This window comes from Eleutherodactylus coqui, chromosome 5 (genome assembly GCF_035609145.1).
Source record: "Eleutherodactylus coqui strain aEleCoq1 chromosome 5, aEleCoq1.hap1, whole genome shotgun sequence".
Lineage (NCBI taxonomy): Eukaryota > Metazoa > Chordata > Amphibia > Anura > Eleutherodactylidae > Eleutherodactylus > Eleutherodactylus coqui.
This window is the reverse complement of record NC_089841.1, coordinates 20,822,696-20,894,784: the sequence shown is the minus strand read 5'-3', so window position 1 is coordinate 20,894,784 and position 72,089 is coordinate 20,822,696. Positions and strand designations below refer to the sequence as shown.

General features: G+C 46.9%; 1 protein-coding gene across 1 annotated transcript; it reads right to left on the bottom strand.

Annotated features, from left to right (window-relative positions):
* Positions 1 to 40,229: 40,229 nt before the first annotated feature.
* Positions 40,230 to 62,029, bottom strand: LOC136629076 (oocyte zinc finger protein XlCOF22-like). The gene is made up of 4 exons (XM_066605200.1): positions 61,887 to 62,029; positions 61,681 to 61,804; positions 51,341 to 52,147; positions 40,230 to 41,007 (listed from the first exon to the last, which is right to left on the bottom strand). Exons 1-4 carry the CDS (start codon positions 61,980 to 61,982, stop codon positions 40,409 to 40,411), a joined length of 1,626 nt encoding a protein of 541 aa, XP_066461297.1. The 5' UTR covers positions 61,983 to 62,029; the 3' UTR covers positions 40,230 to 40,408.
* Between the last annotated feature and the right edge of the window lie 10,060 nt (positions 62,030 to 72,089).

The following is a 72,089-nucleotide window of genomic DNA, read 5'->3' as shown; positions in this document are numbered from 1 at the left end:
CACACACACGGAGGCCCGAGCAGTAACCGTGACACACACACACACACGGAGGCCCGAGCAGTAACCGTGACACACACACACACACGGAGGCCCGAGCAGTAACCGTGACACACACACACACACACGGAGGCCCGAGCAGTAACCGTGACACCCACACACACACACGGTGGTCCGAGCAGTAACCGTGACACACACACACACGGTGGCCCGAGCAGTAACCGTGACACCCACACCCACACACACACACACACACACGGTGGCCCGAGCAGTAATCGTGACACCCACACACACAGGGTGGCCCGAGCAGTAACCGTGACACACACACACACACACACACACGGTGGCCCGAGCAGTAACCGTGACACACTCACACGGTGGCCCGAGCAGTAACCGTGACACACACACACACGGTGGCCCGAGCAGTAACCGTGACAAACACACACACCCACACACGGTGGCCCGAGCAGTAACCGTGACACCCACACCCACACACGGTGGCCCGAGCAGTAACCGTGACACCCACACCCACACACACACACGGAGGCCCGAGCAGTAACCGTGACCCCCCCCCCCCACACACACACACACACACACACGGTGGCCCGAGCAGTAACCGTGACACACACATACACACGGTGGCTCGAGCAGTAACCGTGACACACACACACACACACACGGTGGCCCGAGCAGTAACCGTGACACCCACAGACACACGGTGGCCCGAGCAGTAACCGTGACACCCACACACACACGGTGGCCCGAGCAGTAACCGTGACACCCACACACACGGTGGCCCGAGCAGTAACCGTGACACACACACACACGGTGGCCCGAGCAGTAACCGTGACACACACACACACACACGGTGGCCCGAGCAGTAATCGTGACACACACACACGGTGGCCCGAGCAGTAATCGTGACACCCACACACACACACACGGTGGTCCGAGCAGTAATCGTGACACTCACACACACACACGGTGGTCCGAGCAGTAATCGTGACACCCACACACACACGGTGGTCCGAGCAGTAATCGTGACACACACACACACGGTGGTCCGAGCAGTAATCGTGACACACACGCACACACACCCACACACACACACGGTGGTCCGAGCAGTAATCGTGACACCCACACACACGGTGGTCCGAGCAGTAATCGTGACACCCACACACACGCTGTCAGGATGGGCGGCTATCGGGGTCGCCATGCCCGCACAGCGGCCGCTGTCGCCCCTGCTGCGAGTGCGCGTCATAGGACGACTCCTACGCTGGTCATCACTCCTGGCCGCCCGGCTCCTACACGGCGCAGAGGTGCTAGGAGCATGGCGGCTGCTGCCCGGCGTCGTGTTCCTGTTTCCATGGCATCCTGCATCCCCACTGACCTAGTCTGGTCTGCTAGTGCTGAGGGAGGTTCTCCCAGTACTTTCTGATCATCCTGCTGCTGTCAGGTGCTCCGCCCCAATCAGCTGGATTGGGCTTTTTACTTGCCCACCGACTCGCCCTTAAGGCAGTCCCTGGACTCTTTCTTTACCGCGTTAGGCCAGATCTATGACGAGCCAGATCGGGCCGGGTATGCGGTTTCCAGGTTATTAGAACTGCGACAGGGTAGACTGGCAGCGGAAGAATATTGCTCGCAGTTTCGACAGTATTGCGCTGAATCTGGTTGGAATGACCGAGCCCTTAAGGACCTATTTCTGACGGGTCTCTCGGATGCTCTGAGAGACATCCTTGTTTCGTATCCTGAGCCTGATAGTTTGGAGCAAGCCATGACGCTAGCCATTAGAGCTGACAGCCGCCTTAGGGCAAGATGCTTCCCCAAGACCAGTTTTGGGTTATCAGCACGTAGGACCGACGTCCAGGGTTCACCAGCTGTTTCCTCGGAACCCATGGAACTGGGGTCCATGTCTCCCAGACAACGCAAGGAGTTTCGTCTCAAGAACCGACTGTGCTTGTACTGTGGAGAACCAGGACACCGGGTCGCATCTTGCGAGAAGAGGCCGCAACCGGGAAGACTTCCGCTCCTAAGTGATGTCCGGGAGGATCACTTAGCAGCCCAGGTACCCCCAGAATGTTCCAAGTTGTTATGACCATGCTCTATTGTGTTTGATTCCTTCCATGTTTCTGGTCAAGCCTTCATAGATTCTGGGGCAGCCGCCAATTTAATTAATTTTGATTTCATTGCTCCCATAGCCAAGGTGTTAAGAAATCTTGATCCTCCCGTACACCCTTATTAGCTGGACATGTCAGTCGGGTCACTCCAGAGCTGAAGTTTTCTGTGGGGGCCTTGCACACCGAACCTTGTACCTTTTTGGTCATGGAAAACTTATCAGTGGATGTGGTGCTCGGCCTGCCGTGGTTAAAGGTACATAACCCAGTCATCAACTGGAAGACTCTGGAGTTAGTCCGATGGGGGGCAGGGTGCAGTGACCACATGCCTGCCATTCAGGTCCATACCATTGAATGCAAGGAACTGACCCTGCCGCATTATTTGACCAAATTTGCTGATGTATTTTCCAAACGGCTGTCCGATGCATTACCACCTCATCGGGAGTGGGATTGTAAAATCGACATTATTCCCGGGGCTAAACTTTCTAAGGGGGGTATATATAACATCACTGTACCTGAGCGAGAAGCCATGAAGAAATACGTTTCTGAGAGTTTGGCCAAGGGCTATATCCACCCATCTGAGTCTCCTGCTGGGGCAGGGTTCTTCTTCGTAGAGAAGAAGGATGGCGGCCTGCGGCCATGCATCGATTATAGAGGGTTGAATAAGAACACTGTCCGTAACCAGTACTCTCTTTCTCTGATACTTGATCTCCTGAATCAAGTATCAGGAGCTAAATGGTTCTCCAAGCTTGATCTGAGGGGAGCTTATAATCTGATCAGAATAAGAGAGGGAGACGAATGGAAGACGGCGTTCAATACTCCATTGGGGCATTTTAAGTATTTGGTGATGCCTTTCGGTTTATGCAATGCCCCAGCCGTCTTCCAAGGTTTCATTAATGCTATATTCCAGGATGTCATGGGCATATTCTTAGTGGTCTACTTAGACGACATCCTGGTGTTCTCCGCTGACTGGGAGTCAAACCGTTGTCACCTACGGATAGTCCTCAACCGACTTCGGGCTAACCAGCTGTTTGCGAAACTTGAAGTGTTTGCTTGGGGTCCAGGAGATCTCATTTTTAGAGTACATAATTACCCCATCTGTCATCAAGATGGATCCAGGGAAGGTTAGAGCAATAACAGACTGGGCGCAACCTTCTAACCTGAAGGCTTTGCAGCGTTTTCTGGGATTTGCCAACTTCTACCGCAAATTTATTAAGGGTTTCTCAGTCATCACCAAACCATTAACTGATTTAACCAAGAAAGGGCTGAGGTTGGCAGCTGGACGCCGGAGGCGGTCACCGCCTTTTTGAATCTTAAAGAAGCCTTCTCCTCCACGCCTGTCCTTGTTCAACCCGACTTGAACAGCCCCTTCATTGTGGAGGTAGATGCTTCTGAATTTGGAGTGGGCGCCGTCCTGTCTCAGGGTCCAGCAACCCTCTCTAACCTCCGACCCTGCGCGTTCTTCTCAAGAAAATTCTCGTCTGCTGAACGTAACTATGATATAGGTAATAGGGAATTGTTGGCCATCAAGTGGGCTTTTGAAGAATGGCGGCATTTCCTTGAGGGAGCCAGACACCAGATTACCATCCTCACTGACCACAAAAACTTGGTGTATCTTGAGTCAGCTAAACGACTAAATGCCCGGCAGGCGCGCTGGGCCTTATTTTTTTCCCGTTTCAATTTTGTCGTCACCTTCTGGCCTGGGTCTAAGAACATTAGAGCCGACGCGTTGTCGCGTAGCTTCGATATGCCTGAACCCGTGGATTCTCAGCCAGAGGGGATCCTCTCTCCTGGAGTGGTTCTAGTGGCCTTAACCCCCGGTCTCTCATCTCTGCTACATGCCGCCCAGCAAGGTGCCCCGGAGGCCCTTCCGTAGGGCAAACTGTTTGTTCCCCTCTCCCTGAGACTACGGGTTCTCGAAGAGATACACTCTTCAGTTCTGACCGGTCATCCTGGCATTAGGGGGACACTGGATTTATGCTCCCGGTTATACTGGTGGCCCCAGATGTCTCGAGATGTCCCAGGTTTTGTCAAGGCCTGCGCTGTTTGTGCTCGGAGAAAGAATGTTAGGAGACGCCGTGTAGGTCTTATTCCTCCCCTACCAGCTCCATGTAAACCTTGGTTGCACATATCCATGGATTTCACTACGGATTTACCCCCGTCACAGAGTCATACCGTCATCTGGGTAGTGTCCATTAAGTAAATTACCCTCAGCTAGGGACCTAGCTGACCTGTTTATTTAGGAGATAGTCCGTTTACACGGTGTTCCAGAAGATATTGTTTCTGATCGGGCGGTACAGTTTGTGGCACAGTTCTGGCAGGTGTTCTGTAAGCGCATCGATGTTAACCTGTCGTTCTCTTCCGCCTTTCACCCTGAGTCCAACGGACAGACGGAGCGTATGAATCAGGAACTCATTCAGTACCTTTGTCTGTTTGTCTCGGACAACCAGGAACAATGGGTGAAGTTTTTGCCTTTGGCAGAATTCGCTATAAATAACCATACCAGCTCATCATCTCAGTTTTCCCCTTTTTTCTGCAACTACGGGTTCCATCCCCGCTTTACCGTATCTGTCTCCTTGCCGTCGGATAACCCGTCGGCTGATTCCTTTACGGGGTAGCTGGACGCAGTCTGGGTCCAGGTTCGCAAGAACTTACTGGAATCGCAGGAGAAGTTGCAGAAACAAGGTGCTGGTAAACGCACTCTGTCTGACCCCTTTGTAATTGGTGACCTAGTCTATCTGTCCACAAGAAATTTAAAGTTGAAGGTACCATCTCTCAAGTTAGCTCCTCGTTTTGTCGGGCCATTCCCTATTTCCAAGGTTATTAACCCGGTGGCCTATGAACTAACCTTACCCGACTCCTGGAAGGTGCATAACGTCTTCCACAAGTCGCTCTTGAAGAGGTTTGTTCCCCCGGTATTGCCCACCCGCAAACCTTCTCCTCCCACCCTTGTCCAAGGAGAAATTCTGGACTCCAGGCGGGTACGGGGTGCTTACCAGTATTTAGTGCACTGGAAGGGGTTTGGAACCGAGGAGCGGTCATGGGTTCCGGACAAGGATGTCCATGCACCGCAGCTAGTCCGTCACTTTCATAGGACCTACCCCCTCAAGCCAGCCCCGGGTCATGGGGGTCCGGTGTCCCCCCCGTAAGAGGGGGGGGGGTACTGTCAGGATGGGTGGCTATCGGGGTCGCCATGCCCGCACGGCGGCCGCTGTCGCCCCTGCTGCGATTGCGCGTGACAGGGGGACTCCTACGCTGGTCATCACTCCTGGCCGGCCGCCTCCTACACGGTGCAGAGGTGCTAGGAGCATGGTGGCTGCTGCCCGGCGCCGTGCTCCTGTTTCCATGGCATCCTGCATCCCCACTGACCTAGTCTGGTCTGCTAGTGCTGAAGAAGGTTCTCCCAGCACTTTCTGATCATCCTGCTGCTGTCAGGTGCTCTGCCCCAATCAGATGCTGGGGCGGAAGCTCTGACAGCATTTAAAGCCCTCAGTTTCTTCCTGACACTGCCAGTGTTTGTATAGGCTTCCTTGCACTCACCAGCGTTACCTTGTGTTCCTGTTTACTAGTGTTTTGACCTCGGCTTTTCCCCTGACCTGACTTCGTCTCCTCCTTCTGTACTACGTTTCTCCGGACTGACTTTTTGTGCTTGACCCTGGCTTGCTCCTGGACTGGTTTGCGGTTTTCCCTTTGTGCCTTGCTGTGGTTGTCTGTTTGTCTGTCCATTTGTTTTCTGTTTCCAGGGATTGTGGATTTCCCCAGCATTCCCCTAGCCAGTGCAGGGACCGTCACCCAGTTGCCCTTCTGGGGTTAGCCTGGGATGGAGGAAAGTAGGCAGGGACAGGGGTTGTGGGCTACGTTGCAGGGACCCCCGACTCTTGCTTTCCCTGGTGTCCTGTCACATGCGGTGGCCTGAGCAGTAATCGTGACCCCCACACACACAGCGGCCTGAGCAGTAATCGTGACCCCCCCCCCCTAGTTTCCCCCTGATACAATTAGACTTACTGCTTGCAGGTCTTATAAGCTCCACTGATCAACTCACTCAGGACTCCACAGACCAAAACCTGCAGAGCCACGAGCTTCTAGGACCTGTGATGATGTCACTGTCATGTGATCACTGATGTGGGAGGAGTCATTGGTCACATGACCAGGAGGATAAGCTTCTGCAGCATTCTGCTGCTGGATGTAGCAGAGCTGTATGTGTGTAATGTACGTGCTCCTGTACTGTATGTGTATTGTGGATGTAGCAGAGCTGTATGTGTGTAATGTACACGCTCCTGTACTGTATGTGTATTGTGGATGTAGCAGAGCTGTATGTGTGTAATGTACATGCTCCTGTACTGTATGTGTATTGTGGATGTAGCAGAGCTGTATGTGTGTAATGTACACGCTCCTGTACTGTATGTGTATTGTGGATGTAGCAGAGCTGTATGTGTGTAATGTACACGCTCCTGTACTGTATGTGTATTGTGGATGTAGTAGAGCTGTATGTGTGTAATGTACACGCTCCTGTACTGTATGTGTATTGTGGATGTAGTAGAGCTGTATGTGTGTAATGTACACGCTCCTGTACTGTATGTGTATTGTGGATGTAGCAGAGCTGTATGTGTGTAATGTACACGCTCCTGTACTGTATGTGTATTGTGGATGTAGCAGAGCTGTATGTGTGTAATGTACACGCTCCTGTACTGTATGTGTATTGTGGATGTAGCAGAGCTGTATGTGTGTAATGTACACGCTCCTGTACTGTATGTGTATTGTGGATGTAGCAGAGCTGTATGTGTGTAATGTACACGCTCCTGTACTGTATGTGTAGTGTGGATGTAGCAGAGCTGTATGTGTGTAATGTACACGCTCCTGTACTGTATGTGTATTGTGGATGTAGCAGAGCTGTATGTGTGTAATGTACACGCTCCTGTACTGTATGTGTATTGTGGATGTAGCAGAGCTGTATGTGTGTAATGTACACGCTCCTGTACTGTATGTGTATTGTGGATGTAGCAGAGCTGTGTGTGTGTAATGTACACGCTCCTGTACTGTATGTGTATTGTGGATGTAGCAGAGCTGTGTGTGTGTAATGTACCCCCTCCTGTACTGTATGTGTATTGTGGATGTAGCAGAGCTGTGTGTGTGTAATGTACACGCTCCTGTACTGTATGTGTATTGTGGATGTAGTAGAGCTGTATGTGTGTAATGTACACGCTCCTGTACTGTATGTGTATTGTGGATGTAGTAGAGCTGTATGTGTGTAATGTACACGCTCCTGTACTGTATGTGTATTGTGGATGTAGCAGAGCTGTATGTGTGTAATGTACACGCTCCTGTACTGTATGTGTATTGTGGATGTAGCAGAGCTGTATGTGTGTAATGTACACGCTCCTGTACTGTATGTGTATTGTGGATGTAGCAGAGCTGTATGTGTGTAATGTACACGCTCCTGTACTGTATGTGTATTGTGGATGTAGCAGAGCTGTATGTGTGTAATGTACACGCTCCTGTACTGTATGTGTATTGTGGATGTAGCAGAGCTGTATGTGTGTAATGTACACGCTCCTGTACTGTATGTGTATTGTGGATGTAGCAGAGCTGTATGTGTGTAATGTACACGCTCCTGTACTGTATGCGTATTGTGAATGTAGCAGAGCTGTATGTGTGTAATGTACACGCTCCTGTACTGTATGTGTATTGTGGATGTAGCAGAGCTGTATGTGTGTAATGTACACGCTCCTGTACTGTATGTGTATTGTGGATGTAGCAGAGCTGTATGTGTGTAATGTACACGCTCCTGTACTGTATGTGTATTGTGGATGTAGCAGAGCTGTATGTGTGTAATGTACACGCTCCTGTAGTGTATGTGTATTTTGGATGTAGCAGAGCTGTATGTGTTGTAGCAGGGTGAGAGGAATGGTCTGGAGTGGAAGGTATGTGTCACAGAGGTTATTGGCCTCTGTGAGGTAGTCCGGTCCTCTTTCACTCCAGGCCAGATCTTACCACCTGTCCAGCATGCCATTTAAGGAGACAGGTGGAAGGTAGAGAGAGGTGTGTGCGCCTGGGAGATACAGGCTGCAGTTACTCTGTGACATCCAGTGTGAGCAGAGAGGCGCTGTGAACGAGGCGCTGCCTGGTTGCAGCAGGACCCCTGGAGGGGATATGCCTGCCCTTGGACTAGAGCCTGAGAGATTGAAGGCACAAGGACCAGCTGTGCTCTGGACATCCCACAGGTCTGTGCACCTCTATGGACTTGTATGGTCTCCTCAGCTGAGGAGTTACCTGCGTCACCTCCTGATTGTGGAGGGTTAAACCCGAGCAGAGACTTTTGTTGTTGCTATCATTTACCATTTATCTGGAGACCCAGTTATTTATGTTTCTGTTAAAGACTGTATAAATAAACCAAAAAAGAAGAAACGTGATGGTTTGGCGTGCTCTTTAACCCCCACTGTGCTACAAGTGGTGGAGGATGCGGGCATTAGGAGACTCCCCGAGGGAAAAACCGAACTGTTTCCATAGCTCTGGAGGAGTTAATAAAACAGCTCAAGGCACTGACAGTAGTAGACTCCCCGAGGAAAAAACAAACTGTTGCCATAGCCATGAGGAGTTAATAAAACAGCTCAAGGCACTGACAGTAGTAGACTCCCCGAGGAAAAAACAAACTGTTGCCATAGCCATGGAGGAGTTAATAAAACAGCCAGTAGCAACTAGCACACAGCAGCAAGAAACCAATGAGTTGCTGATTCGTCAGATGGCGATGCTAATGGAGACTAAAAGAAAAGAGGAGAAGTCATCCACTAGCATGGCCATATTAAAAACTGTAAGGGGGTCGTTACAAAAAATGACCCTGGAGGAAGCTTACCTGGCCATCTTTGAAAGGGTGGCAGTGAGGGAAAAACTGCCACCAGAACAATGGGCGCAAGTTTTAGCCCCATATCTCACTGGGGAGCCGCAAAAGGCATATTATGACTTGCCCCAACAGGATGCCGGGCAATATGATAAGCTAAAAACTGAGATTTTGGCTCGCCTGTGGGTGAGCATGGCAGTCTGAGGACAGCGAGTCCATCACTGGAAGTATAGCCAAGACAAACCTCCCAGGTCACAAATGTTTAATCTCTTGCACCTAGCCCAAAAATGGCTAGGAAACCTCCTCGCCTACACGCATAGTAGAGAAGGTTGTGATGGACCGGTTTATACAGACTCTGCCCAGGCCTATCCAACGATGGGTGGCCCAGGGAAATCCCGAGAGTATCGACAACCTGGTGGGCTTGGTCGAACGGTATGTTGCAGCGGAAGAGACAGCGGCGGCTGTGAGGCCTCCTAGTCATCCTGCAGACGCTCGGAGACAGAGCGCCAAATCCATTTCAGAAAGGAAGCAAAGGAACCAGAGAGGTTTGGAGCCCGTACAATGAAACCGGGTCAACCCCGTTACATGCTGGGAGTGCCAACGTCCAGGGCATATCGCCACTCATTATCCAGCTCGGGTTGAACCCATGGAATGCTCCTATAGCCGGGACTGTTCTTTGGTGGCACATTCTACCTGCGCTACAGGGGTGGAAAGAGACACCCAGCCACAGATGTGTCAAGTGACAGTGAATGGTGTGGAAGTGTCGGCCTTGCTGGATTCAGGGAGCATGATTTCGTTGCTGGACTCAGCCATCGCCACTGGACTGGACCCCCAGGGTAGATTGGGGGTGGTCTGTATACACGGAGACACTAAAGAATACCCGGTTGCCCAGGTGACCATAGCTACAGTGTGCGGAACCTATGTACACCAGGTGGGGGTGGTTAACAAATTACTCTACCCACTGATAATTGGGAGGGACTTGCCATTGTTTTGGGAACTGTGGGCAGAGGTTCCCGGGGCCTTGCGAAACCGGCACGTCGAATGCCACGGGAGGTGTTCAATATCAGCATAACGAATTTCCCTTTGCAGGACTGACTGATTCTGAGGAACCCACTCCGGAACCCCAGGTACCTGACCTTGAGGTGAACAGGGACTGCACAGCTTAATGATCTGACTTTAAGGAATGCACAAGAAAATATCTCTGATTAATGGTGTACCCCAAGAGGCAGGGGGTGAGGTGCGATTTCCTCATTTTGAATTGATCAATGAATTGTTATATCGGGTAACAAAAGTAAATAATGAAGTGATAAAACAACTTCTGATACCTGGTGGATATAGGCATACGGTCCTTGATCTAGCCCACACTCATATACTGGGAGGTCATTTAGGGGCAGAAAAAACACAGGAACGCATTCTACAGAGGTTTTTCTGGCCGGGGTGCCATAAAGAAATAGAGGATTTCTGTAGATCCTGCCCTCAGTGCCAGATATCTGCTCCTATCTCGCACTTCAGAAGCCCGTTGGTACCATTACCAATAATAGAAATACCATTTGAGCGAATCGCTATGGATATAGTGGGACCCCTGGTGAAGTCAGCCAGAAATCACCAGTATATCCTTGTAATCGTGGACTACGCCACCAGCTATCCAGAAGCAATACCTCTGAGGAACACTTCCTCTAAATGTATCGGTAAAGAATTGTTCCAGATGTTCACTCGGTTGGGGCTTCCAAAGGAGATCCTAACAGACCAGGGGACCCCATTCATGTCGAAGGTGATGAGGGAACTGTGCAAGTTGCTGAGGATTAAGCAATTGCGCACCTCCGTCTACCACCCCCAGACAGATGGGTTAGTGGAAAGGTTCAATAAAACGTTAAAAAATATGCTAAAGAAGGTGGTAGAAAAGGATGGCCAGGATTGGGACTGTTTGCTTCTGTACTTACTATGTTCCATTGGAGAGGTACCATAGGCCTCCTCGGGGTTCTCACCTTTTGAGCTATTGTACACACGACAACCCCGTGGATTACTGGACATAGCAAAAGAGACATGGGAGAGCGAAGCCACCCCACATAAGAGTGTCATTGAACATGTGGCCCAAATGCAGGAGAGACTTGCCAAGATAATGCCATTAGTAAAAGAACAGCTCCTCCAAGCGCAGGAAAGGCAGGCTAATGTCTATAATCGGGCAGCCAGAGTCAGACAGTTTAACCCAGGGGATTGGGTGCTGGTGCTAGTCCCCACCGTAGAAAGTAAGTATCTTGCCAAGTGGCAGGGACCATACGCGGTGGTGGAAAAAGTAGGGACGGTCAATTATAAAGTCCTCCAACCAGGGGGGGCGTGGCTAACCGTTAATGGAGTAGGACGCGCGTCCCCTTCGCTCCCGACCGACCCGCCATTAATAGAGACGGAACAGCCGCCGCAGACTGATCCCTACCTGACATGGGCAAGAAGAGGAACCCCAAAGCCCAGGAGCAGCACCAGAGACCCTCCGCCGCCGGAATGGAGCGTTTCCTCCGCTCCCCGGGAGGAGCGCAGCTACAGAAGGGAGCAACCAAGATGGCGCTGCGCCCGGCAGCACGTGTAGCAGAGGGAGAGCAGATGGTCGCGGGACACAGCAGTGAGAAGCGCTCCAGCCCGCACCCGAACGAGACAGCTGAGCAGGAACCCAGACGGACGGAGATGTTTCCTAGGGGCTCTGGGACCCTGCAGGTACAGGGAACGGCGGGCAGAAGCAGCAAGCACCCAGAGGAAGGGGGGAAGGGAGGCAGACACACACGAGGCAGAGAGGCAGAGAGATGCCCCCCCCCCCACCTATCCAACAGCAGTCATGGAGACCCCAGAGGACATAATCCCCCTGCAGTCAACTCCCCGAGGGATGGGACTATCCCCTGAAGGGCACCCAGCAGCTGTAAGCCACCTGCCCTCAGGCAATTTCCACAGCCCGCAGTCTCCCCAGTCTCCCAAAGAAATTGCTGAGCAGTGGAATGAGCCATACTCAGAAGAGGGGAGGCAAGGTACTGCAGTGATCCTGGGAGCCTCTGCCCTCCCTCAAAGACCCTCCAAATCTCCAGCATGCATCACGTGCCAGACCTCCAGGCAGTGGGGGCCCCTATCCCCAAGACGACGACTGGGATTGGAAGGCCCACTTGAAAGCTATTCCTACGAAAATGGAGATGAATTCCCTCCTGCAACAACTGGACGCGGCCCATAAACAAGACATCACAGCCCTCCAAGGAGACATTAGACACGTCGGACAAAGGGTTGTAGAAATAGAAGAGACCCAAAGCGCGATCCAGAACACTCTGGAAGAACACGTGCAATTATTCGAAATGCAAGCCCACCAGATTGCTGAATTGACCAACCATATAGATGACATCGAAAATCGCCATAGGCGAAACAATCTTCGCATAAGAGGCCTGACAGAAGTGGTGGGCAACAGTGAACTATTCAGTGAAGATTGGGTCACCGACTTCTTCAACCACATTTTGGGCAGATCCCCGGAGAGTATCCTAGAACTCGACAGAGTACACCGTGCGTTAGGCCCGAAATCAGCAGACCCATCTAATCCTAGAGATGTCCTTTGCCGGGTCCACTTCTACAAAGAGACCAAATCCTACAAAAGACACGTACAGCCGGAGACCTGACCTTCCGGGGGCATACGGTGTCGGTGTACCCGGATCTCTCTAAACGCACGCTCCAGCTACGACGGGCCCTGAAACCTGTGCTCAACGCCCTACGAGAGAGAAACATCCCATACAGATGGGGCTTCCCCCTTCAACTGCAAGCTAGAAAGGGAGGAAAGACGGCCATATTCAGAAACTTGGGGGACTTACCCAAATTCCTGGGAACTCTGGAACTGCCGCAAATAGCGATCCCGGATTGGCCTAAGATTGGAGGCTTGCCAACACCTCCGCCGAGGATGGAATGGCAGATGGTGGGAAATGCCGGCCGTGGAGCAAGAGATAACGCAGCAAGGTAACACGACACTGGCTGATACCAGGAACTCATTAATTCGCCGAATATCTGGGTGTCATGGTCGCATGATACTCTCGGGCTGAAAAGAGGCTCTTTCTTCTTCCCAGAACATATGGATCAGACTTGTACTACATCTTGACTTTCCATGGTTGGGACGTACCTGCGGCGGACCTGTGCTTTGTCTTCAGAAGCAAATATCCCCCCCCCCCCCGCCCTCTTTTTTTTTTTTTCTTCTTTTTTCTCCTCCTATTTTTTTATCTCCCTCTCTCCTCTCTCCTCTCACCTCCCTCCCCATCTCCTCTCCTTCTCTCCCTGATCCTCCCTCTATGTGCCCCCTTCATCTAAAAATCTATTTATTTATTATTTTTCTCTCTTCCTCCTCTCATTCTCATTTCTCCCTCCTCCACCTCTATTCTTTTACTCCTCTCCCCACACTTCCTTTCCTCTTCCTTGTAGAAGGAATGGCGACGGCGGTGAGGTTGGGGGTGGACCTCTGTTCCCGATTTCCTTTTCCCCCACTTAGGGTAGGCAGCCTCGAGCTGCATCGAAGGATGTTTGACAGGCTACCAAACTTTGCCTGTCGAGGTTTATTAAGTTTCACAATGTTTATGTTTTTTTTCCATTATTTCCCCCTCCCTGCTTTTCCTACCTACTTGTCCTTCCCTCCTCCCTACCCAACACAGATCCTTGCCTAGAATTGTAGCGTGGTTTCTCCTGGCTTTCTACCATGGCTAATCTGAGGGTTTGCACTTATAACACCAAGGGACTGAATATCCCAACTAAGAGAGGTCAAATTCTCTACTATATGCAGAAGAAGGGGATGAAGGTGCTCCTATTACAGGAGACGCACTTTAAGGCCGGGGAGATACCGGTATGTGCCACTAAATTGTTTCCCTTGTGGTACCATAGTCCCGACCCGGCCCGTAAAACAGGAGGCGTCTCTATCGCTTTCCATAGCTCCCTTCAGATTCAGCCTCCTAGATGTGCTACGCGACCCGGAGGGACGCTTTATATTTATCAAAGCGGAAGTGATGGGTAAATTGATCACATTTGCTAACTTATATTTCCCAAACCAGGGACAAGCCTCCTTTGGAATCCCCACCCTGGTGAAACTGATGAAGTTCGCAGAAGACTCGGCCATTATACTGGGAGGTGACTTCAACCTTGCGTTTGAGCCAGAATCTGACACTTCTTCGGGTAAGTCCTCTGTCTCGCGGGTTGCAACACGCTCCCTTCTCAGAGAGCTAGGAAAACTACATTTGGTAGACTTGTGGCGGGTTATGCATCCGGGCGCTAGGGACTACACCTTCCACTCGTCTGCACATAATAGCTACAGCAGACTAGACTACCTTTGGGTATCCCATACGCTTCTTGATACATAGCCATCTAGTTCAATAGGACCCTTTCTCTGGTCGGACCACGCGCCGGTCTACGCGGAATTTGCAGACACTCAGGGGGACATGTGCTGCAAAACATGGAGACTAAATGATAATTTGTTAAAAGATCCCCTATGCGTCCAAGATGTTAAAACTACCTTAACCAACTTCAAAAAAGACCACCAAGAAGATGAGACGCGGGCCCCACTAAAATGGGAGGCTTTAAAATGTGTCCTGAGAGGAATACTAATTTCGCACGGAGCCAGATTGAAAAAGGAACGCCCCCGGGAACTGAGCGATTTACTGTCATCCCTTCATGACCAAGAAATGGCAAACAAAAGAGCCCCGAGTAACGCACAACAGGTAGATATCTTGTCCCTCCGTCAACGAATCAGGTCAATATTAGACCAGAGGTCTTTGGCATATACGAACAGGATCCGTGGAGAAGCCTTTGAGTCGGGGGATAAATGCGGCAGATGGCTGGCCCGGTCCCTACATCCCAGAGTGCCACAGACGTTTATAGCAAAACTCCACAAAAAGGGGGGAAACCTGGCCTTTTCCACTCGGGACATTCTAAAAGAATTTCATCTTTACTACGATGGCTTGTACAACATAGAACGGGAACCTGGGCCAAATGAGGCTACCAGAAAAGAAGAAGAGGAATACTTGAAAGAGTTTGCACCGGGTCCTCTTAACCAGGAGCTAACTGAGGCCCTGGAGCAGGATTTCGCCCATGAAGAAGTTTTGGAATGTATCGGGGAACTAAAAATAGGCAAAAGCCCGGGCCCAGATGGGTTCTCAGCACGATTTTACAAATTATTCAAAGAGGAACTGGCCCCGCTCCTAATGCAAGCCTTCAACGAGGTGTCCCAAGGAAGCCCTTTTCCCCCCCAGGCTCTCCAAGCGCATATTGCAGTTATCCCAAAATCAGGAAAAGACTCCTCCTACTGCGCAAACTATAGACCGATCTCCCTAATAAATATTGATGTTAAATTGTTCGCCAAGCTCATAGCCAACAGACTCCGTAAACTTATCCCTGGCCTGATCCACAAGGAGCAGGTAGGTTTTGTCCCTGGCAGGGAAGCCAGAGACAACACCATCAAGTCTATTTATTTGATTGGCAGAGCCAGAGCGAAAAATAGCCCACTCTGTTTGCTCGCAATAGACGCAGAGAAGGCGTTTGACAGGATCAGGTGGAGGTATCTCGACGTAACCCTTCAGCACTTGGGGCTAGGACAGAGGATGAGGGAATGGATCATGGCATTGTATAGTTGCCCCTCGGCTAAAATTAGAGTAAATGGAGCCCTCTCGGACACCATAATGATCCGCAATGGCACACGCCAGGGCTGTCCGCTCTCGCCCCTGCTCTACATTTTGTCAATGGAGTCTCTAGCCAATGCCATTAGGAAAAACGCCTGAATTAAGGGCTTAACAGAAGGCACCTTGGAACATAAAATGGCGTTGTTCGCGGATGACCTCCTCCTGTTCCTGTCAAACCCCAGAGTGGGTTTACCAGTGGTGATGAAGGAATTTGCGAGATACGGACGGGTGAGCAATTTTAAGGTTAACCTACAAAAGTCTGAAATACTCAACGTAACACTCCCCCTAAACGAAGCCCAGGAGCTTTCAGAGGAATTCCCCTTTAAATGGAGATCCTCATCTATTAAATATCTAGGGGTACAGTTACCCGCAGACCCCGCCCAGATTTTCGAGCTAAATTTCAAGCCATTTTTATCCAACCTCAGGGCGGACCTTGAAAAATGGAGCCCTCTTTATGTGTCCTGGACAGGCAGAGTCAACGCAGTGAAAATGGATTCCCTGCCAAAGTTCCTGTATCTGTGCCAGACTTTGCCCGTCCACCTTAACCGACAATACCTGATGAGCATCCGATCCCTGATCATCAATTTCGTATGGAAGGGACGTAGACCCCGTCTCAGTTTCACACTCCTCACGCGCCCTAAGGAGGGGGGAGGATTGGGGTTCCCAGACTTCGCCCTATATTACAGGGCAAGTCTTGCTAAATTTGTGCTAACTCTCCTTCAGGGCAGAAGCTCCAAGCTATGGGTAGAGATGGAGCATGGACCAGATTCCGCAACAATACAGGGGGCCCCCTGGATCCCGAGACAACTCTTGAAAGAAGTCCGCACCCTATCCCCACTTTTGTTGGGAGTTCTTAGAACGTGGGGGACATTCGCTCCCAAAATGGGCCTGATATCTGTTCCGGGACCACTAACCCAGCTGGTGGCCAACCCCCAGTTTCCGGCCTCCAAGAGCAGAGACACAGTCCTATCCCTGCCTACCATCACAATCCCACGGGTAAGAGATGTAGTCACTCAATCGGGGGTAAAGCCGTTAAGAGAATTTTACACTGACACTAGACCTCCCCCAGGGGCTTGGCTGAACTATTTTCAGGTGAGGGGATATGTGGAGTCATTAGCGCCTAGAGGATGCTCTACCTTGCCACTGACACGCTTTGAAGTGTTATGCATGGCGTCGTCTCCCGTGGAACACGGGATCTCATTAATATACAAATTGTTGATAACCCGCAGGACAGAGGACAGCCTCCCCGGCTACATGGGACACTGGGAACACGAACTGGGGGTGGAATGTACCAGCCCAGACTGGAAGAGGGCCTTCTGCTTGTTCCACAAGAGTACCAAATTCAGCAGAATTCAGGAACAGAACTTTAAAATCTTGACACGCTGGTATAGGACACCGTCGAGGCTGCATCAAATGGATACCCAGGTCTCACCTCTGTGCTGGAGGTGCCAGAGCAGTCATGGGACAATGCACCACATTTGGTGGGACTGTCCCCCAGTTAGAGACCTGTGGAAAAACGTAGAACTTCTCTATAACCACATGACCAGATCGACGGTGTCCCTGACAGCTAAGATGGCCCTCTTACTTATGCTACCAGGGTCCTTGGCAAAGATCAAGTCAGAACTGCTGAGATTGGTTCTCTTGGCGGTTAGGATGTCTGTCCCTGGCCTTTCTTTGGCGCTCGTCATCCCCCCCCCCCCCCACAAAGATTACATGGACAGAAAATCTCAACACACTCATGAGATACGAAGTGGAGGGATCAGTGGAGGAGAGTGAGCGAGCCAGATCCTACGAACTTTGGAGACCGTGGATTGCCATGCGAGCCTCAGCGGCCTTTGAGAATTGGTTGAATACAGGCCGTCTGGATTCCTAGAGGTCCGTTAAATCGAGAAAGCAAGGACCTCCCCCTCCCCCCCCCTTACCTTCCCTTTCCTCCTATTTCCCCCCCCCCCCCCCCCCCCGTTTCCTCCGCAGTTAGGTGTTCATTTTTTTTCACATTTTCTTTCTTTTTTTTAAAATGAAAATTTAGTATAATCTGCTATAACTACAATAATACCTGCAGAGATGTGATTGGGTCACGTACTGACTGAAAAAACTCGGGCAGATCAATATTGTGAAATATCGAGCTGTACTAATTGAAAACGTTTAATAAAAATTGATTGAAATTAAAGTCCTGCAACCAGGTAGGAGAAAGCCCATCCAAATTTACCATGTAAATTTGTGAAAACCCTGGAAGAAGCGGGATTCACTGGGTTCTCCCTGCTTGGTCACGGAGCCGGAGGGTAATATCTAGGGCGTGATTATAGCAGAAATCCCAGAGACAAAGCAAAGAATTTTTGCAGAGGAATAGGGATCTGTTTACTGACCGACCCGGTCGCGCTAGGGTCCTGGAACATGAGATCTGAACAGACCCTAACGTAAGGGTCAACATAAAACCCTATAGAATCCCTGAAGCCCGCAGGGAAGCAGTGTCCCAGGAGGTAAAAAGGATGCTTGAACTGGGGGTCATTGAGGAATCCACAAGTGGATGGTCAAGCCCCATAGTCTTGGTGCCGAAACGTCAGGGGAATGTCGCTTTTGCAATGATTACCGGAAGCTTAATGAAGTTTCCGAATCTGATGCGTACCCAATGCCCCGGGTCGACGAGCTGATTGGCAGACTCGGCTCAGCCCGGTATATGACTACACTAGACCTCACAAAAGGGTACTGGCAGATTCCCGTCAGCCGACGCAGAAGAAAAGACAGTTTGTTCTACCCCAGAAGGGTGTTTTCAGTATGTGACCATGCCTTTTGGACTAAAAGCAACATTCCAGAGGGTGATGGACAAAGTACGTAGCAGCGTATTTAGATGACATCATAATATTTAGCCGGGACTGGGAAAGTCACCTCAGCAAGGTTCAGGCAATATTAGACTCCCTCAGGAGGGTGAGGTTCACGATAAATCCAAAAAAATGTGCAGTGGGAATGGAAGAGGTCAAATACCTGGGCTACATAGTGGGTAGGGGGCTAGTTAAACCCCAAATTAATAAAGTGGAAGCCATTCAGGACTGGCCACGACCCCTAACAAAAAAACAGGTGCGGGTGTTTTTAGGTATAGTGGGCTATTACCGATACTTCGTCCCAAATTTTGCCACGATTACAGCCCCGCTGACAGAGCTTAACAAGGGAAAAAGGTCGATAATGGTGCAGTGGACACCAGAAGCGGAACATGCGTTTGAACAGCTAAAACGTGTATTGTGTCGACAGCCCATATTGATAGCTGCCGACTTTTCAAAAGAGTTCATACTCCAGACGGATGCGTCGGAAGTAGGGCTGGGGGCAGTATTGTCCCAAGAGATTAACGGAGAAGAGCCCCCCGTGCTGTTCTTAAGCAGAAAAACGTCCCCTCATGAAAAAAATTACGCCATAGTTGAGAAGGAAGGGTTAGTGGTAAAATGGGCATTAGACTCCTTAAGGTACTACCTCCTAGGAAGGAGATTTAAACTAATCTCAGACCATGCTCCCTTGAAGTGGATGTATAAAAATAAAGGGAATAATGCCAGGGTGACAAGATGGTTCTTAACGTTGCAAGAATTTGACTTTGAGGTGGAACATAGGCCGGGAAAATTACATGGTAATGCAGACGCCCTGTCTAGAATTTATTGTTCAGTTGCAGTTGGTGCCCAGCCGGACGGCTTGAGGCAGAGGGGGTGAGGTATGTAACAGGGTGAGAGGAATGGTCTGGAGTGGAAGGTATGTGTCACAGAGGTTATTGGCCTCTGTGAGGTAGTCCGGTCCTCTTTTACTCCAGGCCAGATCTTACCACCTGTCCAGCATGCCATTTAAGGAGACAGGTGGAAGGTAGAGGGAGGTGTGTGCGCCTGGGAGATACAGGCTGCAGTTACTCTGTGACATCCAGTGTGAGCAGAGAGGCGCTGTGGACAAGGCGCTGCCTGGTTGCAGCAGGACCCCTGGAGGGGATACACCTGCCCTTGGACTAGAGCCTGAAAGATTGAAGGCACAAGGACCAGCTGTGCTCTGGACATCCACAGGTCTGTGCACCTCTATGGACTTGTATGGTCTCCTCAGCTGAGGAGTTATCTGCGTCACCTGCGGACTGTGGAGGGTTAAGCCTGAACAGAGACTTTTGTTGTTGCTATCATTTACCATTTATCTGGAGACCCAGTTATTTATGTTTCTGTTAAAGACTGTATAAATAAACCAAACAAGATGATAAGTGACGGTTTGGAGTGCTCTTTAACCCCCGCTGTGCTACAGTGTGTAATGAACACGCTCCTGTACTGTATGTTGTATAGTGGATGTAGCAGAGCTGTATGTGTGTTATGTACACGCTCCTGTACTGTATGTATACTGGGGATGTAGCAGAACTGTATGTGTGTAATGTACACGCTCCTGTACTGTATGTGTATTGTGGATGTAGCAGAGCACTGCAAAGGCAGCAAGACACAAATCATAGCAAGCTGAACAGACATATATGCACATATATATGGGGATTGGCTGAGCTGGGCAAACAACCTGGCTAGCTAAATCAACCACTTGTGAAGCTGTGCTGCTAGAAACACTGAGGAAAAAGATTCCAGCACAGCATAACCCTAACAAATACTGTCCCTTATATCGGCCCCAGTAGTAATAGTAACCCCCATTGCGGACCCCGTAGTAATAGGGTCCCATATTGCCACCCCAGTAGTGATAGGACCCTTCATTGCCGCCCCAATAGTATGAGGGTCCCCCATTGCTGCCCCTGTTAGTGCAAATAAATATATTTGCTATGTGATATGCTTCTGGGGTCCAAATTGGTTAGAAGTATATATGGGCCCGAAAACAAATTGTCAGACTGGATGTGATCCAAAGTTATCTGTTTATTGATTGACCGGCAGCAGTTTTATGGAGACTCAAGCTTTGATTACAATAATTCACATTTATTATAATTCATTTATTACCAATGGTCAATGAAACATAAACACAATATGAATAGGCAAGATAAAGAATTTAACCTCTAAAATGCCAAGCAGGCGCAGTAGAATCATATATGATTAGCTTCTCAGAACACGTAAGTACAGTAATGGCATCATTAAGGAGTTTAGAGAGAACATATTTTGGAACATATGTGAACAGCGAGGAACATGTCATCTCCACACGGGGGCAGTCTGGAGGCCTTTTCATTATCTTCAGTAGCCCCGACCTCAGCTCTTCACTCAAGGCTTTTTTGAACTACAGATATTTAATATCTGTAGTTTCTTATTTTAAAAAGAAAAATGACAATGTATGAAGGATCATACAAGATGGCTGCCGCATACAAAATAGAGTCATATTCATTTCACTACCAGTCCTAACGTTAGTGGGATAGGGTCCCCCAATGCCACCCCAATAATGATAGGGTCCTACATTGTGGCCCTAGTAGTAATAGGGTCCTCCAATGCCACCCCAATAACGATACAGTCCCACATTGTGGCCCTAGTAGTAATAGGGTCTGCCATTGCCGCTATGCTTTTCAGAGACAGGGAGGACTTTAGCAGTGCAGATTACAATAGGGGCGAGTGGGATGGCCGTGGACCACATTGCAGTCTCGCGTTGCTATGCCAATCACAGGTCCTGCTCACTAATTTCCACCTTACAGGCTGTCCGGACACTGATACAGCGGAATCCCACCATAAATGCGGGAAGAAGGGAATCTTACCAGGAATGCGGGAAGAAGGGAATCCCATCAGATATGTGGGAGGAAGGGAAGCCCAATAGCGATGTGAGGCTGTTTTCATGTGAAAATGCCTCACATCCAGGGGTTTTCAGAAAGGTTGCGAGGGTGATATCGGGCCGTGACCAGTGTAAAGGAAGTATTAAACTCCTAATTGTCCCCCCTGCTGTGTAAGGGGCACAGGTTACCTCTCAGGCAGTTGTTGGGGAAATATCCCCTTGGTATGTCATCCGGCATCCAAATTGTAATGAGTACTCCTCATTGTTTAAGTAATGCCAATCGGCAGGAAGAAATGAGACCGTACATGAGCATTGAATGTACAAAATCATCTTCGAGTTTATTGGTGTTACAAGAGGTCTTTTATAAGCTTATCATATAATTAAAGTGACATTGATTCTGAACCAAACATTACATATGTGTTTACATCATTCAGTAGTCTGCCACATGTTTGATCAAAGTCCATTCATAATACCTAATATTTTCCATTCTTCAGCGGTTTTGCTATTTTATTCTAATTAACATTTCATAATGATTCAGCATAGTTATTTATCAATACATGTTTGTCTTTATGGCTTTATTTACAGGCAAATATATTGCTTGTACCTGGTATGCCCTTGTACATTAGCCTTCATCAGCTGAGAGCTTTATCTTTCCCCACCCTCTGACTAACCTGCAAATGCTGTTTTATTACTTTGTTAGTTATTTCTGAATTATTGCAATGTTTAAGGGTCATATGTGTTAGTGTTGTATGTGATAGAGAAAATGAATCTCTGAGACTGTAGAATTAATAAATAGTATCACAATAATGGGGTCCTGGATAATTTCCCCCACAATTCCCCCTTTTTAAAATAGTCCATGCGAGGAGACGTTGTGGTACTTCAAAGAGGGTGGAGCCCTCCAAGCCAGACTTTTTCCCAATTTTCTCTTTTTTCTTCGGGCCGGGTTCCCACCGATATGGCTCCTCGATATGACTGTTTTTAAATTCATTGAAGATTATGATAGAATCGTAAGTCCTTCATTGTTTTCTTTGCGATGTTCAAGATGGTTTTCTTTTAATTCGCATATATTCGTGTTTTCTATTACTTGATTCCTCAGATATGAACAAACAAACACAAGCATTAGTTCTTATATAAATGTAATGGCATCTCTATGTTATTCCCATAATAGGATAGTCTTCTTTTTGGTACATACTTCAGACACTTAGTCACCAAATGTGGAATACATTGTATACAACAGCAGATCAATATTAATCCCACAACTATTATTGCAAATATCAAAAATATTTTCTTTATCCAGTTCAAACTGAACCATGAAAATAACCAACTGAACCATCCCTGATCCACATCTTGTTTTATACTAATGGATATTTCCTTCAAAGTGTTAATTCTTTGATGAATTGATTCCGAATGGTCAGAGGTTGAAGCAACACATCCCCTCAAACCCTTCACAACCATGATTTAGTGTCAACAATAGGTAATCTATAGTGGCTCTATTCTGCAGGGCGGCCTTTCGTACTCCTTGCACGCCTAATAGGAGGAGGTCTAAAGCTTGAGAGGTAGTATTTAAACCTTTTGCTAAATCACAAGCTATACCATTTATGACTCTCCCATTATATACGGCTAGCCCCCAGACTCCTACTATAGAAAATCCTAACGCCTTTACTTCTGTGTCGCTAAGAAGGGTAGGTGGACCCTCACAGCTCTCATCTATCCCTTTTATTTCTCTTATTACTCTCTCTCATTCTCCTGGTTTCTGGTACATAAAAATACTCAATTGGGACAGTGTACATGGTCCTCCTGTGACATTTGCTGGAATATATGTATAAGTGAGATTTCCACATGATAAAACTCAACCAGTTGGTAATTTAACACGTCGAAAATGATTGGAGCTTCGAACAATCACTTTACATCGCATTTCATTTGTTACCTTCTTACATTGATTTACCGTACGATTACAGAGTATTTGAGAATCATCAGTAGCCTGTTCGGGGTGTGCTCTAATCTGCTGACCTTTCCAAATTTCATTAGGATCACAATTTTAACCTGAAACTTAGTCATATTTGTCCATTCAGTACCGTCTGCTTCCTTACAGTCTGAGCAATAGTCATACAAAAAAGTATTCATGCTAGTTACATCGGATTCATTTACTAAACTATCATTATGTTTTACTGTAAATATATTTCTGAGCACTTTCACAGGTGTAGGAACTGATAACAAACATGTCCGTAAGATATCATCTCCACTTCTCAAATTAGGCATACACATACTTGAAATATTTAATACATCTCTTGCCAAATATTCCCACATATTGGGACGCCCTTCTGTCCATACGGACCATCTCCTTTCCACCTTTGTCACTTCATTTGGTTTCCAATACCAACTTATACCTGTAAGATAGATTGCAATACACGTCAAAAAAACTAGGATACGCATACTCCCTCTGGTATCTGGACCTTTTTACAGTGTGAAGCGTGTATGCAGTTTTGTTTTCCTTCTAGTTTTACTGAAGTAGAGGTGGTCAGGAGAACTTGGAAAGGACCATCAAATCGTGGTTCCAATGCTTTGTTCACGTGTCTTTTTATCACTACCCAATCACCAGGCTGTAATTCATGTGTACCTTCGAGACAGTCTGGATCTGGAATGGAAGAGAACACTTGGTTGTGTGTTACTTTAAGTTTCTTACTTAGAGCGATAACATAATCTGTTAGGGTGCCATACTGGGCCTGCAGTTGTTGTGGAAAGTACAGTCCTAGTCTTGGCACACTTCCAAACAGAATTTCATAGGGAGACAAGCCTGTTTTCTTGTTAGGGACATATCTTACAGCAAAAAGGGCCAAAGGCAAACACTCAGTCCAAGGTTTGCCGGTCTCCCTCATGGCCTTCTGTATTTTTAATTTCAGGGTGCCATTCAGCCTTTCCACTTTACCACTACTGTGTGGGTGGTATGGAGTGTGAAAGGCCTGAGTGATGCCCAAAGCTGACATTATATATTTAATTATCTCTCCTGTGAAGTGGGTACCTCTATCTGATTCGATCACCTCAGGTACCCCATATCTGCAGATTATCTCGTTCATTAGTTTCTTTGCGGTCACTTGGGCAGTTGCCGAATTGACCGGATAGCCTCACACCTCCCCGAGAACATGTCCACACATACTAACACAAATTCATACTTGCCTACACGGGGCAGTTAAATGTAGTCAATTTGCAGTCTCTGAAATGGGTAGAGTGGTCTAGGTGCATGTTTCTGGAGTACTTTGACTTTTTGCCCAGGATTGCTTATGGCACAAATCATGCAGAATTGGACAAATGATGCGGCAGCTACAGAAAAGCCAGGAGCCAACCGGAATTTCTCTAACGTTGCGACCATTGCTGTCCTTGATAGATGCGTCCTTCCATGAATCAGCTGGGCCATCATAGGGAACGAGGCACGTGGGAGGCAAGTTCTGGTAACGGTACTCCATATGCTGTCATCTTCCTTGGCCCCAGCTTTCATACACTTGTCCTTTTCTTCTTTGCTGGCTTGTATTGAGAAAGTCTTAATAATGTCCAAATGGAATGAAACAGGTTTCCCTGTGTCTGCTTTAGAACAAAATGTCTCTGTACCTGTACCAGAACAAAATGTCTCTCTTGTGACTAGGTCGGGGTCTGTATGTTGCGTAGCAAAAAAACCCTTTTCTTCTTTCTTTTTCCATGGTTTTATCTTTTGTATGTGCTTTGATCTTCAGTACTGCTATCTTATCTGGCAATAGCAGGGCCTCCATTAATTCTTTCACTGCAGCACCATTCTTAATAGGTTGTCCAGCAAAAGTTAAAAATTGTCTGGCCTTCCATATTGGTCCGTAATCATGAGCAATGCCGAAAGCATACCTGGAGTCAGTGTACACATTAGCTGTTTTACCTGCAGCAACTCTACACGCTTCTGTGAGTGCTTTTGATTCCGCTTCTTGTGCTAAGACATGCGGAGGCAGAGACTCTGCTTTTATCGTGTCATGTTGTGTAACGACAGCATAACCGGAGTGGAATCAGCCATCTTCACCCTGATAACGGGATCCGTCAAAAAAAAACGTTCAAAATCAGGATTATCTAATGGTTTTTCAACAACATTTTCAAAACCTGCCGTTTCTTGTTGCACCCATTCTATGCAATCGTGCTTGTGTGTGTCATCATCAAATGTATCATCAATTTCTGAATTTTCATCATGCTTTTTCCCCTTCTTCCCCTCCTCCCTCCCCCCTTTTGGAATCCGGATAATCCACTGGCAATAGAGTAGCCGGATTCAAGGTAGTACATCTTTGAAAGGTAATCTTAGGGGGCATGAGGAGTGCACATTGCAAGCGGATCTGTCTGGCTAAGGACAGATGTTTTGGCTGCACCTGCGTGAGAATACCCTGAATGTCGTGTGGTGTTAATACAACAACCGTGTAGTCGAGTACAACTTCTGAGGCTTTGTCAATCATGGCTTGGACAGCAGCAAAAGCTCTGACACAAGATGGAGCTCCTCGTGCTACTGCATCAAGTCTGGCTCCGTAGTAGGCCACAGGCCGTGGCCTGCCACCATGCTGTTGGCAAAGTACTGCTGTAGCATGTCCAGAGAGTTCAGTACAGTAAAGTCGGAAAGGAAGTTGGTAGTTAGACCAAGTGCAGGAGAAGAAGCGATAGCCTGTTTCAGCAAATGAAAGTTAGTGACTGCTTCTTCATAAAAAGTGATAGGAGTGGTGGTAAGACAGTCATAGAGTGGTTGCATGAGTATAGAGGCTGAACGCAACCAAGGCCTGCAAAATGATACAAGGCCTAAAAAGGTTCAAAGTTTTGCAGCAGAAGTTGGGAGAGGCCAATTTTGAATAGCCTTTTCCCTTTCTTCCGTCACATGCCTGGTTCCTTGTGACAGGCAGTGACCAATAAAGATTACCTTCTGCTTACAGAACTGAAGTTTGTCTTTTGAAGCTTTGCATCCACTGTCTGCTAGAAACTGAAGCAGCGAGAGAGATGCCTGCTGGCAGATTTGGAGATTGTCAGCACATAGTAACAAATCATCCACATATTGTAGCAGGACCACCCCTTGTGGCCAGGGCCATATGTTCTTGTAGAGTCCATAGCTTATATTATGTTACTTCTTTTAAAACTGTGTTAGGGATTTTGATATGGCTTCCTGTCTTTCCCGTAGCAGCTTCCTCTAGATTTGACTCTGCTATATTTTTCTAGTAATCACAGGGTAAAGTCTCTTAGGCATAGGGGCCAAAGGTTCTTCACCTGCTGCTTTCTGCTTTTTATCTATAGTCGGCGCTGAGAGAAGAGTTATTGCTGTGCTTTTGAGAGTCGTCTACCTGCACTACAGGCAGAACAAGTGTCTGTCCAACACGGGTTTTGCTGTTCACAGTTCCAACAAGTCCAGTAAGGACCGTTTTCTTCCGTGAGTAACTTTTGATTAGAATCATAGGGTGGTGGATTTTGTATTTTGGGGGCGTAATACATTATACCTTTGTACTCTTTTTATTGATAATTTATGTCTTCGCTTGTTTTAATTATTTTTATCCAACTATTTATTATCCCATACAAGTTTTTGTCTGCAATCCCCCCCTGGCAATTCCTGAATTCTTCCCAAAAGGAAGACTTAAGGATTCCATCGTTACTTAGTCCTACTCTTCTTAGTAGCTGATTACATCGTTTTCCTACTGCCCTCTGTCCCTTTATGTCTTCTACTATTTCCCTAGCGGTTTTCCATTAGTTACCGCTATTTTGGTGTGTATTTCCCATTTAGTTATGCCTGTATTTTCCTCCCGCTTCTTCCTGCTGACCTTAATTGCTACCCTTTACCCAAGAAGGGTGTTTCCCCGACTAAGATATATATATAAAAAATATATATATAGTCTATGTAAAATAAGCTGCTTCGCTAATTTTACTTCCCAAGGCTCAGAGAAGGGGATTTCTATACCATAGGACTATAAAACCTCTATATAACCTTCCTGTTGGTTATATGAGTCCATAAGCATACACACCCAAATTACAAAGTACAGTAGTAAACCTAGCAGCAGTGTGTGCTGAGGGGAGTCATTATAAAACATAAAACATGAGACGCAACATTCTTACCCGCCAAAATGACATACCAGATCCCGTTTACAGGTTCTTTTGAGATTCAAACTTTATAAGAGAAGAGGTCCACCTGCTTAGCTCCGGACGGGAAGAGGAGAAGATCAGAAAAGCACAGATTGAGTGGTAAGATATAAATCTCTTACCTGTACAGCGCTGTTTTGTGAATCCGTGGTTTCCTGGCATCCTCAATCCTCCACTGCTTGGTCCAGGGGTCGGCAGGGGTCTTCACTTGAATCCCTGGGTTTCTGCACCAAGTTTTGTTGGGGAAATGTCCCCTTGGTATGTCATCCGGCGTCCAAATTGTAATGAGTACTCATCATTGTTTCAGTAATACCGATCGGCAGGAAGAAATGAGACCGTACATGTCCATTGAATGTACAAAATCATCTTCGAGTTTATTGGTGTTACAAGAGGTCTTTTATAAGCATATCACATAATTAAAGTGACGTTGATTCTGAACCAAACATTACATATGTGTTTACATCATTCAGTAGTCTGCCACATGTTTGATCAAAGTCCATTCATAATACCTAATATTTTCCATTCTTCAGCGGTTTTGCTATTTTATTCTAATTAACATTTCATAATGATTCAGCATAGTTATTTATCAATACATGTTTGTCTTTATGGCTTTATTTACAGGCAAATATATTGCTTGTACCTGGTATGCCCTTGTACATTAGCCTTCATCAGCTGAGAGCTTTATCTTTCCCCACCCTCTGACTAACCTGCAAATGCTGTTTTATTACTTTGTTAGTTATTCTGAATTATTGCAATGTCTAAGGGTCATATGTGTTAGTGTTGTATGTGATAGAGAAAATGAATCTCTGAGACTGTAGAATTAATAAATAGTATCACACAATAATGGGGTCCTGGATAATTTCCCCCCCCAAACAGTGAAAGGGTTACAGCTGACAACTTCCAGCAGCGACTCCCATCATCCACCAGGGGGCGCCGGCTTCTTCATGAGGAACCATAATTGTTCCATCTACAGTCACCCTCAGGGCGGCTTCACACGGGCGGTTTTGAGCACGTAAAATGTACAGCGGGAAACAGAAACAGCCACTAATATCAACGGGTTCTCTCATATTTATACAGGTATTTCTTGCGCACACAAATACATAGAACCTGCTCTATTTTCTGTGCATTTGCCTTCCAAAGGTTCCTATAGAAGACTATTGGGGGTGCGTCACATGCGCGGCGAATGGTTGGAACACTACAAAACTTTGCTGAGAAAAGAGCACAGCTGGGACTCGTTAGGCTAAATAACCCTTTAAATCGTGGCGCGGGCGTGTCCTGCATGCAAGTGAACACGCCCATCGTGTGCAAGAAAGTATGGTAAAATGCGCAGACACGCACACAAAAGCGCTTTGTTCGTGGAGCAAATGCGTTGTGCTGAAGTGCGCATAAAAACACATGCCGCCCTTAGTCTACAGACGTTCCATGAGATTTACGGACTCTGGGTCTTCTGGCGATGAGATCTCTGAGTTTCTATAACCAGCAGCATGCTCCATTTTCTGCGGATTCCCGCATGGACAGCTTCCATTGAAGTCATTGGGAACCGTGCGTTCTGCGGTTCACCTGCAGCTGACACTGGACGTGCTGCGAATCCGCAAGAAAGCAGGAGATTTAAAAAGAAAAAAACATCCGCTATGTGGAAGAAAGAAGATCTGGTTGGGGCGGAGAGGACCCACACCGCATCCGCACAGATAAGAAAGTGCCTATTGCTTACGGGCACAGCGGATTCCACTGCGGGATTCGGCACTTGGAATCTGCGCGTGCCGCGGACATGAGGCCTAAGTGTGATAATCAGGTCTCACCCACGGACCGTGGACAGTATAGTGTACTGGTAGATATAAAGAACCGTTCACACTGCGTGAGGGAAAACAGCATTGGTTTATCGATGTTACCCACAAGACCAGCGGGACAGGAGATAAATGGGACTTATTCTCCCTTCATGCCAACCGTTATAATTGAGGTGCCAGCTGCTGGGAACAACCCGAACATCAGTGGACGGACAGTGGGGGGACCTGTTATAAAGCAGCCTTATATGCCGACGATCTATTGTTATACATCACACAAGCACGCATCACCCTTCCCTCCTTGATTGAAGAATTTGAGAGATTTGGCCACCTATCCAATTTTAAAATAAACTACACCAAAACTAAAGCCCAAAATATATCCCTGGGCCCAGAAACAAAAACCCCCCCACATAATAGAACACTATCCCCTTAAGTGGCAACAAGAGGCCATAAAATATCTTTGAATACATATCCCAATGGAAAACTCTAAGCTCTTCTCCATGAACTACTCCACCCTGCTGGACCGCACTCTACAAGACCTTCCTTCGTATTCCACCAGAGTCTTGTCATGGTTTGGGAGGTTCTTATACATTTTCCAGGCCATCCCGATTATGGTACCCCAAACATTTCTTAACAAACTGAGGTCGGCACTGATCAGATTTGTTTGGGGGTGACAGAGACCCCGGGGTGGGTATGCGCACGTTGTCGTATCCCAAATCAAAAAGAAGGGGCAGGCTTGCTTGACTTTAAAAGCTATCATACGGAGAGAGGGAATAGTCCTTTGACGCCATTATTTGATAATCCAGCTTTCCTGCCAGGGAGGGCGCGAGATCGCTTTCTGGGTTGGGAGAATTGGTGGATATCAGGGTCCAGCAGGTTTTTGGTGGACAATCATTGCCCTCTCTTCAGGAATTCAAACACCAATTTGGAGATATTCATATCTCCTGGCTCCAATACTTCTAGCTAGGCTCTTTCCTAATGCCTTGGGAAGGAGGCGACACCCCGGCTTGGAGCTGACACCCTTTGAGGAGTTATCTGAGTTGCGGTCCCCTCTGAAGCAAACTGTCGCAAATATACGGTCTTCTTCTGCAGGACCAAGTGGAGAAGTTTCAAGTGGGCCTGTGAGCAGGAGTCGGGGGAAGAAAACACTCAGAGCGACTGGCAAAAGTCATTTATTTTCACACACAAGTTTACCATGGCATGCGCTGCTCAGGAGAAAGGGTACAAGGTGTTGGCTAGATGGTACAGATACCCAACGAGACTCCACGCGATGTTCCCTTCAGTGTCAGATATGTGTTGGCGCTGTGGGACCAATAGAGGCACTCTGCTACACATCTGGTGGGGTGTGATAAATTGCACCCCTTCTTGGACAGGATGTTTGCCACCAATAACTCGATGTGCAGAAAATCCATAAACAATACTCCGCGGATATCTCTCCTCTCCATTCTACCGGGCCCAATTAGCGCTAAAAAGGGAGATCTGCTCTATTTCTGCATTGCAGCAGCCAGAGCAGTCATCCCTCGCATCTGGAGAACGACACAAGTCCCCTCCATGAAGGAGTGGCAACAAGAAATGTCGTATCCCAACCATATAGAGGAGCTATGTGTGGAACACTCTGGAGAACCCGAAAAACAAAGGGGAAAATATAGAGAAACCTGGTGGCCTGCATTGTGTTTGAGTCCTCTACTGAGTTCACCAGCCTGTTTCAATAGACCTACCCATGAGCCTTGAAGGGGACACAGGTCCGCCAGAATAAGGGATTGACAGGAATGCGCTCAAGGTGCCCCCCGCCCCCCTTTTTTCCCCGCTGTCCCCTCTGTTTTTGTGTGTTATTGTTGAAGAGCCTTACTATTGTCATACTTGTTTTTAATTTTCTTAGGTTTTCTCTATACTTTTTTTCTTTTTCCCCTTTCCAACGAAAGGGATTTCTATTGTCTAAGTTGTAACATTTTATTATGATATGGGGCCGCACTCCTACTTCTCAGTCAGTTTTGCACTGATATAGTAAAAGAGTAGGCGACGGGGATAGGCGGTCTGGGGGATTACTTTTGGGCTAGAAGAACTATTTGCTGTTAATATGAAGATTTGCCTAATTGTTGTACAATGTGAATTGAAGATCCTGCGAGACCGGTCTTGATTTCTATTGCTATTTCCTAATGTTTGGGAAATATTTGTAAAATGTAACGATAAGGGATTAAACATAACACGTCTGTTTTGGTTATTCCACATTATCTTTATATTTTTCACTGAATCCGAAAATGACCTCCGCTATGTCATAGGACATCACTAGAGATGAGCGAACATACTCGTTAAGGGCAATTTCGCAATCGAGCATCGCTTTTTTCGAGTACCTGACTACTTGGGTGAAAAGATTCAGGGCGCGCCGGGGGTAAGCGGGGAGTTGCAGAGGGGAGTGGGGGAGCTCCCCCCTGTTCCCCACTGCTACCCCCCGCTCCACCACGCCGCCCCCCGAATCTTATCACCCGAGTAGTCAGGTACTCGAAAAAAGCGATGCTCGATTGCGAAATCGCCCTTAACGAGTACGTTCGCTCATCTCTAGACATCACGTCTCCTGACAATCCAGTTATCTATGTTAAATAAGGAAATACCTCAAAATAAATGAAACTAATAAAATTAATTTTTAATTACAAAATTTACATGAAAATCATTTTTGAACTGAAATGAGCACTAAAACCTACTAAAATCGTTTCTTCTTCCCTGTGAGGCTCCTCTTGGTACAGTTACACTTGTGAGTAGCATCTGGAACGTCTCTCTGAAGCATCCAACAGCAGTCTGCCATCATTGGAATGCTCCATTTTTCCTGCTATCTTCTTCACATCCCTTTAATGTCCTGGTAGAATCGTTCACCTTGTTCTTCACTCACAGCTCCCAAATTTCCATGCAATTAGTCAAGGTGGGATTAGAGGAAATGCACTTTTAAACTCATCAGGCAACCTAAAGCTTAAAATGGTTTCTGCATTCGTCCGACGATCTTTTTGTAGTCAGGATCTTTCTTATTGCCTAAAAATGTTTCTATGACCTCTTTAAATGCAATCCACCCTTCTTTTTAAATATCCGTCATGGTATTGACAAACGGTTGATCAGCTACAAGCCTTCTAATGTCTGGTCCGATGAACACACCTTCCTTCAATTTTGCCTCCGAGAGGCCTGAAAACTTGGTGACCAAATATTTGAAGCATTCTCCATCTCTTCGAAGTGATTTCACGAATTGCTTCATCAATCCCAATTTTATATGCAGAGGTGGTAGAAGAACTTTATGTGGAGGTACCAAAGATTCTCGGAGGTCATTTTTCTGACCGACTGTGAGAACCCTCGGCTGCCAACTCTTCTTGGTCCAGTGATGTTGTCGGTCTCCACTGTCCATAAACACAGAAAACAAGGGGATTTGGTATATCCAGCTTGTTGCCTGAGCAGCATGCACAAGACCTTTAAATCCCCACACATTTTCCAACCGTGGTCTTCATATTTAAGTTTACAAAGAACCAATTCCAAGTTCTCGTAGGTTTCCTTCAAGTGTACGGAATGACCTGCAGGGATGGAAGCGTAAAAACCGACGTTCTGTTATGTTGGAAGTCATGTATTTTGGCATTATATATCTTAAATGCACTGATGTGAATTAATTAGTAGTAATTTTGACTTTAAATTTAGTTAAAAATGCTAAGATTTAAAAAAAAATACTAAATTTGAAGAGAATTTTTGCATTTTGTGTATTTTTTTCACATTTTTTATTGTCTTCAGCACACCAAAATACATGGAAATTAGTTGAAAACAATCAAACAGCTTTTTAGTCGCAGATCTGTATAATCAGTGGGGTCCGTCTGGCACTGTTTGGGTCCTGTATGGGCCAGATCGGCAGCTCCAACATTTTTGGTGTTCGGCTTCAAAGTCAGTGCCAGATAACGAAAAAGAAGCGGAATTACAGCCGCACATGTGACTGGAGCCGTACAGCTAACAAACATTTTTTGCCTTTAAAACTGCCTGGAGACGTTTTGTAAAACATGGATTTTTGCTAAAAGTCCTGATGTGTGAAAATGGAAATAACTCTAAAGTAGTAGTCAATTATATAAACTGGTCGCAGCACCAGATAATACATTTTCTGCAAGGCTGCAATTAAAAATAATTTGGTAAATCAAGACATAAAAACAGGTTTCTCTTCCCACTGGGATTTAGCTTCCTTTATATAAGAATGAGCCAAAGTACTTGGTCCCCCTGACCAGTAGAACCTAGCTTCCTCTATATAGGAATGCTAGCCTCACTGTGCCAAGGGACCCAGTCCCCCCTACCGGTAGGGTCTAGCTTCCTCTATATAAGAATGCTAGCTCTAGTGGGCCAAAGGACCCGGTCTCCTCAACAGGTAAGGTCTAGCTTCCTCTATATAAGAATGCTAGCTCTAGTGGGCCAAAAGACCTGCTCCCCCTGACCAATAGGGTCTAGCATCCTTTATATAAGAATGCTAGCTATAGTGGGACAAAGGATCTGGTTCCCCTGACCAGTAGGGTCTTGCTTCCTCTATATAAGAATGCTAGCCTCACTGGACCAAGGGACCCAGTCCTGTTGTTTGGTAGAGTCTAGTTTCCTCTATATAAGAATGCTAAAGCCTAGTGGACTAAAGGACCCGGTCTTTCTGTTTAGTAGAGTCTAGTGCCCCCTGATATGTTTTTATATAGTTCTCCCCTCAGCCGTCCTTCTTCTTGAGTACTGACCACTCCATTCCACATCTACAAAAACAGTTTGTAACCGACAGCATTCAGTTTATATTGAACAATAATAATTTGAACAATTGCCAATCAAATGATGGAAAAATACCTCTACAGCGCCATCTATTGGATGGCAGCATTCCTTCAATTCAAGTGACCTTATAAAAAAAAAGTCTACAATGATTGATTGGGATTTTTAAACCAAGCCAGAAACTATCCATGTATGGGGTGTTTGCCCCTCATCAGTATGCAGCAGGTCCCTGGCTTAGTCTGTGAGGGGCCCATGACGTGGGTCAGACGCGGTGTTGTGTCTCCTTAAAGGGGTTCTGTCACTAAAAAAGAAAAATGCTCTACTCATCTATTCCTCCCCCATCAGTCTACTTACCAGATCTTCACCTCCCTTATCTTTTCCTGTCTCCTGCAGTCCGGGGGAGGGGGAGGAGGAAGGGGGGGTCCAGCTCCAGCTGTCTGATTCTTTTCCTTCCTGTGAGGTTACGTTATATAATGTACTTATGTCACAGCTCCCAGGCCAGCAGGAGGACTGCCTATCTTCTTCAGAGATTACTCATGCGAGCTATCTCTGAAATAGATTACAATTCCTTCCTAGGCAGTGAAGCTACAGAACAGGGATGTGACCTTCACTGACCCAGCAGGAAGGAGTTTGTGATAAGCAGCCTTCATAACAATCTGGGTACAGCCTGCAGTGAGCTGATCTGGGGCACTAGAGAAGCTCAACCAGGAGAAGATGTGATAAGGAGACAGATAGGGAAGGAATAGGTAAGTTTAGATAATTTTTCTTTTAATGACAAAACCCCTTTAAGGAGAGCACCCAAAGAGTGTGTGGGGACACCTAGGGGGTGAGTGGATTTGGGGATGGTATAGTCTCTCCCAAATGAGAGCACTCAGAAGGGATGTGGGGACACCTGATGAAGGGCAAACACCCCGAAACAGTCTGTTTATGCATGGTTTCTGGCTTAGTTTTAAAATCCCAATCATTGTAGACATTTTTTTACAAGGTCACTTAGAATTGAAGGAATGCTGCTATCCAATAGATGGCGCTGTAGAGGTATTTTTCCATGTTTCTGATTTGCATAAATTTCCTAGAGGAGCATTGCTTTATAAATTTCCTTACTTAGCTTTTAGGTGTCCCCACACCCCTTCCAGGTGCTCTCCTTGGGGAAAGTCTATACCATTCCCTGATGCACTCACCCCCTAGATGTCCCTACACACTTTTTGAGGGCTCTCCTTAAGGAGACAAGGACATAGCTTCTGACCCTCAATCAAGTGAGAAACAGACAAAAGGCACTGCAATGATACGTGCTTCCGCAAACCTCTATGTCAGAGAATTCATAATGCCACAACAGCACTCACATAGGTGTCTCACACCCTAAGGTGATCTACAGCCACAATGATGACACGCCTCCTCAGGCTGGATCCAAAGCCTGTTCCACTCACCAAGAAGTCCATACATAGAGAGGCAGCATCCACGGCAACAAGATGAATAAAAAGGAACTTTATTCCATTATGATTCCAGTAACAAAAGCAACAACGTGGACTGCAAAACCAGGTAGTAACGGCGACGTTTCCATCTGAATAGGATCTTACTCACGCCCAGTCAAACTACCCACACTCAAAGTTTATATACATGTAATAATTAAAAACTAATTACCACCAGCCGATTGATCGTCATCGGTCTGCGTCCAGTGAGCGCCGTCATCATGCTGGGACTACCACTGCCACAGCGTAGGCCTTCCATCATCAGAGCGGAAAAGTTTCCCACCCATTATACCTACTACACATGCGCCAACCAGGCCAGCTGTCGCGCAGCCCAACCTACGTCACTCCTCACATACCTCAAGCGCATGAGCAAGAAAAAACGGCTATCACGCAGACAGTTGCGATAGCAGCGGACGCTCCCTGTGGTAATGCGGGCCCATCATGCCTACTATGTATGCGCCAACCAGACCAGCTATCATACAGCCCGCCCTACGCCCCTCATCACATACCTATAGTGCATGCACCAGAAAGAGCGGCTGTCGCGCAGCCCGTTGACAATAAGCAACATGGGCCACCTCCTTTATTTGAGACACCAGGGATTTTTTACCTAAGTTGAGTGCAGCGAGGGTATCTGACCCCCCGATCCTGGTGACACTGGATGTGGTGTCCCCTTATGCTAATATTACCCATTCCTGAGGTCTCAAAGCCATGAGGGAGCGTTTGTTGACATCTCAGTGGTCCAATACATGCCTGCAGTTTGCCCTGGCACTACTGGAATTCATTCTGGAGAATTTATTTCTCTTTAATAAATCTTTTATAGGCAGTGCCAGGGCACTGCGAAGGAGTCCAATGTGGCCCCTACTTATGCGGGCACGTATATGGACCACATTGAGAGGTGTGTCTGTGTCTCCACACTGGCAGCTCGTGGAGATGCATAAATTACATCTTTATGCTCCGGAACGGCTCATTTGATGAGCTAAGAGATTTCCACAATTACCTTGATAATTTAGTTCCGGAATTGAAATTCATGCTGACCTCCTCTACTATGTTGATCCAATTTTTGGATATCCTAGTGGTCAAAAAGGGAACGGCGCTTATCATTAACTTGTACCGCAAGGAGACAGATCAAAATAACCTACTCCGTTACTCAAGTTGTCATTCTAGATGTTTGCTGAAGGTGTTGCTATGGAGTCAATGCCTTCGTGTTCGCCAAAATGCAGCAGATTATTGCCTTGATGCCAGGCTTTCGGAGATGTGCAAACGGTTTTTACAGAGGGGTTACACTGATGACTTGGTGGCATCTGCGGCTGGAAGAGCACGTACTGTGCCGAGGGGTGATTTGTTGGTTCCCAGACTGAAATCTAAAAAGGCCTCTAGGATACCGATTATATTGACATTTGGACCCATGAGTGGTTGGATCTCCAGTATTATTTGTAGGCACTGGCACATGTTGGGAAAAAAAATTGCCCGTTGGTTAATGAATTTGGCCGGCCCCCTTTGGTGGCATACAGAAGAGGTGCGAACATCTGGGACACAGTGGTGCATAGTATGATGGATAGTCATGCAGCAGGCACCCCATCTTTTGGACGTGTAGGCAACTTTCCCTGTCTCGGATGCTCATGCTGTAGCAACCTTCTTAGGGGTGATACGTTCCACCATACCAGGACGGGTAAACAATACCGGATTTGGAAAAGATACACTTGTCAGTCCACGTATGTTATATACCTTATAGTGTGTCCGTGTGGCATACTATATGTGGGTGAAACCACGATGGAGGCTCGGTCGTGGATTCCGAGCCATAAAAGTACTATTCGTACGAAGAAGCTAGATTTGCAGATACCTAGGCATTTTGACTCAGATGGCCATGCAGTCAGCCAGCTAAAGATTCGCATTATGCGCTTTAGGTATGTGATGAGTGACGTAGGGCGGGCCGTGCGATAGCCGGTCTGGTAGGCGCATGCGTAGTAGGCATGATGGGCCCGCATTACCACAGGGAGCGTCCGCTGCTATGGCAACTGGCTGCGCGATAGCTGTTCTTTCTTGCGCATGAGGTATGTGAGGAGTGACGTAGGTCGGGCCGTGGAACAGCTGGCCTGGTTGGCGCATGTGTAGTTGGTATGATAGGTGGGGCACTTTTCCGCTCCGATAATGGAAGGCCTACGCTATTGCAGTGGTAGTCCCAGCGTGATGACGGCGCTCACTGGACGCAAACCGATGACGATCAATCAGCTGGTGGTAATTAGTTTTTAATTATTACATGTATATAAACTTTGAGTGTGGGTAGTTTGACTGGCCTTGAGAAAGATCCTATCTGGATATAAACGTCGCCGTTACCACCTGGTTTTGCAGTCCATGTTGTTGTTTTTGCTACTAGAACCATAATGGAATAAAGTTCCTTTTTATTCATCTTGTTGCCGTGGATGCTGCCTCTCCATGTATGGACTTCTCTATGTGGGAGAGTTTGTAAGGAAACACACATCATCCCAGCACCATTGGTCACATAGGAATTTATATAGACGCTACATTCACAGGTCTTCTTACATTTTACTCCGTACCTTAATACTAATGACTGGAATCCTACATTTACCGGCCAAGACTCTGATCTATTGACTATTTAGTGTGAGTCACGAAGAAGGGAGATTTATTACCAAAACATTTTTTTAAGCGGACAGTAACCGCCTGTTACACTACAAGAGGGTCCATATCCAAAAATGAAAAATTCCCATCCCCTCTGTGCAATCCTATAGCTTAAGATTAGAGATGAGCGAGCATACTCGATAAGGCAAGCTACTCGAGCGAGTAGTGCCTTATTCGAGTACCTGCCCGCTCGTCTCTAAAGATTCGGGTGCCGGAGGAGGGGGGGAGCGGCAGGGGAGAGCAGGGAGGAACGGCGGGGAGATCTCTCTCTCACTGTCTCCCCCCCGCAACTCACCTCTTACCCATGCCGGCAGCCGAATCTTTAGAGACGAGTGGGCAGGTACTCGAATAAGGCACTACTCGCTCGAGTAGCTTGCCTTATCGAGTATGCTCGCCCATTTCTACTTAAGATGCAATTGTACAAAAGACGAGGATTTCCACAATCAAATTCCCATCATCCTAGGAATAAATGGAGCTGATGAAGTTTCCTGACAGCGGAACAAGTGAGGCCGGGTGAGCCGTCATTCTTTATGCTTGTGGGGAATACAATTAATTTATGGTTTTGATTTCTCCCTTTCTTCCTAAGCTTTAGGGCTTTTACCCACTAGCGGTTTTTTAATGCTGCGATATCGCTGCGTTTATTTTACTACAAACGTCAATGGGACTTTCCAATGTTAAAATCGCAGAGCAGAAAAATCGCAAGTTTGTTCTTCTGCGATTTTAACACTAGAAAGTCCCATTGACATCTGTAGTAAAAAAAAAAAAAAGATCGCAGCGTTAAAAAAACTCTAGTGGGTAAAAGCCCCTACAGAGAGGTTTTGTGAATAAAACCAGCATTTCCACACTTGGTGCATTATTACTTTGTCATGCTGGTGTAATTTATATAGAATGTTATCCTTTACCACAGATTCTGATTGCAGCGATACAATAAATAGTAACAAAACATAGAAACACAGTAAATCCACGGAGTTCAGCCCATTACCCCAATATTGATCTACAGGAAGGCAAATATACCCAATGAAGTCTGTTAGCCAGATCAGCGATCCCGGGATCACGGCCCCTCTGAAGCAAACTAGTGACTATAACCGGGGATCTTGTTACACTCTAGACAGGTATCCAGGCCCCTCTTGTACTCTTCTAGTGAGCAGCACCACATCATCAGGCAGAGAATTCCACAGTCTCACTGCTCTTACAGTAAAGAACCCTTTCTATGTTGTGTAGAAACCTTCTTTCCTCTAGCTGTAGACCTGGTAACAGTGCAAAACACTATTGGCTGTCCGGGTATAACTGATATGCAATATATTACGCCATGCTTCTAGCTGACTTGGAGGGCTTTGCCAGGCCTGTGGCCGCCACTGGTGCTCATCAGCTCCTTATAATCACCCAACAGAATCCTGATGGGCTGCTAGCAGCGCCCCTCACTGACTGACTATTGCCTCAGCATCTAGAGGAGCGTGTGGCAAAGACTGAGCTTCGTGAATAAGGTATAGCCCTTTGTGCAGAACCCATTAAGACCAACCACCTACACCTTTCCAACTCCGGTAGGCTCTTAGTCATGGCTTGTCAGATGTCAGGTGATCCAAGAGGTTTATACATAAGTGGTAACTTGTAAGATCCGGTCCGGCACAATAGTCCATATCAGGGAGCGAACATTTACATTCAATCACCACAGAAAGTGAAAATATAAATCTGAGATCGGGCAGATATTGTCAGAACAAATACATAAGATCAGACTTAGAATTCACGGCTAACGGAACCCGGGCACACAACTCCATAATCCAGGAAACTCATGTACCAATAGTTTCCTGTGCCAATCCCCTCCCCAGGAAGGAAATGGCTATAATGTACAAAGAACCCATATTGCCTGAATGACATCACAACATTTCATCCAAAACCGATTCAATATGTCTTCTAAGGGTTAATCCTCCCTCTCAGTGAGGTGATTGGCACAGAAAACCTTTCCTACGTGAGTCTTACTGGATTACGGAGATGTGCGCCCGGGTTCTGTTAGGCTTGAAGTCTAAGTAAGATCTCATGTATTCCTGTTGGCAGTATCTACCTGATCTGTAAATGTTTGCACCCTGATATGGACTAGAGATGGAGGGGAGACACCCTTGCTGGGCTCAGTGGTGGAAACATCATCTAAAGGAAGAAGAAAGGTTGGCTCAAACACAAACATGTAAGTTATACAAGTAAACTTTTATCAACAGTCGTCAGACACAAGTTTAGAGACGCACTTATATGTATCAGTGTGAAATATTCTATGTACACGGCTGATATAAAGGTGCGATATCTGGATTGTATTTGTTTCCGGATAACGGATGTTTATCGGTAATTACATACATTTCTTATTCATCACTTACTGCTCTGAATTGCTTCCCTTTTCTTGTGTATGACATGTCACTTTACTTTTTATACCTTTTTTGTAGTTCTCTCCGGTGTGAACCTTTTGATGTCGCAGTAAATGGGATTTGCGAGTAAAACATTTCCCACATTCTGAACATACAAACGGCTTCTCTCCTGTGTGTGTTCTCTGATGTGTAACAAGGAGAGATTTCACTGCAAAACATTTCCCACAATCTGAACAAGAAAACGGCTTCTCTCCTATGTGAATCCTCTTATGTGTAACAAGCTCTGATTTCTGTATAAAATATTTCCCACAATCTGAACAAGAAAACGGCTTCTCCCCTGGGTGACTATTTTGATGTCTAATAAGATGTGATTTCACTGCAAAGCATTTCCCACATTCTGAACAAGAAAATGGCTTCTCTCCTGTGTGAATTCTCTGATGTGTAACAAGATGTGATTTGCGAGTAAAACATTTCCCACATTCTGAACAAGAAAACGGCTTCTCTCCTATGTGAATCCTCTTATGTGTAACAAGCTCTGATTTCTGTATAAAATATTTCCCACAATCTGAACAAGAAAATGGCTTCTCTCCTGTGTGAGTTCTCTGATGTGTAACAAGGACTGATTTCACTGCAAAACATTTCCCACATTCTGAACAAGAAAATGGCTTCACCCCTGTATGACTATGAGAAAGTACAGGCTCATAAAATGGAAGAATCTGTCTCAAAATGGCCGCTAGATACAAAATGGAGCATTATAAGATGTAAATAAGCTTGTGTGTAGTGAAACAATTATTCAAGCAGAAATAACTTTACAGCAGGAGATTCGGTGCAATGCGTAATGATGTGTCTCTCTCTGTTCTTTTTCATGAGAACCAAGTCTGGACAACAGTTCTTATCAGAAAAAAGTCCTCCCACACCTGCGGAGAAACTTGGACAAGGGAACTGACTGTACTACAGCGAGTTGAATAACAAAGGGAGGACCAGGGAGGACGAGATAACGCTGAAGCTTGAGAACATAAATATATTCTCACTAAACAGTGCATGATTCCAATGTTTTTTCTAACCCAATGAGATTAACCCCCGTGACTAATGACGTATTCATTTTCTGTATTAGAACTATAGTCAGTCAATAAACTTTTCAGTGTGTACGCGCCTTAAGCAGAGTGGGCTGTATATACTTGCCGCGGCTCATCTCGACATATCTGTGAGAGCTAATTACTATACATCATAGTTTTTGGCCTCTCTGATGCATCCAGGTATGAACTGATTTGGAACCCAAGGCTTGAAAGGTTAATGTGACCGGTCATGTGTAACGGTCCTTAACAGTTGGCGTAGTCGGCAGGATTTACTGATTGATTGACTCTTGTGTCACTCATCGGACGACGACATCGGACTGGGAGAACATATATCCGCTGTGCCAAACCAGAGGACTGATCAACCTCACACACAGCCCGGTAAGTGTCATATTTATCATATGATGTCTGCCGTTGGTCTGTTTTGGCTCAGTTGATTGACAGACTCCTAGGTCAGTCGGATGTTTGATGTTTGACATCATAGTTGTCATCGGTAAAGAAGTTTACCTCAGGTCTTGGGTGGTCTATGACACCAGGGGACAGAATCTGTTAGGACGTTATAAATTGTATTATCGAGCATACTTCTCAGGGACTGCAGATCCCGGTTGAGAGACGGACTTCTCAGGGACTGCAGATCCCGGTTGAGAGACGGCTTCGAGGTTTAGTTTATCGAGCATACTTCTCAGGGACTGCAGATCCCGGTTGAGAGACGGACTTCTCAGGGACTGCAGATCCCGGTTGAGAGACGGCTTCGAGGTTTAGTTTATTGAGCATACTTCTCAGGGAGTGATTGAGCAAACGGCATCAGACGTGACAATTGTGATTACGTGATTGAGCATACGGCTTCGGACTCCTGGTTGAGAGACGGCTTAGAGGTTAACTTTATAAAATGTTTAAATTTTTCAAGAAAAAGGTACCTGATAGTGGTCTGTTTGATCCTGTCCATCTGGTGTCATGTAGAGGTGGTAAAGAGTATGTAAAGAAGGTTAAAAGATTGTGTGAAGTTGTTGGTCTGCCTCCTGGAGGTAGACTTCAACCGGGATTATGGTCCGAAATGTTGATAAAATGTAGAGGGTCACTGAACGACTCCGGTCTCTTGAAAAATGCAGAAATGTGGCAGAAGGTATCAGTACAGTTGAAGGAAGAGGGATATGAGGAAGTAGAGTGTAAAGATGGTTCCGTAACTACTTACAAATATCGCAAATCTAATAAACCCCCTCCTTGTGAGGGAGTTGGAAATAAGAATGATGTCCCTTACTGGATATGCACAGTTTGTGGGGTCCAGAACCACAAAGGGCGAGAGATTTGTTTTAACTGTGGAGCCCCTCGACCCCGGACAGAGACTTGTGTGTCTGTCCTCCCTGTAGTCACTTCAAGCGGTACATACCATACCCCTCCAACCCCTACGGTGGAGAATAAGGAGGAAGTGTCCAAGACAGACCCCAAATCATCCCCTCCTCAGGGTCTGTATCCCAACCTCATACAGTTAAATAGTCCCGGAGCCAGTGGAGTAAACCTCATTGATGATAGTCCCTCGGACCGGCCCCTCCCCCCGACACCGGCCCCGTTACCACCGCCCCCTAAGTTTACGTCAAACCACTCGGTACCTGTTACTGTGGATTCTTTTGCCCCGTCATCGCCTCATTCGTCCTGGTTACAACCGGCCACCCTATATGAACAGTTATACAGTAATATGGGGAATGACACCATCCTTAAAGTAATACACCACAACATTACTGAATTGTCTGTTGGGGCAATGGTGAACCCAGCTAACGGTTCCCTACGACATAGTGGTGGTCTGGCCGCGGCCATAGTACAGGCTGGTGGCCCAGACATACAACAAGAGTCTGAGGCTTATGTCTTCAAACACGGTAAAATCGCTGTCGGTGGTATAGCTGCAACCGGCCCCGGACGTTTAGACTGCACCGTCCTTATTCATGCGGTTGGTCCTATTTATCGGGAATTTGAACCCCAGACTGCAGAGGAGTATTTACAGCATTGCGTGAAGTCTTGTGTTAAATATGCTTCCTCCCTGTCATCGGCATATATGCCAAAGCGGTCAATTGCCATACCGTCTATCTCTTCTGGTATCTTTGGTTACCCTGTAAGGGATTGTACTGCCGTAATATGCCAAACTGTGATCTCCTTGTTGACTACCACATTCGTTGATTTGCATGAAGTAATACTGGTAGCCAAAGACCCCCAAACAGCAGAATGTTTCAAAGAAGGTTGCATTAAAGCGAACGGGCATACCAGTCGTCTACAGGGGACCCTCCCACCTATTCCCAAACTGGAGCCCCTATCTGCGACTGGCCCCGTGGGACTTTGCCCCGCGATAGGAGAGCAAGAATTAACCCCAGAAGAGGAGGATTGCAAATATGTTAAATTTACACCCAGAGAATGTACCTCCTTGCTCAAAACTCTCCCTAATCCGGAAGACAAACCCATGCCCTTCTACAGACGTATGACCCAGATACGACAGTCATATTCTGCTACATGGGAGGATTTGAATAGTCTCGCTCAGCAAGCTGCGGGTGACGCCTACTGGCCAATAATGGACAAACACTTGCAAGACAACCATCTCCCATCCCGCACGTCATATTCTTCCGGTATAGAATTCTGCAACCAGTTAAAGGAATGGGCTACTGAGTGCCTCGCCGACCAGTCAGCCTCCCTTAAGGATGTGGTACAAGAAAAAGATGAGTCCCCTGAGAAGTTTGCAGCCCGCCTCAGACAGCTCTACAACGACATGGGGCTCACTATACAGAACAAAATCCAGAGTGGTATGCTGGTATCCGCACTAGTGGAAGGGCTGAGTCCCCAACTAAAGGCTCATGTCATCAAAACGAGACCAGAGGTATATAATATGTCCTGGAATGATGCCCTAGCAATCATTAAAGCATACAACAAGACACTTCCCACACAAGACCCCATTGTCACTCTGCTGTCCGATACTCTGCCCCCAAACCCTGAGTGTTCAACTCCGGTCACGGCAGTCATGTATGCAGCACCTGCACCAGTGGCTCCCTCAGCGCCAGCACTACCGGCACAGTACCCACACCAGGTATACCCGCAACCTGGTGACCCCTTTAGACTTATACCTGGCCCCTGCTACTACTGTGGGCGAAGGGGCCATGTGATTCGTAATTGCCAAGAAAGACAGCGAGTTAACAGACAGCGTCCCCGACACTCTGGCAGGCAACAGGATTATGGGTATCCCCGGACCCCTGACCGACAGGACGCCCCCCGATATGACAAAGATCAGTATCCCCAGTCACAGCCGCCGCCACCGCTGGGCTCTCAAGACCAGTACCGGCAATGAAGGTCTGGTCAACCCGTTCCCACCATGTCCACCATACAGAGAACTCCTGGCTCTATGGTTACCCTCAAGGTGGACGGTAAAGAATTACCTTTTATGGTGGACACGGGGGCGGCCCGGACTGTCATTTCTGCATCACAGCTGCCCCCTTCAGTGGCTGTCACCTCTGATTTCCTATCCTGTATCGGGGTCACTGGCCAACCAGTACGGGTCCCCCTGTCTGTCCCTGTCCCGGTGGGACCCTTTCCAGACGTCATGATACGCCTTCTGGTGTCTCCCACCTGCCCTGTCAACCTCTTGGGTGCAGATCTCCTGTCCCACCTTAGGGCCACTCTTGACTATTCTTCCTCCGGCCTTACTGTACAGTTGCATGACCCTAAGGACCCTACGGATCCACAGGCCTCCTGTTGTTTGGCAGCCCTGCCTGTGTTGTTTGCACAGATGGTACACGATGAACCCGATTATGGTCTTCCACTGGACGTACGTGCACAAATACCGGAGACTTTATGGTCCCAAGGCCCTGATGATATTGGACGCCTGCCAGTCCCACCTGTCAAAGTCTTCCTGAAACCAAACGTGCAGCTACCCCGCATCCCACAATATCCTCTCAAGTCTGCCCCAGAAGCTGCAATAGAACCTCAAATTGAAGCCTTAAAGGCTAATGGCGCCCTTATCCCCTGTCTTTCTCCTTGCAACACTCCATTGTTCCCTGTGAAGAAAAAGACCGCCAAAGGGGAGCCTGCAAAATACCGTCTGGTCCAGGACCTCAGGGCGGTCAATGCTGCCACCATCCTTGAAACTCCAAATGTGCCGAATCCCCACACTCTCCTGTCTCAAATACCCCCCACAGCTACCATCTTTACAGTATTGGACCTCTCAAATGCGTTCTTTTCAATTCCCTTGCACCCGGATTCCCAATACCTGTTTGCTTTTACTTACAGAGGCCGCCAGTACACATGGACCGTTACCCCTCAGGGAGCCCAGAACAGCCCTAACCAATTCTCTCAGGCCATCCGCTTTTGCCTGGATCCGTGGATGCAAACGCACCGTACTGTCACCCTTCTCATCTATGTGGATGACTTACTACTCTGTGCGGACAATCTAGAAGAAGCCACGTCTTCAGCCATCTCTCTCATGCTGTTCCTGGCAAGTATCCAGGCCAAGATTTCCCTACAGAAGGTCCAATTCTGCAAGAGCAGAGTCCTCTTTCTTGGTCATTGCATCACCCCTGGACGGCGTCATCTCACGTCTGCACGTATTCTCACCATCAAGGCTACACCCTTTCCTTCCACAGTCAAACAACTGCAAAGTTTTCTGGGACTTGTCACATATTGCAGGGAATGGATCCCTGAAGCATCTCGTCTGATGGCCCCTTTGTATGAACTGTTGAAGGACCGTGATTCTGACATTTATGACCGCATCTCTTCTGACGCCTCTGAAGCGGGATTTGCCTTCAGAGCTCTTAAACGGGCTATTACCTCTGCACCCGCACTCGGGCTCCCGGACTACAACTTGCCTTTCACTCTCTATGTCAGCCAACAAGACTCACATGCCTCCGGAGTCCTTTGTCAGCTCCATGCCTTCAGGGATCGCCCGCTGGGATATTACTCAGCCAAACTGGACCCTGTGGCCAGCTCACTCCCTGTCTGCTTTCAAGCTGTTCAAGCTGCCTATGTACTCCTATTCAAGGTTGCTGACATTGTTCTTGGTCACCCCCTGACCATTCAGTCCCCGCATGACTTGTCTGCAATTCTCAACCTCTACCACTCACAAGCCATCACAGCTCAGCGCCTCCTGCGCCTGCAACATGCTCTGTTGGTCCCAGACAACGTTACCCTTAAGCGCTGCACTACCCTCAATCCAGCGACTCTTCTACCAATTCCAGGGGGGAGTGAAGATGCTCGTTATGAAGATCAGCCTCCGATGCATGATTGCATTGAAGAAATCAAGCAACAGGCCCTACAAGGCCTCACCATTTCTCAATCCCCGCTTGAAAACCCACAGATACGGATGTACACCGACGGCTCCCGGTATATGGGGTCAGATGGACTGTTTCACACGGGTTACGCGGTGGTGGATGATGAAGGACTACTACAATCAGGATCCCTGCCTCCCTCCGTCTCAGTACAAGCTGCTGAGTTGCTGGCTCTTGAAGTAGCGTGCACGCTGGGCAAAGGACTGAGAGCTAACATCTACACAGACTCCAGATATGCCTTTGGAGTGGCACACGACTTTGGAAAGATTTGGGAACAACGTGGTTTCATCACCTCGGCTGGAACGCCAATAAAACACGCAGACAGAATACAGGGACTGATGAAAGCGCTGAAACTGCCGCAGCAACTAGCGGTCATCAAAGTGCGTGCCCATGGGAAGCTGGACACACAAGAAGCAAGAGGAAATGACAGAGCTGACAGGGAAGCAAAGGCAGCAGCCCTGAGACCCATGGGGAGAGTCCCGGAGGAATTGGCATCAGAGCCGCTGGTTACAATGCCAGTGGTCACCAGACAGATGAAGAAGGAAAGCAAGGAAGAAGAAGAACTCACCCCTGCACTAAAGAATCTACGTGATCAACAAGAGAAAATGCAAGAAGAAGAAAAGGAAATTTGGAAAAGAGGGGGAGCTACTAAGTCAAAACAGGATGGACTGTGGAAAATGAATGGCCTTCCATGTCTACCAGCATCCCTCTATGCGGCTGTAGCCGCATGGGCCCATGGCCCAACACACCGAGGCCACAACCAAGCCTGGGCGGTGGTCAAGAAAGTGTACTGGGCTCCAGGAATTATAAAAACCCTCAGGAGACTAAACCAGGCATGTGAAGTTTGCCAGAAATGTAACCCAGGAAAATTTGAGCCAGTACCTCCCAAGCACCTAGTGAGGCCAGAATATCCTTTCCAAAGGATCCAAATCGATCACATGCAATTGCCCAAATCAGGGAAATATGAATATGTACTTGTGGTGGTGGATATGTTTACTTCCTGGCCAGAGGCATATCCGGTTTCAAGTATCACGGCCACAGTGACAGCCAGAAAGTTGATAACTGAAGTTGTGTGCCGTTATGGAATTCCAGAGATCATTGAAAGCGACCAAGGACCAGCATTCACGGCCCAAATCTTTGGGGACCTGCTCAGAATGTTGGGAGCAGGACAAGGACTTCACACCCCATACCACCCCCAAAGTAGTGGCAAAGTAGAAAGGATGAACGGCACTCTGAAGAACAAATTGACTAAACTAATGCAGGAAAGCACCCTGCCATGGACTGAACTCTTACCCATTGCACTATACCATGTTAGGCACACTCCCCTCGGCGCCTCAGGGCTAACCCCCTATGAAATACTGTTTGGTACTGATGCTAGAGCAAATTTCATTGATTTCTCTCACAATAGACAGGAATTGTCTAAGATGCATGATAAGAATGTGCAATATGTGATCACTCTTGCAAAGGAAATGTCTAACCTGCATGCTACAGTATCTGCTTCTATTCCAGACCCTTCCACTGATGAAACCACTCACACAATTGAGCCGGGTGATTGGGTGTATGTAAAGAAGCACGTGAGAAAGGGGGCACTGGATGTCAGATGCGAAGGTCCATATCAAGTGGTCCTGGTAACTCCCACTGCAGTCAAGGTAGCTGGAAAAGGTTCCTGGATACACGCCTCACACTGTAAGAAAGCCTACAATCATAATGATGATGACTAAGGCCTTGGTCTTACCTGTTTTCCTATTATTAAGCAGCCTGGTACAAAGGGGCGCGTCCTCCTCAAGGGAAAGGAATATTGTAAGAGGTTCAGGGTCACAAGTAGCTATAACCCAGGAAAAAGGGGGGATGATCACATTCTGGTACAACTCATCCAACGCCCACGTAGTGACATACACCTTTGACTACTGTGCAGTAGTAAGAGCCTGCCGTAACGCACAATGGCAATGTAACATGTACAGGAATACACCAGAAACCAGAAGTACATACATATGTGTGACAGATGACTACTGGGGACAGGACTGTGGATATTGGGGAGCTGTGGGGTGGAACACGGGCAATGATTGGGGGTACAGACCAAAAAGTGCTTTAGATAAAAAGGATAAGAACGGGGAATCCCTCATCAGCCGCATGACTCTGACCAAGACAGGTACCTGTATAGATGATGCACCTACTATGCCATTCGCTCTGACCATTAAGAACCCTGGCCCACAGGACCAAGGGACGTATATAATAGGGACCTGGATGGATGGCTATGAAACGGGCGCTCTTGGCAAATTTAAAATTGCAGACATGTACGATAACACCAGGCGGAAAGTGTCACCAACGCCTACGCCACCCAATCCCCTCGCACCCAAGTTAAAAAGAATAGATCAAGTAGGGGCCATAGCTAACCCCACATTTGAAGACACAATGGCAATAGAGGCAGGCTTTTCTGACCACAATTTGTGGTTAGAATGGATGAAGTATAATGCTGAAACACACAATCGAAGTAACTGCTTTGTCTGTGGGAGTGCTAGGCCCCATTTGGGCACGGTCCCTCTGAATATCCCTGAGGATGACTGGGATTGTTTTCTCAGTCTATACACCAACACCACAACCAATGCTACTGCATGCGAGAAGTGGAAAACGGAATACCCCTTGATGGCTGGTAAAGCCAAGTCTTCTGCTCTGATTACAATTTATCCTGGCAACTATACATGTTTCACTAATTATGGGTCGGACAGGTTCCTGGGGAATTTCACTGACGGATATTGTGGTAGTAGAAATGACGGCTCACCAGCCCGGGGACAGGTACAGTCCTTGGGAGACATCTACTGGATATGTGGGGATGGGAAAATCCGAACCAGATTAATGGGAAGCTGGACAGGAGAATGCGCCCTAGCCAAAGCCCTGATGCCTCTGCACATTCTACGTATTAATCATTCTGTCACCGAAGCTCCCCCAGTCCACCGTAGGAAGAGAGAAGTTACTAACCCCAGGGGCAGTTTTAACCCACATATATATATAGATGCGATAGGAGTGCCAAGGGGGGTGCCAGATGAGTTTAAAGCCAGGGATCAAGTTAAGGCCGGATTTGAGTCCCTGTTTGGAATAGTAACCATCAATAAGAATGTTGACTGGATTAACTATATATATTACAACCAACAAAGGTTCGTGAACTACACGAGAGATGCCCTGCAGGGATTGGCGGACCAACTAGGTCCAACTGCCACTATGACCTTTCAAAATAGAATGGCTCTGGACATGATTCTTGCAGAGAAAGGTGGTGTTTGTAAAATGATTGGTGAGACTTGCTGTACATATATTCCAGATAACACAGGCCCCACAGGTAAAGTGACTATCGCAATAAAGAAATTGGCCACATTGTCAGAATAGCTAAAGCGTAATTCTGGGATAACTAACCCCTGGGATGAGTGGTTTGCATGGACCGGACAATGGAAACAATTCTTGATGCAGATAGGAATAGGGATTCTGGTTACTCTTATCATACTCCTGCTACTTTCTGTCTGTATTGTGCCCTGCATAAGACGCTCCTGTGCTAAGCTTACAGATCAGATGGTGCCTGTTGCTCCCGTATATGTTGATGCGGAAACCCCCGGGAATGGCTATATGCCTATAATACAACAGAGCGATTTGTCCCCTTATGGATCTGTCTCAGCAGAAACAGGGGTGACCACTCTAGTCTCCCAGCCATTAGAATAGAGTAGTATGTATGTTGTAGATCCCTTCTGTGTCCATCAGGTCTTCGCGTTTAGTTAGTTAGGACTAGTTGTCGGGGAAGGGATTAGCCCTTGGACAGCTGACCAACAATGATAGGTAGGGCATAGATCATAAGCTAGAGATAGGGAAAGCAAACCTTACCCCGCCCAGTAGAAGTTATAAAGTATCGTTTATTTTGAGACAGTTTCTAGGGGGAATTGAGAAAGTACAGGCTCATAAAATGGAAGAATCTGTCTCAAAATGGCCGCTAGATACAAAATGGAGCATTATAAGATGTAAATAAGCTTGTGTGTAGTGAAACAATTATTCAAGCAGAAATAACTTTACAGCAGGAGATTCGGTGCAATGCGTAATGATGTGTCTCTCTCTGTTCTTTTTCATGAGAACCAAGTCTGGACAACAGTTCTTATCAGAAAAAAGTCCTCCCACACCTGCGGAGAAACTTGGACAAGGGAACTGACTGTACTACAGCGAGTTGAATAACAAAGGGAGGACCAGGGAGGACGAGATAACGCTGAAGCTTGAGAACATAAATATATTCTCACTAAACAGTGCATGATTCCAATGTTTTTTCTAACCCAATGAGATTAACCCCCGTGACTAATGACGTATTCATTTTCTGTATTAGAACTATAGTCAGTCAATAAACTTTTCAGTGTGTACGCGCCTTAAGCAGAGTGGGCTGTATATACTTGCCGCGGCTCATCTCGACATATCTGTGAGAGCTAATTACTATACATCATAGTTTTTGGCCTCTCTGATGCATCCAGGTATGAACTGATTTGGAACCCAAGGCTTGAAAGGTTAATGTGACCGGTCATGTGTAACGGTCCTTAACAACTATATTGATGTGTAATAAGATGTGCTTTCACTGCAAAACATTTCCCACATTCTGAACAAGAAAATGGCTTCTCTCCTGTGTGAATTCTCTGATGTGTAACAAGATGTGATTTCACTGCAAAACATTTCCCACATTCTGAACAAGAAAATGGCTTCTCTCCTGTGTGAATTCTCTGATGTGTAACAAGATGTGATTTGCGAGTAAAACATTTCCCACAATTTGAACAAGAAAACGGCTTCTCCCCTGTGTGACTATTTTGATGTCTAATAAGCTGTGATTTCACTACAAAACATTTCCCACATTCTGAACAAGAAAATGGCTTCTCTCCTGTGTGAATTCTCTGATGTCTAACAAGGACTGATTTTACTGCAAAACATTTCCCACAATCTGAACAAGAAAACGGCTTCACCCCTGTGTGACTTCTCTGATGTGTAACAAGATGTGATTTCACTGCAAAACATTTCCCACATTTTGAACATACAAATGCCTTCTCTCCTGTGTGACTTCTCTGCTGTCTAACAAGGAGTGATTTTGCTGCAAAACATTTCCCAAACTCTGAACATGAATATGGCTTCTTCTTCCTGTCAGCTCTTTGATGTTTTCTCCTCCTGTGACATTTATTCTGCTTATCAGTCTGTGATGGACCAGGAGATGGGACCTGTATAAGAGGATCAGATGATGGGTCTTTGCTGTGAAGGGCTGAGGAGATATCTGGGATAATGGCAGGTTCTTCATATGTATCTTGTGTGATACCACAATCCTCTGCTTTACAATCTACAGATATCAGACGTCCCTCTGAGCTCCCGGTATCGTCATCTGCCAAGAATAAGGTTGATTTTTTTTCATATTATAGATCTTAAAATGATCCTGATATTTTATAACATTTCTATGCAAATAACAAGTCATGTAGAAAAAGGTCATCATCATCTAAGGGTGCTTTTACACAGTGGCTAGAATAATCACTGAAAAGAGCCATTACAAACAACTGTCTGTCCATGTAAACACGAGTCCTAGACTCTCACTGAGCAATTGATAATGGTCTATTAGATATGCGATAAATAACTTCATCGCCCATCAGTACAGCCTCTAAGACTCTTTGTGCTCCATAGAATCCTTACAATAAATACATTCCCCTGCCTGCCTAATAGCTGCTAGGAGAAATAAAAGATAAATAGCGAATCAAAGAAGAATACAATGGCCCCTAACCCAGATGGTAGGTTGGAGGCATCAATGACTGACAATTTACTGCTGCAGTCCCGCCCGGTTTATGGGACATCACAGGGACTGCAGCCAATAAGAGCTCAGAGATTCATCTTAACCCCTTAGTGACGGCCCCATCGGGATTCTACGTCCTCACTAAGTGGGCTTTAAATCCTGGAGGACGTAGAAATATGCGTCCTCTTAGGATTAATACCCACTTGGCTGAGGACGTGACAGCTTCATGCTGTAGGTGCCCGCAGGTAGCCGATAGCATGGAGCTGTCATCCTGGGCTGTGGGCAGGCCCCCCCCCCGGTATTGCGATCAGTGCTATCGAATAGATAGCGCCGATCGCAATAAAGTAAACAAAAGTGGTAAAAAAGTTAGATATTCAGCTGCCCTGAATTCAGAATCTCCTGGCTACCGGCTCCTGAAGGTAGCGGGGAACCAGGAGATGTGAGCGGTCCCCAGGTTCGTGATCGCCGCTATCCAGTTAAAAAAAAAAAGTTAAAAAAAAGTTCCAGTTTCACCTCCCCTCATGGATCCAAAAATACTCACCTCGGGTCCTCCGCGATGTCCCTGGTATTCTGGGACCCGAAGTCCCCCTCTGCGCATGAGCGTCCGATGTCAATCATTGTGTGTGTGCACAGAGGGGCTCGAGCCCCGGGAAATTCAAAATCCCTCTGCTCCTGGCTGCCATGTGTAGCCAGGAGCAGAGGGATGTCACCCAGCATGTGATCATTTAAAGTTTAAAAAAAGTGTAAAAAGCTTACGTTTCATCTCCCCCCACAGATCATATCTGTGAGGGAGGATGAAATGACGTACGTAAGGCCCCTGGATTTATCAGTGGACCTTACCCTAGCTTTTGCGCACACGCCCGTCGCCAATATGGCGGACGCATTCGCAAAAGTCAAAGATTGCCCAGGAAATTCAAAATCTCCCTGCTCCTGGCTACAAAATTTAGCCGAGAGCCTGGAGATTTCACGGAGAGCCGCAGTGAGCGGTTCCTGATCACGGGTTCGCCATTTTCCAATGGATAATAACGATCACGTAAAAGCAAAAAAAGGTGAAGCTTCATCTCCCCTCCCTGATGTGATCGGTGAGAGGAGAGGAAACTTTTTAGCGGGGGCTCCGTATTTGCACCCCGACGCGATCTTTCTCCGTGAACTTTCCCGGATTCTGCACACGCGACCGCCGGCAAAACACCGGACACATGCGCAGGAGTCGGGGAGCCCAGGAAATGTAAAATCTCCTTACTCCCAGCAACCAACGGTCGCCGAGAGCCTGGAGCAGTGACCTTGTTGAGCGGTCGCCGGTCACGTGATAAAAAGGTAGCGATCTACCTTAGGCCGGTCTCACATGACCGGATAGGAATTACGGATTCCGCATGCGTCTGATCCGTGGTAATACGCAGATCAATCGCATTGGATTACACAATTCCGCTCACATTAGCGGGTCGGAATTACGTAATCCACTGGCAGAAAAGAGAACGCAGCAGGTTCTATTTTACTGCGGATATCAGCAACACAGAGCCCATTGTGCTCCATGGTCGCGGATATACCCGCAGCCCATACGCAACTACATTGTGTACGGGCTGCGGGTACCCGTGTCATCGCTAAGCGACGGTGCGGGAAATACAAACAAAAAAAAAAGTACTGCACATGACCGCCTGTGTGAGTAGGCAGTTATGCGCAGTACATTACGCGGCCGTACGCAGGGTCACAGCCGGGCTCACAGCTGGGATCCGCTGTGGGCCTCCACAAGCCGATTCCACCTACGGCCGCGTGAGCCCGGCGTTACTCAGACCGCTACCTGTAATACGCAATTTACAAGAAGCCCCGGGAACGCTCGCCTTCATGCAGTTCCAGGATCACCTTGTTGAGCGCCTTCTGTGTGAGACCGCCGCACCTCGGCAAGCTTACGAAGACCCACAGAGTGCCACTTTTTACACCCCATCCCCGCGGCTGAGGTCACAAAATAGCCCCCAAAAAGCATGAGAGGAGGGGGGGATACCCGGTTTTATTGCCCGATGTACCCATACCAACCAGCCTCTGTAATTACCCCTGTCTTCGGAAATACCACACAGTTCATATTATTACTTTCAGCTAAGATTTGGGGAACGCCGAAAAGGGCGCGGAGGGGGGGAATTTTTTTAACGTGTCAATTTTTATTTCGTACAAGTGGGCAATGGGTGGGGATAAATGGAGGGACAGGGGCAGCATGGGCCAAGGCACCTCTCCAGCCCTGCACCGCCGCCGGCTACTGTAGCAGTAGGGCTGGTGGAGCAGAGATCTTCTGTAGCCACATTCTGTTTGATATAGCAGTCATCCATCATATAGTCGCTGACTAGTGTCACTGTAGGACCGGGATGCTTATATATCAGCAATTAATAAGGCCGCCTGCAGACGACCTGGTCGGATCCTGCTGCGAGAATTGTCGCAGAGGGACCCGACTCGAGCCCCTGCAGGGACAAGCGCGGCTCCGGCTCTTTAACCCCTTCCCGCTGCAGGGCGTAAGTTTACGTCCTGGCAGTGGGATACTTCCCGCAATTGGACGTAAACTTACGCCCTGCACTTACAGTGTCGCCGCGGTGACTATCGCGGCGACACAGTAGTGACGTTTGCTAACATCGTTAGCAGACAATCACTACGTGCGGGCCAGGGACCAATCACAGTGGTTCCGCCCCAGCGATCGCTGTGATTGGTCAGTGAAGAACTCCCTGACCAATCACAGCTCGGCAGCAGAAAGCCCGCTGTTTATAGTATAGTCTCTCTCTGCAATCGCCTCACAGTGCTTCCGGCGGTTGTAGAGAGCGATAGAGCGGTGTAAAAAATAAAATATCATAGCGATCTGTAGTGTAGGGAGAGTGTAGTGAGGTGTGATCAGTAGTGTAGTGTAGTGAGAGTGTAGTGAGGTGTAATAAGCAGTGTAGTGTAGTGAGAGTGTAATCAGTAGTGTGTAGTGTGGTGAGGTGTGATCAATAGTGTGATCTGTAGTGTAGCTGGGATTTGTAGTGCAGTGTGTGATCAGTAGTGTAGTGTAGCTGGGATTTGTAGTGCAGTGTGTGATCAGTAGTGTAGTGTAGCTGGGATTTGTAGTGCAGTGTGTGATCTGTAGTGTGTGATCAGTAGTGTAGTGTAGCTGGGATTTGTAGTGCAGTGTGTGATCTGTAGTGTAGTGTAGCTGGGATTTGTAGTGCAGTGTGTGATCAGTAGTGTAGTGTAGCTGGGATTTATAGTGCAGTGTGTGATCAGTAGTGTAGTGTAGCTGGGATTTGTAGTGCAGTGTGTGATCTGTAGTGTGTGATCAGTAGTGTAGTGTAGCTGGGATTTGTAGTGCAGTGTGTGATCAGTAGTGTAGTGTAGCTGGGATTTGTAGTGCAGTGTGTGATCTGTAGTGTGTGATCAGTAGTGTAGTGTAGCTGGGATTTGTAGTGTAGTGTGTGATCTGTAGTGTGTGATCAGTAGTGTAGTGTAGCTGGGATTTGTAGTGCAGTGTGTGATCTGTAGTGTAGTGTAGCTGGGATTTGAAGTGCAGTGTGATTAGTATAGTAGTGTAGCACATTTTGTAGTCCCCCTTCCCGTCATTAGTTTGTCAGTGTATCTGTCTGTGTAAAAAAAAAAAAAACCTTTTGTGTTCGCATTTTATAGTCCCCTTCCCGTCATTTGTCAGTGTAGTGTAGTGTATAGTTTGTCAGCGTAGTGTGCAGTTTGTCAGTGTATCTGTCCGTGTAAAAAAAAAAAAAGAAAAAAAAAAGTTCCTTTTGTGTTCCCATTTTATAGTCCCCCTTCCCGTCATCAGTCAGTGTAGTGTAGTGTATAGTTTGTCAGCGTAGTGTGTAGTTAGTCAGCGTATCTGTCGGTGTAAAAAAAAAAAGAAAAGAAAAGAAAAAAAAAGTTCCTTTTGTGTTCCCATTTTATAGTCCCCTTCCCGTCATCAGTCAGCGTAGTGTGTAGTCCGTCGGTGTACTGTGTAGTTAGTCAGCGTAGTGTATAGTTTGTCAGCGTAGCGTATAGTTAGTCGGCGTAGTGTGTTCGTGTATTGTCAGCATATCTGTCAGTCTAAAAAATAAAAATAAAAATAAAGTTTGTTCTGCATTTCTGCCCCCGTTCGCTGGTCACCCCATCCCAGTGAACCCGCAGTGTCCTATACAATAATTTTTTTTTTCTGAAGTGCATATTACACTTTTATAATGGCCCGCAGGAGATATACTGCTGAGGAGGTGTACGCAATTATTGCCTCTGACTCAGATTCTGCTAGTGGGGATGACGCGACTTTTCTGGCATTCTCCTCCTCCTCATCTTCATCCTCATCTAGTGAATCTGAACTACCTGTACCCCCAAGAAGGCGTCCAAGAACGGCCACTACTGTGGACCCCAATACACCTGATGTTAGTTGGGGTACTCCTGAAAATTTTAGACCCCAGATCCCTGACTTCCATGGCAACCCAGGGATTCAGTTTGATACTGAAGGGCTCAGAGCGAGGGACTTTTTTATGTTTTTTTTTCCCGATGATTTTATTGCACACATAGTGACCCAAACGAATTTGTATGCCCAGCATTTTATACAGCAAAATCCCACCTCCAGCTACGCAGGACCCGATAAGTGGACCCCTGTGGATCCACTAGAAATAAAAAAATTTTGGGGTCTTGTGTTAACCATGGGTCTAGTGAAAAAGCCGACCATCCGGGCGTACTGGAGTACTGACATTTTGTATCACACTCCAATGTTCCGCATGGTGATGTCAAGGACACGGTTTGAGATGATCCAAAAATTTTTGCACTATAACGATAATGCAGAGTGCCCCCCAAGTGATCATCCCAATTATGATCGTTTATATAAAATCAGGCCAGTAGTGGAACATTTTAATTTTAAATTTGCCCAGGCATATACCCCCTAAAAAAATATTGCAGTAGACGAGTCCCTGGTGCACTTCAAGGGGAGGCTTAAATTCCGCCAGTACCTGCCCAGTAAGCGGGCACGGTATGGCGTGAAATTGTACAAACTGTGCGAAAGTACATCGGGGTACACGCATAAATTCCGCATTTATGAGGGAAAGGACACCAAAATTGAGCCCCCAGAATGCCCCCCCCCCCCCGTGCTGGGAGTAACAGGGAAAATAGTGTGGGAACTGGTGCACCCACTATTAGACCAGGGTTACCATCTATACGTGGACAACTTTTATACCAGTGTCCCCCTGTTTCAGTGCTTCGCTTCCAGAGGAACAGTGGCATGTGGTACCATCCGAAAAAATCAGAGAAGCCTCCCTAAAACGCTGCTTGGGCAACTGCTCAGAAGGGGTGAGAGCCGGGCCCAATGCAGCGACAATATGTTGTGTGTCAAGTATAAGGACAAGAGGGATGTCCTTATATTGACCACAATCCACGGCCACAGCAGTACCCCCTGCCCAGTACGAGGTACCAGTACAGAAACCCCCAAACCAGACTGTGTCCTCGACTATAATAAGTACGTGGGAGGGGTAGATCTATCAGACCAGGTACTGGAGCCGTATAGAGCCATGCGGAAAACACGGGTGTGGTACAAAAAACTGGCTGTGCACCTCGTACAGATGGCACTGTATAATGCCTACGTGCTGTATCGGGGTGCAGGCCAGAGGGGCACCTTCCTCGAGTTTCAGGAAGACGTTATCAAGGCCCTAATATTTGGGGAACAGGAGGTGGGAGAGCAGCCCAGTACTTCTGGAAGCGAGGCCACGAGGATTGTACCAGGGCAGCATTGTCCCAGTGAAATTCCCTCCACTGGGAAGAAGGGAAGGACCCAAAAAAAGTGCAGAGTGTGCTACAAACAAGGGATAAGAAAGGACACCATACATCATTGCGAAACATGCCCCACACAACCCGGCCTGTGTATAAAAAATTGTTTTAAGACATACCACACAACCCTGAAATTTTAATTTGACTGTTGCCCTGACGGTTTACCCCGATGTACTTCGCACAGCTTGTACATAAACCCACATGCCAAGTCCTTCCCTTCTGGGCCCTGCCATGTGCCCAAACAGTTTACGCCCAGATATGGGGCATTTCTGCACATAGGAGCAATTGGGTAACGCATCATGGGGTACCTTTTTTCCTTCTGCTCCTGGTAAAAAATATAAATCTGGGCCTAAAGCTAAACATTGCTGGAAAAATTAGAATTTTTTTGTATTCAATTCAAACTGTTAAAAAAATTCCTGAAACACCTGAGTTCAAAACGCTCACTACACCCCTTACTAAATTCCCTGAGGGGACAAGTTTCCAAAATGGGGTCAATTCTTGGGGGTTTCAAATGTACTGGTACCTCAGGGGCACTGCAGACACTACATGGGGGCTGAAAATGATTCCAGCAAAATCTGCATTCAAAAACCGCTCCTTTCCTTCTGAGCCCTGCTATGTGCCCAAACAACAGTTTACGCCCACATATGGGGCATTTCCGTGCCCGGGAGAAATTGGGTAACGCATCATGGGGTACCTTTTCTCCTTCTGCTCCTGGTAAAAGCTATAAATCTGGGCCTAAAGCTAAACATTGCTGGAAAAATTAGAATTTTTTTGTATTCAATTCAAACTGTTAAAAAAATTCCTGAAACACCTGAGTTCAAAACGCTCACTACACCCCTTACTAAATTCCCTGGGGGGACAAGTTTCCAAAATGGGGTCAATTCTTTGGGGTTTCAAATGTACTGGTACCTCAGGGGCACTGCAGACACTACATGGGGGCTGAAAATGATTCCAGCAAAATCTGCATTCAAAAGGTGCTCCTTTCCTTCTGAGCACTGCCATGTGCCCAAACAACAGTTTACGCCCACATATGGGGCATTTCCGTGCTCGGGAGCAATTGGGTAACGCATCATGGGGTACCTTTTCTCCTTCTGCTCCTGGTAAAAAAATATAAATCTGGGCCTAAAGCTAAACATTACAGGAAAAATTTGAATTTTTCGTATTCAACTCAAACTGTTGAAAAAATTCCTGAAAAACCTATGAGTACAAACCTCTCACTACACCCCTTAATAAATTCCCTGAGGGGACTAGTTTTCAAAATGGGGTCAATTCTTGGGGGTTTCAAATGTACTGTCACCCCAGGAACACTGCAAACACTACATGGGGTCTGAAAATTATTCCAGCAAAATCTGCATTCAAAAAGCCAAATATCGCTCCTTCTCTTCTGAGCCCTGCCATGTGCCCAAACAACAGTTTACGCCCACATATGGGGCATTTCCGTGCTCGGGAGCAATTGGGTAACGCATCATGGGGTACCTTTTCTCCTTCTGCTCCTGGTAAAAACTATAAATCTGGGCCTAAAGCTAAACATTATGTGAAAAAATGGAATTTTTCGTATTCAACTCAAATTGTTAAAAAAATTCCTCAAGCACCTGTGGGTTCAAACCTCTCACTACACCCCTTAATAAATTTCCTGAGGGGTCTAGTTTCCAAAATGGGGTCAATTCTTGGGGGTTTCAAATGTACTGGTACCTCGGGGGCACTGCAAACACTACATGGGGTCTGAAAATTATTCCAGCAAAATCTGCATTCAAAAAGCCAAATATCGCTCCCTCTCTTCTGAGCCCTGCCATGTGCGTGAACAACAGTTTACGCCCACATATGGGGCATTTCCGTGCTCGGGAGCAATTGGGTAACGCATCATGGGGTACCTTTTCTCCTTCTGCTCCTGGTAAAAACTATAAATCTGGGCCTAAAGCTAAACATTATGTGAAAAAATGGAATTTTTCGTATTCAACTCAAATTGTTAAAAAAATTCCTCAAGCACCTGTGGGTTCAAACCGCTCACTACACCCCTTAATAAATTTCCTGAGGGGTCTAGTTTCCAAAATGGGGTCAATTCTTGGGGTTTCAAATGTACTGGTACCTCGGGGGCACTGCAAACACTACATGGGGTCTGAAAATTATTCCAGCAAAATCTGCATTCAAAAAGCCAAATATCGCTCCCTCTCTTCTGAGCCCTGCCATGTGCGTGAACAACAGTTTACGCCCACATATGGGGCATTTCTAAAAACTGCAGAATCCTGGTAATAAATCACGAATTTTGTTTCTCTGCCAACTCCTGCTGTTTTATATGAAAAAATGGTTTTAAATTGAAAATCTGTAGAAAAATTGAATTTTTCTAATTTCTGATGCACATTTGTTTAATTCCTGTGAAGCATCTAAAGCGTTAATAAACTTTCTAAATGCCATTTTAAATACTTTGAAAGGTGCAGTTTTTAAAATGTGGTGATTTGTGGGGGTTTTCTGGTATACAGGCTCTTAAAATCCACGTCTAAACTGAGTTGGCCCTTAAAAATTCAGATTTTGAAATTTGCTAGCAAATTTGAAAAATGACTGCTAAATTTATATACTTTGTGGAGTCTAAAAAAAATAAAATAACGCTTAAAAAATTATTGCAGTATAAAGCAGGCATACGGGAAATGTTAATTATTAACTATTTTGTGGTGTTTGACTATCTGTCTTACAGAAAGTTTAATTCAAAGTTTGAAAATTGTCAATTTTTCCAAATTTTCTGTAAATTTCGATTTGTTTTCCTAGTTAAGACAAAATTTATTGATGCAATTTTTACACAAACATAAAGTACAATATGTCACGAAAAAACAATCTCAGAATCACATTGATAAGTAAAAGCATTCAAAAGTTATTAGCACATAAAGTGACAGATGTCCGATTGGAAAAATAAGGCTTGGTCCTTAAGCCCAAAATAGGCCATGTCATGAAGGGGTTAATGTGCCAGCTGCCAGCCAGCAAGCACATGCCGGAGCGGAGCCGCCAGCCGGGGAGTGACATTTCTGTGCGGGGCTCGCAGAACCGCGCACAGAAATACAGCATACCGCCATTTGCTTTCCGCACGTGATTTCGCGCGGACAAATTGCGCTTGTCTGCATAGGATTGCGTTTTCTAACACAATCTTATGGCAGCTTCGACGGGCGTAAATTTCCGCCCGTGTGCCGGGGGCCTAAATGTGTGCTGGTGATATGTAGGCCTTCTGATTATACTGACTTTAATCAACAACTGTGTAGTAAATGGCTCTACTAATCCAACTAGCACAGTGTCCTGCCTGGCTCACACCCCACTTCCTGCCTACAAACACCAGGGGCACATGCCCCACATCACCCCTCCACAGCTATGATCCTGCTAAATACATCCATTACCTGGTGATGGGAGTGGCTGGCGGGTCTCCATCATGGCCTCCTTGTACAGATCCTTGTGTCCTTCCAAATACTCCCACTCCTCCATGGAGAAATAGACAGCGACATCCTGACACCTTATAGGAACCTGACAACACAATATACAGTCATTACCCAGAAGCCTCCAGTGCTGTTACTGTATAATGTCCCAGCATTCCCTGCAGCATCACCTCTCCAGTCAGCAGCTCAATCATCTTGTTGGCGAGTTCTAGAATATTCTGTACATTGATGTCTTCATGTATCAGGGGATGAGGTGGGGGCCCCATGATTGGGCTCAGGGGTCTTCCCCATCCATCACACACAGGGGCCCGACAGTCATCACTACAGGTCTTCCTCATTACTGTGTAATCCTGCGTATGGGGAGACATTAATAAATATCACTACAGACATTTCCAGAGTCCATCACCTCCCCAGTGACATCATCTGTTATTACCATAGATAAGAATGATGTAATGTGACATCATCAGAATCTCTCCCCTCTCCAGTGACATCATCTGTTATTACCATAGATAAGAATGATGTAATCTGACATCATCAGAATCTCTCCCCCCTCCAGTGACATCATCTGTTATTACCATACATACGAATGATGCAATGTGACATCATCAGAATCTCTCCCCTCTCCAGTGACATCATCTGTTATTACCATAGATAAGAATGATGTAATGTGACATCATCAGAATCTCTCACCTCCCCAGTCAGCTGGAGGAGTATCTCTAGGGTGAGGTTGAATACACTCTCCGCCATCTTGTTTCTGTTCTTCTCCATCTTTGATGAATCAGTCCTGTAGGGACCTGAATGGAAACAATATGAACCAATGTAAAAACCACAAAAACCAACATCTCCAAGTTCAGCTGCTTTTTACGGGGTTTTCTCTGAAGCGCTGCAGTGTTTTAGCGCACAATATAGATGTCTGCAATGTACATGCGTGTTGGGATGTATGTGTGACATCGGGCAGCAGAATCCTCCGGACAGCCTCCCGTTAACCCCTTCCTGCAGCCATTTCTCCTCCCCACCGCCCAACGACAATTTCTATTATATCTGCTGATAAAGCTGGATGAGCGCCGGTATTGTGAGGGACAAGTAGGATTTTTAATAGCAGCATTTAATGTGGGAGAACCTTAGAAATACTTTATTAGGAATTCATTTAATAGGAGATTTATAAAAACATTTGCTGGAATCCTTTAACCCCTTAGTGCTATAGGTAGTACATGTACGTCCTGCAGCGTCGGGGTATGTATGAACGCACGGCGATCTCCCTCCATACAGCGCGAGCGCCGGCTGTTTACTGCGGCTGATACCAACTCCGATAAGCTGTCAATACTGATAGCGGCATTTAACCCCTTGAGTGGCACGCCCGGAAAATTTCCGGGGACGAGCTCCACTGCTCATAGTGACATAGCCCGGAAGATTTCCGGGCTATGTATCACTATGGGAGCTGCAGAGCACAATGCCACAAGCTGTGACAATGTGCTCTGCCTGCACAGACCCACAGAGAACAAAGCAAGGGCTTTGAAAAACCAGCAGAAGATATTGCCGCCATGTCGGCAATGTCCTGCTTTGTTTACAAGTTGCCATAGAGACCATCGGCTTGTCAGAAGCAAGCCGATGGTCTCTGTGGCAGGGAGAGCTAGTGCTTGGCTGTCAGAGGACAGCTAGGTACTAGCTCTTACAGCAGAGATCAGAGAAAACCTCCGATCTCTGCTGTGTTAACCCTTTACATGCTGCAGTCTATGTGACTGCAGCATGTAAAGGGTTGTCACTGCAGCATGTAAAGGGCTGTCACCATCGGACCCCCGGAATGTGATCAGGGGTTCTGATGGGTCCCTGTGGAAGTCCCCTAAAGGGACAAAAAAAAATAAAAAATTTAAAAAAAAAAAAAGTAAAAAAATAAAAAAAACACTTGTCTCCCTTTACTTTGTAGAAAATCAAAAATACAATCACACATGTGGTATCCATGCGTCGTAATGACCCAGAGAAGGAAGTTAATACATTATTTAACCCCTTAATGACATGGCCCCTTTTTTTTTCTTTTTTCCCCCATTTCTTTTTTATCTCCCCCCTGTTTAAAAAATCACAACTTGTCCCCCAAAAAACAAGCCCTTATATGGCCATGTCAATGGAAAAATGAAAAAGTTATGGCTCTTGAGACGCAACTGCAAAACTAGTTGAAATTCAATGATTAGACCATTTTAAAAAACCTGCCCTGGTGGGCACGACAGGGTGGTAGGAAACCCGCCACTCAAGGGGTTAAATGGGATGAGATTGCAGGGAGCCGTGCAGGTGTCATGGCAGCCAGGGGCCCTCTGTAACGCCCCGGGCTGTCCTGGCAGAATGCCTATCAAGCCATGCCCGTGGCTCCTCCAGAAAAGGCGTGAGACGATGAGCCCATTCCCATCTAATTACTTCTCTGTACTAATTACTTACTGACTCCACGACCTAAACGTTTACCAGCGTCCGGATCGCGGCATCCAATAATCCGCACAAACCTCAGTAAAGTTTACACCGCCCTATCCCGTCTGGGCCCAATCTGTAGCAGAAAGTAGGCCGACCGATTCTATAGCAAAACCCGTTACACGCTGCCGTCACAGAGATAACAAATATCACTAGCGAGGAAGGGCTAATACATTCCTGATGACAGATGGAAAACATCCTGAAGGTCATACAAATGGCCACCAAAATAAACCTGCAGGGGGCGCCCTCCAGCCTCACCCTGCCCTGCAAAGGATTGCATCTTCTACATCCTGGTGGTAAGAGGGATCTGCTGCTTCAGCCACTAGGACTTACTAGTCTTATACTGAGGAGTCTACATCCTGGTGGTCAGAGGGATCTGGTCCTTCAGCCACTAGGACTTACTAGTCTTATACTGAGGAGTCTACATCCTGGTGGTCAGAGGGATCTGGTCCTTCAGCCGCTAGGACTTACTATTCTTATACAGAGGAGTCTACATCCTGGTGGTCAGAGGGATCTGCTGCTTCAGCCGCTAGGACTTACTATTCTTATACAAAGGAGTCTACATCCTGGTGGTCAGAGGGATCTAGTCCTTCAGCCACTAGGACGTACTAGTCTTATACAGAGGAGTCTACATCCTGGTGGTCAGAGGGATCAGGTCCTTCAGTCACTAGGACTTTCTATTCTTATACAGAGGATAAGGTACTGGACAGACCCCGTTGACCATAATGAGTTCTGGATGGCAGTTTCCTGGATAAGTAGCACAGTGTGGTGTACAGACTTCAGGCTGTCAGGCATTGTATGGGTCAGGCCTTGGGCCTATCTCAGCTTCCATGTTATGGTTGTCATTTGTCAGGCCCTGGGAAAGCTGGATGAATTCAGTGTTCTAATCTCTTATTCCTCTCCTTTGTATCTGGCAAGTCTTCGATGTAGGACAGGAGGACAGGAAGCCCTTTGTCCCACCGGCTACTGACAAGGAGATGCTAAATAGGCCCCTGCTGGCATGGATTGGCACCTTGGATGGTTCACGCAGACATCCTGGTGCCCAATTTTACATCAGAAGGAAATCATTTAATAAATGATATTTGGGCGAATGAAGGTCTTAGCCAGATATGAATTAGATTTTCAGAATCGGTCTGACCAGCCGAACAAAACTCATCTACAGGTATTGAGGTCCAAGGCTCAGAGCACCCAGAACTGCATATCTGGGAAAATATGGATGTCAACCCATCCGTGCGTGGGCTCAAACCATATGTAAAATCAGGACTAAGAACATGCCACGCCCAAATTCACGTTTGAGGGGGCTTTCCCGCTGAGATATGACTGAAAACGGGGAGTTATGATTTTCCACCAGGAATACAGGACTCCACCCCAACTCTCCAGTGACATCAGAGGGGGCGGGGTAAGGAGTGTTCTGAGGGTCCTTTTATAATGTGGGACCCTACAGACCCCAAATTGTCAGATCCTACAGATACGCCTTAGCATAAGGCTGTCCCATTCACTTCAGTGACTCTGCATATATTGGAACATTGGACCAATATCCAAATCCGATATCTTTCTTTTATTTTCCCCAGTTTAAAAAAAAAAATCTGTCTTTTATGTATTCTACTGTATTTCCTTATGTCCCGTGAACAACCTTTTTATATTTTTGTACAAATCAGATATATTGCACTGCGAGGCCTTTTCTAGATTAAATCTGCAATTTAAAAGTCAGCCTTGTCCGTTTTACAACAAACCATAACGGTGAAGACTGTGTTCATAATTCGGCTTCCAGTTTACTGATGCCAAAAGCTGGTGGTGGCAGCGTTATGTGCAGGAGTATTGTAGAGCTCCAGAGTGCATTAGAACGGATCAGGTGGATGATTTGAGCTTTTGCTTCACATGCGTGCAGAAGCCCGGAAAGTTGTGTATAAATCAGCCTGTATTCTAACGATTTTAAACTTGCAATACTGCAGAGTGATCGAGGACAGAGGCGGGATCGATAGGTATTGTCCCTTCTCCTCTCTCCTCCTGTCCACTACATGACTAACAGCATTGTGTGAAAAACATGAGCAGCTAAGAAGCTTGTAAAATAGATAAAACACATGAAGTTTGTGGCCTGTAAAATTCAAGGGATTCTGTCATTATAAAAAAAATAATAAAAAAAAAGATTCTTTACTCACCTATTCCCCCCCAGTCAGTCTTCTTACCAGATCTTCACCTCAATGGTCTTCTCCTGGCTCCTCCAGTCTCCCGAGTCATGTCACCTCCAGCCGTCCGGATCCTCTTCTTCCTGTGACGTAGCACACATTGCCGGCATTCTGCTTCCTGCAGCTCAGTGTACCCAGTCACTAGTGACATAGAGTTCACTGCCTAGCAGGGAATGCTGAATCCTTGGCAGCCTGCTTTAGCGCGACTGCGGATGTGTAATGACTCGCCGCTAGTCTATCATATACTATACTGTATGAAACACTAACGACGAGATATCGTGAATGTGCACTAAAGCAGGCTGCAGAGGATTCAGCATTCCCTGCTAGGCAGTGAAACCTACGTCACTCATAGCATTCACTGCAGCTAATGGACGCTCCAAAACAGGAAGTGGAGGATCCGGACGGCTGGAGGTGACGTGACCCAGGGGACTGGATGGGCCAGGAGAAGATCGGTGGGGAGAGGATGAGGTAAGAAGACTGCCTGGGGAGGAATAGGTAAGTATTGATTTTTTTCCTAATGAGAAAACCCCTTTAAATGGAGCAACCAGCGTCAAAAGAGATCTAGGGGCGCATGAACATTGTTCTTCCTCTTTACAAGTCACTGGTCAGACCACACATGGGATATTGTGGACAGTTTTGAGCTTAGTCCTGTCCTCGGTGGGAGGGGCCGGAAGTGATGTCACACACCCTGGAAGTGAGCACATAGGAGGAAGTGACTTCAGGATGAGGGCGGGGCTCCCCACATTTGCTGCAAAGTCATACCATGTGGGATTTTCAACATTGCAGGGGGGAGCGCTGACAGCAGGGGAGGGGGGAGCGCTGACAGCAGGAGAGGGGGGAGCGCTGACAGCAGGAAGCCTGCACAGGAGGTCAGGGGGGAGAGCTGACAGCAGGAAGCCTGCAGAGGGGGTGAGGGGGAGCGCCGACAGCAGGAAGCCCGCAGAGGGGGTGAGGGGGAGCGCTGACAGCAGGAAGCCTGCAGAGGGGGTGAGGGGGCGCGCCGAGAGCAGGAAGCCCGCAGGGGGGGTGAGGGGGAGTGCTGACAGCAGGAAGCCCGCAGAGGGGGTGAAGGGGGAGCGCTGACAGCAGGAAGCCCACAGAGGGGGTGAGGGGGAGCGCCGACAGCAGGAAGCCCGCAGAGGGGGTGAGGGGGGCGCTGACACCAGGAAGCCCGCAGAGGGGGTGAGGGGGAGCGCCGACAGCAGGAAGCCCGCAGAGGGGGTGAGGGGGAGCGCCGACAGCAGGAAGCCCGCAGAGGGGGTGAGGGGGAGCGCCGACAGCAGCAAGCCCGCAAAGGGGGTGAGGGGGAGCGCCGACAGCAGCAAGCCCGCAGAGGGGGTGAGGGGGAGCGCCGACAGCAGCAAGCCCGCAGAGGGGGTGAGGGGGAGCGCCGAGAGCAGCAAGCCCGCAGAGGGGGTGAGGGGGAGCGCCGAGAGCAGCAAGCCCGCAGAGGGGGTGAGGGGGAGCGCCGAGAGCAGCAAGCCCGCAGAGGGGGTGAGGGGGAGCGCCGAGAGCAGCAAGCCCGCAGAGGGGGTGAGGGGGAGCGCCGAGAGCAGGAAGCCTGCAGAGGGGGTGAGGGGGGAGCGCCGACAGCAGGAAGCCTGCAGAGCGGGTGAGGGGGAGCGCCGCATAGTATGAAATTAGCTGCACATACATGGCCGATTTTCAGTCAAACTCTGCACTAATTGTCTCATATCATCCCCAGAAGTAACAGGGACCCCAACATCATCATAACCCACACAGCGGCCCGAGAGGTGATCGGGACCCTCTGAAAAAATTTTACTTACTACTTGCAGGTCTAATAAACTCCACCGCTCAACTCACTCAGGACTGCAGAGCCACGAGCTTCCGGGATCTGTCATAATGTCACTGTTATGTGATCACCCATGTGGGAGGAATCATTGGTCACATGACCAGATGGGATCAGTGTCCGCAGGAGTCTGCTGCTGGATGAGCAGAGCTGTATGTGTGTAATGTACACGCTCCTGTACTGTATGCGTATTGTGGATGTAGCAGAGCTGTATGTGTGTAATGTACATGCTCCTGTACTGTGTGTATTGTGTATGTAGCAGAGCTGTATGTGTGTAATGTACACGCTCCTGTACTGTATGTGTATTGTGGATGTAGCAGAGCTGTATGTGTGTAATGTACACGCTCCTGTACTCTATGTGTATTGTGGATGTAGTAGAGCTGTATGTGTGTAATGTACACGCTCCTGTACTGTATGTGTATTGTGGATGTAGTAGAGCTGTATGTGTGTAATGTACACGCTCCTGTACTGTATGTGTATTGTGGATGTAGTAGAGCTGTATGTGTGTAATGTACACGCTCCTGTACTGTATGTGTATTGTGGATGTAGTAGAGCTGTATGTGTGTAATGTACACGCTCCTGTACTGTATGCGTATTGTGGATGTAGCAGAGCTGTATGTGTGTAATGTACCCCCTCCTGTACTGTATGTGTACTGTGGATGTAGTAGAGCTGTATGTGTGTAATGTACACGCTCCTGTACTGTATGTGTATTGTGGATGTAGTAGAGCTGTATGTGTGTAATGTACACGCTCCTGTACTGTATGTGTATTGTGGATGTAGCAGAGCTGTATGTGTGTAATGTACACGCTCCTGTACTGTATGTGTATTGTGGATGTAGCAGAGCTGTATGTGTGTAATGTACACGCTCCTGTACTGTATGTGTATTGTGGATGTAGCAGAGCTGTATGTGTGTAATGTACATGCTCCTGTACTGTATGTGTATTGTGGATGTAGCAGAGCTGTATGTGTGTAATGTACCCCCTCCTGTACTGTATGTGTACTGTGGATGTAGTAGAGCTGTATGTGTGTAATGTACACGCTCCTGTACTGTATGTGTATTGTGGATGTAGTAGAGCTGTATGTGTGTAATGTACACGCTCCTGTACTGTATGTGTATTGTGGATGTAGCAGAGCTGTATGTGTGTAATGTACACGCTCCTGTACTGTATGTGTACTGTGGATGTAGCAGAGCTGTATGTGTGTAATGTACACGCTCCTGTACAGTATGTGTATTGTGGATGTAGCAGAGCTGTATGTGTGTAATGTACACGCTCCTGTACTGTATGTGTATTGTGGATGTAGCAGAGCTGTATGTGTGTAATGTACACGCTCCTGTACTGTAAGTGTATTGTGGATGTAGCAGAGCTGTATGTGTGTAATGTACACGCTCCTGTTCTGTATGTGTATTGTGGTTGTAGCAGAGCTGTATGTGTGTAATGTACACGCTCCTGTACTGTATGTGTATTGTGGATGTAGCAGAGCTGTATGTGTGTAATGTACACGCTCCTGTACTGTATGTGTACTGTGGATGTAGCAGAGCTGTATGTGTGTAATGTACACGCTCCTGTACTGTATGTCTATTGTGGATATAGTAGAGCTGTATGTGTGTAATGTACACACTCCTGTACTGTATGTGTATTGTGGATGTAGCAGAGCTGTATGTGTGTAATGTACACGCTCCTGTACTGTATGTGTATTGTGGATGTAGCAGAGCTGTATGTGTGTAATGTACACGCTCCTGTACTGTATGTGTATTGTGGATGTAGCAGAGCTGTATGTGTAATGTACACGCTCCTGTACTGTATGTGTATTGTGGATGTAGCAGAGCTGTATGTGTAATGTACACGCTCCTGTACTGTATGTGTATTGTGGATGTAGCAGAGCTGTATGTGTGTAATGTACACGCTCCTGTACTGTATGTGTATTGTGGATGTAGCAGAGCTGTATGTGTGTAATGTACACGCTCCTGTACTGTATGTGTATTGTGGATGTAGCCGAGCTGTATGTGTGTAATGTACACGCTCCTGTTCTGTATGTGTATTGTGGATGTAGCAGAGCTGTATGTGTGTAATGTACACGCTCCTGTACTGTATGTATATTGTGGATGTAGCAGAGCTGTATGTGTGTAATGTACACGCTCCTGTACTGTATGTGTATTGTGGATGTAGCAGAGCTGTATGTGTGTAATGTACACGCTCCTGTACTGTATGTGTATTGTGGATGTAGCAGAGCTGTATGTGTGTAATGTACACGCTCCTGTACTGTATGTGTATTGTGGATGTAGCTGAGCTGTTTGTGTGTAATGTACACGCTCCTGTACTGTATGTGTATTGTGGATGTAGTAGAGCTGTATGTGTGTAATGTACACGCTCCTATACTGTATGTGTATTGTGGATGTAGCAGAGCTGTATGTGTGTAATGTACACGCTCCTGTACTGTATGTGTATTGTGGATGTAGCAGAGCTGTATGTGTGTAATGTACCCGCTCCTGTACTGTATGTGTATTGTGGATGTAGTAGAGCTGTATGTGTGTAATGTACACGCTCCTGTACTGTATGTGTATTGTGGATGTAGCAGAGCTGTATGTGTGTAATGTACACGCTCCTGTACTGTATGTGTACTGTGGATGTAGCAGAGCTGTATGTGTGTAATGTACACGCTCCTGTACAGTATGTGTATTGTGGATGTAGCAGAGCTGTATGTGTGTAATGTACACGCTCCTGTACTGTATGTGTATTGTGGATGTAGCAGAGCTGTATGTGTGTAATGTACACGCTCCTGTACTGTATGTGTATTGTGGATGTAGCAGAGCTGTATGTGTGTAATGTACACGCTCCTGTTCTGTATGTGTATTGTGGTTGTAGCAGAGCTGTATGTGTGTAATGTACACGCTCCTGTACTGTATGTGTATTGTGGATGTAGCAGAGCTGTATGTGTGTAATGTACACGCTCCTGTACTGTATGTGTACTGTGGATGTAGCAGAGCTGTATGTGTGTAATGTACACGCTCCTGTACTGTATGTCTATTGTGGATATAGTAGAGCTGTATGTGTGTAATGTACACACTCCTGTACTGTATGTGTATTGTGGATGTAGCAGAGCTGTATGTGTGTAATGTACACGCTCCTGTACTGTATGTGTATTGTGGATGTAGTAGAGCTGTATGTGTGTAATGTACACGCTCCTGTACTGTATGTGTATTGTGGATGTAGCAGAGCTGTATGTGTGTAATGTACACGCTCCTGTACTGTATGTGTATTGTGGATGTAGCAGAGCTGTATGTGTAATGTACACGCTCCTGTACTGTATGTGTATTGTGGATGTAGCAGAGCTGTATGTGTAATGTACACGCTCCTGTACTGTATGTGTATTGTGGATGTAGCAGAGCTGTATGTGTGTAATGTACACGCTCCTGTACTGTATGTGTATTGTGGATGTAGCAGAGCTGTATGTGTGTAATGTACACGCTCCTGTACTGTATGTGTATTGTGGATGTAGCCGAGCTGTATGTGTGTAATGTACACGCTCCTGTTCTGTATGTGTATTGTGGATGTAGCAGAGCTGTATGTGTGTAATGTACACGCTCCTGTACTGTATGTATATTGTGGATGTAGCAGAGCTGTATGTGTGTAATGTACACGCTCCTGTACTGTATGTGTATTGTGGATGTAGCAGAGCTGTATGTGTGTAATGTACACGCTCCTGTACTGTATGTGTATTGTGGATGTAGCAGAGCTGTATGTGTGTAATGTACACGCTCCTGTACTGTATGTGTATTGTGGATGTAGCTGAGCTGTTTGTGTGTAATGTACACGCTCCTGTACTGTATGTGTATTGTGGATGTAGTAGAGCTCTATGTGTGTAATGTACACGCTCCTATACTGTATGTGTATTGTGGATGTAGCAGAGCTGTATGTGTGTA

Coding starts and splice junctions, on each gene's coding strand:
- LOC136629076 (XM_066605200.1), bottom strand. CDS start 61,982: ATGGGGCCCCCACCTCATCCCCTGATACATGAAGACATCAATGTACAG. Junction 52,148..61,680: donor CCAGCCACTCCCATCACCAG/GTAATGGATGTA, acceptor TATTCTTGGCAG/ATGACGATACCGGGAGCTCA. Junction 41,008..51,340: donor GAAAGCACATCTTATTACAC/ATCAATATAGTT, acceptor TCCTTGTTACAC/ATCAGAGAACTCACACAGGA.